Source organism: Solanum verrucosum, unplaced genomic scaffold (assembly GCF_900185275.1).
Source record: "Solanum verrucosum unplaced genomic scaffold, falcon-dt-bn FXZP01000258.1, whole genome shotgun sequence".
Classification (NCBI taxonomy): domain Eukaryota; kingdom Viridiplantae; phylum Streptophyta; class Magnoliopsida; order Solanales; family Solanaceae; genus Solanum; species Solanum verrucosum.
This window is the reverse complement of record NW_026019974.1, coordinates 1488945-1561033: the sequence shown is the minus strand read 5'-3', so window position 1 is coordinate 1561033 and position 72089 is coordinate 1488945. Positions and strand designations below refer to the sequence as shown.

General features: G+C 35.4%; 3 pseudogenes; all 3 read left to right on the top strand.

The window, feature by feature from the left end:
* The first annotated feature begins 20870 nt into the window (after positions 1-20870).
* LOC125817311 (cytosolic sulfotransferase 11-like) lies at positions 20871-21877 on the top strand (annotated as a pseudogene).
* Positions 21878-27232: 5355 nt separating this feature from the next.
* LOC125817291 (cytosolic sulfotransferase 12-like) lies at positions 27233-33700 on the top strand (annotated as a pseudogene).
* A 1462-nt stretch (positions 33701-35162) lies between these two features.
* On the top strand, positions 35163-36064 carry LOC125817293 (cytosolic sulfotransferase 6-like; annotated as a pseudogene).
* The last annotated feature ends 36025 nt before the right edge of the window (positions 36065-72089 follow it).

The following is a 72089-nucleotide window of genomic DNA, read 5'->3' as shown; positions in this document are numbered from 1 at the left end:
AACAGGAAATCAATTGAAAAATATTTAAGGGGGTTCGGGGTTCTAATTAGCATTTAGAGAAGGGTTTGAAAGCACCTGAAATGCCCGCTAACATGCGATTATCCGGCAATTAATTATTTGGCTAAATTTATTCGATTTAAATTGAATTGAGCAATTTTTACAATTAGGACCGTTCAAAGGGAGAAAGGGGATTAAGATATACCCAAGTGTAATAGTTTACAATTTTATATATATATATATATATATTTATTTATTTATTGATCAAAGAAAGCGAGTTCTTAATTAGTTAATTTTTTTTTGAAAATCGGTTCAGAATGGCTATCGTTCGGGAAGTTTAAACTGTAGTAACCTTAAGATTAACAACAAGTAATGACAGGTAAACAAATATAAAAAGATAAAGTAAAGAGGGAAATTCGGGCCCGAGTCTGGTTTCATGTCCGCCTGGACCAGTACTTGGGCCTATTTTTGTTTTGGGCCAAAGGCCCAATTTTTGCCACCTTTGTACCTGTCCTAGACTAAATTGAATTTTATTTCTTTGGGCCTTAGGCCCATCTTCCACCTGTCCTAAATTCTAACAAGATAATAATAAATAAAATGACGAAGGCTTAGGCCCAAAATAACAAAGTACAACTTTTTAAAGAAGAATGGGCCTTAAGCCCAATCTTTCAATTTCTCGATCTATTGCTTCTTTCGAATTCAGGGCCTGTTCGTCGACTTTTATGACTGATTGACTCGAATACAAGAGAATTGGGCCTCCATGGCCCAACGGAAAATGCAAGGGTAGAGTCTGTGAGGACCCGGACATATTTCACATGCAAAGCGACAAACAAATTGCAAAATTAGCATATGAGAGAAAAAAATAAAAAAAAAATAAAATTAATAACACATGCCAATCAAATCATTGTCAACCCAAACTTAAACAATAATTTTAAAAGGAAGACTGATTAAGAACCAACACTTCTCATATCTACGGTAATTTTAAAAGGAAAACTGATTAGTAAATCACTACGAAAACATCTAGTGATTTCAATCCTTAATACTCAACAGTTAATTAGAAAACAAATTAATTTCATAGTTTCTATAATACAAAATTGGTTATGCTCACTAGAAAATTGGTTGTTACAAGCTTGATAATAATATTTGGAGAAGACATTTGAAAGCTTGTGATAAAAAAAAAAATTGTAAATATATATATCCAAAATTTATATTAAGGTTATTATCTATATCTCATATGTTGTGTCTTACAAATATATGTTCTCTAATTAGCTAGATTGTAAACGATGTTGTGACAATACATTTTTTTTTTTTGAAACGTTTGATTTAAAATATTTTCATATTAATTTCAACAATAGCTATAGCAAAGAACTCGTCTCTTAATGTAAATAAATCGAAACTTTTTTGCGGCATGTCCATGCCTCATTAATTAATCAATTTAAATCTTTTGTTGACATCAACAATTATCAGTTAATTAAATTGCTTTGGTAAGCAATATCTGTAATGTTTTCCTCTATCTCCTTTATCAAGACCACACAAAATTAATTTTAAACTAACCACTATACATTTCTTTTAGATACCTCATTATTATCCAATAAAGTAGTAAGGTAGATCATTTTTATCCAATAAAGTAGTTCAAAAATTTTAAACTAACAACATCAAACATGCTAGTTCAAGTGACTATAAATTTTTCCTAATCGAAACAAAGGGAAACAGTGACACAACTTTATGAGATAAATATTACAGACCAAACTAGATGGATAAAACACTTCCAAATTCAAATTAGGACATCGATTATCACTTCTATGTAAAACAAAATTCTTGTCATGTATTGAATAATCCCTTTTCCGAATAAAGCAGATGCATTTTCACATACTTGAATTAGCACTTTGATATGAGAGATGAAAATCAATGTAGAACGGACATATGGTTCTAAACTATTGTTAATGTAAAAATCTTAAACTAGTAACTTAACGTCAGAGGACTAGAATCATGCCTGATTCTCAGAGATCAGCAGAGAACCTCACTTAAAAAAAAAAAGAACCAGACACTAGCAACAAAGGCAACAACAAGAACGAACACATGAAAAGCCATATAGGAAAATGAATGTAAAAGGGAACGTCGTTACTGTTCTTGGAGCAGCGAACGCTGGACAGCTGTGAGCCTGAATGATGACTTCACCCGGAAACCCGAACACTAGCAAAGACTAGGAAATCTAGGCAGAAAATTGAACTAAAAAACCGAAACTATTGTCCCCCTTTGCTTTCGAAATGTATTTAGTGTATTTCAAGAAAATGTTTTTGCTCAAACTCTCTTTGTGTTCTCTTGCTAAGTGAAATCCAACTAAAAATTTCCCAACTTTTTCAATTCTCAAAATTCCAACCCTAAACAAATAATAAAGAGAACGTATATATAGGGAAAAATATTATGATTTATGCTTTGAGGGGGAAATCGGATAGAAGCAGGGCAAAAACGAAATTCCCTTCTTTCTCCAATTCAAAATTTTCAAAATCTTTTTCAAGGAATAGGGAGCAACTGGTTTGATACGAAAATTCCTCCAAAATCCCAGAAAATCCGAGGCAGCAGGGCTGCTGCGTACAGCTGCTGTTGACATTTTGGACTGCTGAAGAAGAAGAGAATGCAGGTTGGGTCGTTCGGCTACTGTTGTTGTTGTATGTATTGCTGCTGCTATGTTGAAATTAAAAGGGAAAAGGGGTTTGGGAGTTAGGAGTTGCTGAAAAAAAAAAAAAAAAAGGGTGGGGTCGGTTTGGTTGTTTGTTGTATGTATTATTATATTGTTGGGTGCTTCTTGAATTAGAAAATAGGTGGGCCAGGGGTTATTGTTGGTTTCTGCCCATTTGCTGCGGAAACGAAGAAGAAAATGTGTAGGCGCGTGGGGTTGGTTGGAAGGGGATTAGGAAAAACTTAGCCAATTTGATTTAGTTAAGATAGATTCGGCTAGTAATTAAATAAGACAAATTGATATTAATTAATTAACAAGCTTCTTAATTTTAATAAAATAAAATAAGTAACTTAATTATAAACTAATTAATTTAACACTATAAACGACTAAATAGCCAAATAAAATAAAGCTAAAATCCTTTTGAGACAATTTTCGAACATTCATAAAATATACTGATTAGACACATAATTTTATAATAATTAACTTAATTATAAACTAATTAACTCGAAATATAAGCTATTAATTAACTTAAACTAAATAACCAAATATCTAAATAAGACTAAAATCCTTTTGAGACAATTTTCGAACATTCATAAAATATACTAATTAGACACATAATTATATAAAATATCACATTTATTATTTTAAAATTTATAAAAATGACAAAACTACTTAAAATGACCTGAAAATTATTTTGAATTTTATAAAGCCAATTATTTCAAATCATTTGGAATTTAGGAAGCTCGATGATTAATTTATATTGTGGAGGTCCAAAATTGGATGTCAACAACCCACATTTCCAGAGTCATCCTATACTTTGCCAGAGCATAGAATAATAAAATTGAACTTATGGATCCATCTAAAAATCCCTCAATGAGGCTGGGTGAAGAGTCGCCCGAACCAATGACACAATCCTATCTACACTGTTGTCCAGTTTATGGGGTTTGATTTATCTTAACCCTTATCCAAATCAGTGTTCAATACTACTCCCAAGAACATGCATTTATGCTCAATACTACTCCCAAGAACATACATTTATGCTCATAGTAATATATTCAAAAGTACTTCTTTAAGGAATACCGATCCTTACTTTTCACTAACTGAAACTGCCTCCTCAAACTGATTATGCTTTCTTTAAGCAAATCCTACTTTTATTATAAAAATAATGCATTTGAAATACGTAGTGTTCCCTTAAAACTCTTCTCAAATGGTAACTTAAAATACTTGAACTTACTTTAGTTGAGTAGTCAATGCATGAAAGTAATTATGCAAAAGCTTTCAATAATTCTTAATTAACTAGGGTTCATGTGATAAAATAAGCATGAACAACTATTCAAGAACCAAAATACATGAAGAACTATAATATCAATGATAATAATCAAAATTTAATGAGATGAGATCAAAGCATACTTGAAATTCAAGGAACTTAGGGGTAAAATCCCTTAGTTTAAATCTTAGTGACTGAATTTAGATGTAGCGTGTGAGGACGAACTTAGTCCATCACTATGAATAGTCTTACATACCTTAATGATGAATTTTGAATAAAAAAGCTTGGAAGATGAACCCTAGCCTTAGTGTTTCTGGAAGTTCGTGAGCGTATTTTTTTTTTGAGAATGAGAGGATTGAAATAATGAAAACTAATTGACTTTGGCTTTTGGGAGAAATTAATAGTCGTGGGTTGGGGATGAGGAAAATACACGAACACCCCTCCTAATATATGAAAAGAAGAGAAAACTAGAAGAATTTCAAAGTAATGTATGCATTCGTGAAGCTGAAGCCTAGTAAACGCGACACTTCGCACAACCTTAACATTAGCACTGAACTTGACGCACGACCGCCTGACTAATGTCCACTTTTTTTTTTTTTTTTTTACCGTGGTTTCCGGGCGTCGCTTTGCGAACCCGACTAGCTGTACCCACCGGGTCCCGCTGTTTCAAGGCGGATCCACCACGGTTAGTTCCACGGGGCCCTGGAGACGCGGCCGGTTTGTAATGCCTCCAGTGGCCCTGCTGGGGCTCGAACCGGCGACCTGAAGGACTTTGTCCCAGGCCTTTACCAGCTGAGCTACCCCTCAGGGTTAACTAATGTCCACTTCGTGCATCGGTTCGTGCAGACTACATAGTGCTTTGAAAAATAGACATAACTTTTAGCACATAACTTGGATTGATGAATGGTGAAAGGCGTTGGAAAGAAAATTCAAAGACCTTCAATTTTATGGTTAATGGGATACATAAATATCAATATTCTAAGAGATATACTTGTTTGAAATTGACCCAAGTAAAATCTTGCATAGAAACTCAATCAATAAGGAAACTTTCCACTCAACTTTGTGGTAGAGGATTAATGTATCCCCAAAACTCTTTCCACACTAAAGAATTGACCTTCAGACCTCTACACACAATTAGGAATCACCCGCTACGAGTCTATATACTTATAAAGAATTTGTTTCGGTATTAGCATAGAATTTTTGAGGTGTTACAAGTTGGAACACTCGGAGAGACATCAAAATCTAACGTATTACATATTAAGGCTGATGAGGTGAATCGTGATATTAATAAGTTGATCAAGGGAAAAGTGACAACACGAGATGAGATTCCAGTTGAGTTTTGAAAGAGCACGAATAAAGCATATTTGAAGTTGTTGATTTACTTGTTCAATGTGATATTTAAGACAACTAAGATGCTCGAGGAATGAAGGTAGACTACAATGAGTACATTGTACAATAAAAAGTTGATATCCAAAATTACAACAACTACATGGGTATTAAGTTGTCAATGTGAAAATAAATTATGGTGTTCATTGACCTTAAAAAGGCCTACGACAAAGTCCCGAAGGACTTGGAGGCAAAAGGTGTATTGGTGGAATATTAGGGCGATAAAGAACGTGTACGAAGAAACTAAAATACAGGTAAAAATGGTGGTAAAAGACTTGGAGCATTTCTAGATAGAAATAGGGTTACCTTAGGGGTCAACTCTTATTCTTTTCGTGTTTACTTTGATGATGGATTAGTTGATGCCATATATTAAAGATGAGGTGCCTTGATTTATGTTATTTGTGGATATATAGTACTGATTGATAAGATGCAAAATGGAGTTAATGCTAAGCTAGAAGTGTGGGACAAACTTTGGATACTAAAGAGTTCAGGTTGAGTAGGACCAAGACAGAGTATGAAGAGTGTAAATTTTGTGAGGCGATGCATGAAGAAGACATGGAAGTGAGTGTTTTATGTTTAAGAAGAAATATTAAAACTTTATTTACAAAAATCGATTTAACTTAATTTTATAAGAAATAATTATTTTTTATAAAAGAGAGTCGCCACTTAATTTTTGAAAGAAATTAAAAAAACTTATATTTTTTCAAGTAGATTTAAACAGAACAATCATTTAAAATTTCAAAGGGGATTCGGGGTTCAATTTACACTTCGAGAAAGGTTTAAGCATTTGAAATGTCCGTTAACGTGCGGTTAATCTACGATTTGACTAATTTTAAAAAATATACTTAAAAAAATAAAGAGTAATTAAAATTATTTGAAAAAGAAATTGACTTAAACACTTGAAATGATTTTAGAGAAAAGAAAGTTCAAATAAAATGACTAAGTGTGACAATTAACTAAGTAAAATCACTTAAAAAAATTAACAGAAAAGATTCCTCGTTAAAGTGGATTTAATTAAGTTTAAACCATACACTTAAAGTTAGTTAAACAAGAAATCGTCAAATTCTATATTACCATTATTATTTCTATTACTCCCTCCATTCCATATTAAGTTAATTTTTGAGGCATTTTTTATTTTTCAAATTAACTTAATTGTTCAGTTTTCAAGACTATTTTTAGAGTGTTCTTCCAATTTTACCCTTCATTAGTTAGTATTGGAATTAGTGATTAATTAATATTTAGCTATTTTAATCATAAATTTGACAATAATTAATAAGGGTAAAAATGGAAAACTAGGTTCAATTATGTCTTAATCTACTTTTCTTAAAGTGTGTGAAACACCTCAAAAATTAAGTTAATATGGAATGGAGGGAGTACTAGTTACAGTATCCCGTGCTAGCACGAGCCCAACTTATGTTATTCCTTTATTTTAAATTATGTGATATTAATAGAATTTTAACAGTCAAACAATTTTTTGTATGCCATTTAAATTTTAAGTTGTTAATTATTGTGATTTATAGTACTTTATGTAATTTTTAATAATATATGTTACTCTCTTTGTCCCAAATTTAAGTGACATTGATAGAATTTCGAAAGCCAAGTAAATTTTGTATGTCTTTTAGATTTTGATGTTATTTAATTATTATGAGTTATATTACATTTTACATCATTTTCAAATAATATATGTTACTTTTTCTATCTCAAACTATATGACATGGGTAGAATTTTGTGAATCAATTAAGTTTTTTATATGTCTATTTTGAAGTTGTTAATTATTGTGATTTGTAATACTTTTACGTTATTTCAAATAATATATGTTATTTCATCTATTCCAATTTATGTGACACTTAAAGATTTTGAGCTTCAACCAAATTTTTTAAATGTCTTTATAATATTTTAGATTTAGTTACCTCTTTTTGATTTTCGAAGATCCATTAATATGCTTTCTTCACAATTATCGGTAGAACTACCTTTCAGTGTTGATGATTTAGAAACATATCCTTAAACGAACAGACGAATGAAAGCTTCCTCTTTTTTCTCATTATGTGTATTATTAAGTAGAAGTACTCTAGTAGAATTCACTAATTGAGTGCTGAGAGAAATTAATGTGAGAAAAGTACTGAAAGAAAGATTTAATCCTACTCTCTCAGTTCAATAATAGTTGTCCACTATATTATTTTGAAATGTCCAACAATACTGTCCATTTTATGAAATCAATGGATAATTTTACATTTAATTCCTAATTCTCCTTATCATAATTATAGTCATTTTTCCATTACATTTTTTAAGACATTGTATTTCTTATATTTAAAAGGTGATATAGTAAAATTAGTCTTCCATTTGTAATTTTGTAAGAAATGTGCAAAGTCAATAGTGGATAAATATTATTAGACGTGGTAGATATCAGTCACCGAAGCAACCACGTGGTAATAAGAAATCAAAAGGAATACAACTTAAGTTAAACTTAAGTGGGTCCATGTTTTCAGAAAGTTGTATGAATTACTGTTGTATGAATTATTTGTATTTTTAGGAGACAAATTAGTTCAATAGATACAAAAAGGTACACTGTTCCTTTAACTAACCAATTGAGTGGCTTCTTTAATTTCATGTGAAATTACAAGAAAAGCCTCTTAGGGCTTTTTGGTCAATTCCCATAAACGGGAAGCTCCTCACATTCACTCTTATTAATAGTAGTAAAGTAATGTAGAAATGTGAAGATGGAACGACCAAGGGTAGAGTAGTAATTTCACACGATTGAGAAAAAATCTACTAAACAACCCAGACAAGGACATATTTCTAGACTAGACTAGAAACATCCATAGCTCCTTCTCTCTTTTCTTACTCTCAACCTCAAGTCCACCTCTAAAAAATGGTCTCTTACTTGGGACAATGAATTAAGGGTTATAGAAAAGTTTCAAATTTAGGGATTGGTGACTCAAGTTTTAAGTATTGAGTAGGGATGACAATTTTTAAATTAAGAATTAAGCGGTTGAATTTTTCATCCCTAAGTTTTTTTATTTTACACTTTAGTCCATCTTATATAAAACCCTAAATAATAAGAAATTGAGGGGAAAAAAGGGTACCAACGGCACACTTTTTCCCTTTTTCTCTCTTGTTTATTCTTCCATTGTTGGGGGGCATTGTTGCTGCTCTTCTTCTTCATTCTTCTTCTCCATCATCGTTCTTCTTTTCTTCTTGTTCATCACCATTTTCTTCTGGTTGTTCATCATTTTTTTCTTTTTCAGTTGATATTTACATTGTATTGCAGCTTTCAGACCAATTTTCATTAATATATCATTGTGCATTACATCATAGGTGATTTTGGTAAGTAAACTAATAATTTTTACTCTAACTTTTCATTTTGGTATTTTGAATGTTTCTTCAAAAATTTACAGTCGCGTACCCAACAGGTAAGTCATTTGTTGCAACAAATATATTACCTATTGGATACATATTACAGTACCATGTCAAGCTAAGATTGAACCAGAAGTTTGTCCCAACAGATAAGTCATTTATTGCAACCAATGAGTCATCTGCTGCACCATATGACTCATTTGTTGCAACATATGGCTTATCTATTGGATACATATTACAATATTAGGCCAAGTTGGGAAAGAACCAAGAGCTTGTCATAACAGATAAGTCATTTATTGCAACATATGAGTCATTTGTTGCACCAGACGACTCATCTGTTGCAACAAATGGCTTACCGTTAAATACATGTTACAGTAGTAGGTCAAACTAGGACAAAATTAGAAATTTGTTCAAACAGGTAAATCATATATTACAACAGATTAATTACATACTGCAACAGATCAATTACCTGTTGCAACAGATGACTCATCTGCTACAATAATTGACTTACATATTGAATAAACTTTTGGTTTTGAGCATGTATTCAACAAGTGAATCATCAGTTGCAACAAGTGAGTCATCTGCTGCAACGAATGACCTACTTGTTGCAATAGATGATTGACTTGTTGGGACAGTGATTGTGCATATGATTTGTAACTGTATATAGCCACTCAACTTTACTATACAATCATTATTAAGTATTTTTAATAAATTCCTTTAGGTACCATTAATGGAAGAATCAATAAGAATAGTTGTTGATTGTTATGGTGAATGAATTGAGAAGAACAATCGATTTATTTGGTGTTGGAAGGATGGTGACATGCCAGAGTCAATATTGATGACCGTCCAAAGGGATATTTTGTATAATGATTTTGTGAACTCAATCATTAGCTATTGTGGATTAAATTGTCCACCAAATGATCTTGTCATCAGTTACATGCACAAGTCTTTTGAAAACCAGAAGGTCCTACTACCTTTTAAGATAAGCAATCAACTTCGTTTACATACTTATCTGAGTGATGCAACTAGGTCCGTTTTAAGGGTGTACGTTGTTGAAAAATCAATAGAGAATAAAAATGTAGAACAAGACCAACAAAATCAGTTAAATGATTAATTGAATGGGATGAACATGAATATTCCAGATAATGAGATTGGACATGATGTGGAGGAGGACCAAACACCTACACCCATTGTTGATATAAGGGGCAGTTCTCAGTTAAAACAGTTGAACAATCTTCAAGATGATGAGACATGTTTTTACATAGGAATAACATTCAAGAACAAAGAAGAACTAGTCATTTCATTGCATATTGTTTGCTTGAAAAAAGATTTCAGACTTGCAAAAGTGATTAATTTGCGTAGTGTGTATTGTTTTAAATGCGCACATTCGGTGCCTCCTGAAGATTCTTGGATTGTTCCTTTGGAGATTTTGGAGAGAGAAATACCTCCTTTATATGTTGACCCAAGAAAACCGGGAAGAAGGCGAACGAAGAGGAGGCGTGGAGTCAAGGAATCATTTCCAACAAGAAAAAATAAGTGTTCAATATGTAAAAATATTGGACACGAGAGAACAACATGCCCGGTTCGAAATGCTCCATAGTTATTGTAATAGTGAAATAGTTATTTTCTACTTAGTTATGAATCTGATAATTGTAATTCATTTTGGTTAATTGTGCATGTTCATATTTATTATATAAAATATATTAGTTATGCTCATCCGTTGCAACTAATTTTACATATTTTGCATTAGATGAATTATCTATTGCATTATTTGTTGCAATAGATAATCTATTTATTGAAAATAATCAAATAAATATGATCAACTGTTACAACAATTATAGAAATCTATTACAACAAATGTCTAATATGTATTATCTGTTGCAATAGATGACACATCCATTGGAAATAGTCAAGCATATATGCTAATCTGTTGCAATGGATGTTTCATCTGTTGCAACATATAAACATCAGTTGCAACAGATGAGCATATATATTTGATCATTTTCATCCGATTCTATATATATTTGATATGAAATGTTTCATTAGCTCATAATTAGTGATAAATAAAATTATTTAATTATAATTACCTTTTAATTAATAAGTACAATTACATTTTCAATGTATTGTAGAGTAATTACATGATCAATTAACTGTATTCGTCTTAAATAAAGTGATCAATTGATTATTTTGATATGAAATGCTTCATTATCCCATAATTAGTGATAAATAAAGTTATTTAATTATAATTACCTTTTATTAATAAGTTCAATTACATTTTCAATGTGTTGTAGAGTAATTATATGATCAACTAACTGTATTTGTCTTAAATAAAGTGATCAATTGATTATTTTGGTATGAAATGCTTCATTAGCCTATAATTATTGATAAATAAAGTTATTTAATTATAATTATCTTTCAATTATAAGTTTAATTATAATCTCAATGCATTGTAGAGTAATTACATGATCAACTAACTGTATTCGTCTTAAATAAAATGACCAGTTGATTATTTTGATACGAAATGCTTCATTAGCCCATGATTAATGATAAATAAAGTTATTTAATTATAATAACTTTTAATTAATAAGTTTAATTACATTTTCAATGTATTGTAGAGTAATTACATGATCAACTAACTGTATTCGTCTTAAATAAAGTGATCAGTTGATTATTTTGATATGATTATTTAGCCCATAATTAGTGATAAATAAAGTTATTTAAATATAATTACCTTTTAATTAATAAGTTCAATTACATTTTCAATGTATTGTAGAGTAATTACATGATCAACTAACTGTATTCGTCTTAAATAAAGTGATCAGTTGATTATTTTGATATGAAATGCTTCATTAGCCCATAATTAGTGATAAATAAAGTTATTTAATTATAATTACCTTTCAATTATAAGTTTAATTATAATATCAATGCATTGTAGAGTAATTACATGATCAACTAACTATATTCATCTTAAATAAAGTGATCAGTTGATTATTTTGATATGAAATACTTCATTAGCCCATAATTAGTGATAAATAAAGTTATTTAATTATAATTACCTTTTAATTAATAAGTTCAATTACATTTTCATTGTATTGTAGAGTAATTACATGATCAACTAATTGTATTCGTCTTAAATAAAGTGATCAGTTGATTATTTGATATGAAATGCTTCATTAGCCCATAATTAGTGATAAATAAAGTTATTTAATTATAATTACCTTTTAATTAATAAGTTCAATTACATTTTCAATATATTGTAAAGTAATTACATGATTAACTAACTGTATTCGTCTTAAATAAAGTGATCAGTTGATTATTTTGATATGGAATGCTTCATTAGCTCATAAATGATAAATAAAGTTATTTAATTATAATTACCTTTCAATTATAAATTTAATTATAATCCCAATGCATTATCTGTTGCAATAGATAATTCATCTGTTGAAAATAATCAAATAAATATAATCATCTGTTGCAACAAATATAGAAATCTATTACAACAAATGTCTAATATGTATTATTTGTTGCAATAGATGGCCCATATATCTCATCTGTTGCAATGGATGATTCATATGTTACAATGTATGATCATATATGTTTGAACTGACTCTATATATATGTGTCATCTGTTGCAATAAGTAACTTATAACTTTCTATAACATATGTCTATTTCCAATAGTATAATTTAATATTTTACAAATCTAAGAATATAATAAAATTCATGGTAAAATAACTGAACATCTATTAACTATAAAATATTATCATTAACAATTACAAAATATGATTAACTAAATATATACCACCAACTGAAAGGGGTGAATCTACCATATATATATCACCAACATCATTAACATGCTCACCACCACTTTTAGCACCAACATCACCAATATCAACACCAACATTAACATCAGCATCATCACCAACATTTATTGCAACATCATCAGCATCACCAGGAACAATAAGTGCTTCCCTTTTGATGGTTGTTGCTCTAGCCAAATCTTTTTTTATTAGATCTAGCGTAGGGTCTAATTTTGTGTCAATGATTTCTAGAGTTAAAAAGAATGACATTTACAACTCTTGCTCTGTGAGGACAAGCTAGAGATGTACAATTTATAAACAAAAGTAATTTATATTAAAACTAATCTATAAATTATAGTAGATAAAATATTTATTGTAAAATTGTATTTGGAAGAAAGCTAAACAATAGCAAATTATCAAGATTTCTTCCAACAGATGACCCATCTATTGCAGTAGATGGACCATTAATTGAAAGTAAGCTAAACAACAACAAATTATCAATTTTCTCCCAACAGATGACCCATCTATTGCAATAGATCGATCATCTGTTGGAAGTAAGCAAAACAACAGCAAACGATTGAGACTTCGTCCAACAAATGACCTTTTGTTGCAACAAATAGGTCATTTGTTAGATGGTAAGTAAATCAGTAGCAAATGATTAAATTTTCGTCCAACAAATGACTCATCTATTGCAACAAATTAGTCATCTGTTGGACGAAAGCAAAACAGTAACAAACTCTTATGTTTTCTTCCAACTGATGACCCATTTATTGCAATAGATGACTATAAATGAGACATTATTGGAAGAAAACTAAACAAAAGCAAATTAGATAATCAATTAATTTAAATAAAGATTATTCTATAGAAGACTTACTTAATCACGAGGAGGATTGAAGAGATCAACATAATTTATTTTTGGATTGTGGTTGAGAAATTTCTTTCGAGTAATCCTTGAATAGCTTCCTGAGGTAAGGTATTGCTTCAAATGTCCAAGCCTAAAAATATAAAGATGATGAAAATAAAAATTTTAAATAATTATTCAATAATACAAATAAATAAAATACTAAAATTAGAGGTGAAGTTTACCATGAAAGCCCAAGGAAAGTCATATAAATTGTTCATCTTCGATGATAACTTTGACAACAAATATTCGACAATCAAGAAATAGCTTTCATTACCCCATGGATAATTGTTGAATGCATCCAAATCATGAGCAAGCACAAAATAATCTCACATAGCAAACTATATACACTTCACAAGTTGGTTTTGACACTTCTTACACTTCGAAGTCAGTCAAGAAAATAGTTCATACTCCCAAAATAATCTAAACCAAAAGGGCACACTATAGTTTATATTCTCAAAATAATCTAAACTAACAGCCTATACCAATATACAAAATTAAGATACCATGCCAAAAATCAAGTTCATTTCTAACTTAATTTCTTACCGCAATGCTGTTTAAGCGAACATAACCAAGTGATAAAATCACCAAAATTGAGATCCAATTACCATTTTGTGTCAAATAGATTAAAAAGGGAAAATAAATTTGTATTCATCAAAACAATCCATAGCTTAACAAAAATAAGCCAAGTCATTTCATTCCCAATCAAAACACCGAAAATACATATCCCACTACCTTTTATGTAAAATAGCTTAATACTACCAAAATTGCATATCTCTTCATCAAGTACTCCCTAGCTCAACTTTCATAAATGCGGAAGAAGCGGAACAAGCTCATTTTCAGTGGGATCACTTTATCAAAATAGTAAATGTAATTTTAGCTTAAGTCACCAAATTCAAAATATAACTGCATTGATCACCCATCCGCGATAACAAATGCAACTCAGTACAAAATTATTTTCTATACACGCGTATATGTACTATCTATTACTAAATGTCTATTTTAATCTAGAAAACGAAGCATATGTTACTGATTAAGCATATAAATCGCACACTAACCTAATCAGCTCTAATAAAACTTTGTTACTCCTAGAATTTTCACCAAATACTTGCAGAAGTGCAAAAAAAAAAGGGCAAAAGATTAGTGAGATAACAAATTAGAGAATTTAGATTTCCAAGAACCCAATTGGGTAAACCTTTTCAAAATTAGATATAAAACCAGGAACTCTTTTTCAAAAATTCCTACAGAACATGTCGACCCATCAGGAACCCAATTGGGCAAACCCTTTTTCTTCCCCATCTCACCTAAAGAAGCAAAAACTTCAATATCTCAACCTGAATCACACAAAATCTGGGCAGCCCTCGAGGGAAAAGTATATGCAAATTGTAACCTCCCTCAAAATAGTCTCTTTGCAGTATTTCTTTTAAAAAACAAACTAAAAAGCCCTAATTTTTTTCAAAAAAATAAAGCTTTACCTACAAATCGTTGTTCCCTTGAATGATTAGAATAGACTAATCGAAAGTTCAAAGTACGGCCGTTGAAAATTGAAAGTTACCGGAGAAATTGATTGTCCCGATTGAAGCAATTTTGAATTTTTGAGAGAGGAGAACGTTTTCTTTTGTGAAAGAGAGGAGAATGTTTGAGAGAGGGAGTGGAAAGTTTGTTTATTTAGTGGGTGGATTGTTTTGTATTTCCAAAAAGATTATAAGTTTTGAAAATATTAATTGAGTCCACAATTAACTTAATTTAATAGTTAAGTGTGTTTGACCTTTTCTTGGTCAAAATAGTTACCAATAGTTAATTCCAAACTTAAAGGATACCTTTCCTTCAATTTTCTCCTCTTTTATTCCCTCTTTTATTTCCTTTCAGTTTCTACTTACTATTAAAATAGGTTTCATGTTTAAGTAAACTCCCACTATTATTGTAGGTTTTCCTGTGAGAATTCAAATGGAGGATTTAGCGGACATCGATTTTTTAGATTATTTATTTTATTTTTGTTTTGATTTTAGGCAAATTTTTTTTATTCTATCGGTTTAGTTTTTCTTTCAGTTTTGCCGATTGATTTGGTATTTGGTTGTTTTACCATTGCATGCACTAAGTTTAGAGTTCATATGTTGCGCTGTTTCTTTTTCTCTCTGATTTCCTATTTACGAGTTTGTATTTCAAATTTTGATTTTTTCACTTTGTTCTTGATGCGGGTCATGTTTATAATTTTGTAATAATTTCTCATATGCAGGCCTTAGTATTTACTTCGAGGAGAAAAGGGAGAATTACAAATATGCGGGATGGAGCATAGGAAACTTGATATTAAATAATCTACCAAAGAAACTATCATATCGTTATACAACAGGTACACCGACCTTAACTCTATCAAATCAAACAAAGAAAATGTACTTGTGTCTAATTCAAGTAGAGATTGTAACACTAAAAAATCTATCAATTTTATCAATTTGATTAAGTTTTCGATTTACCGATCGATTAAAAATGTCTAAGTAGAGATTGTAACCCTATAGGTTGAGTTCCACTTTTATATTTCAGTACGGTTAAAACTAATCATCCGTTTTGGTTATCAATTATTGATATTATGTATGGATGGACTATGATGCCTTGTACTTGAAGCTAGCACGTACGTTTCGATGTATATATATATGTTCGTCCCTTCGATTGGATAAATTGTCAAATTCACGAAATTTGCATTTAGTTTTTAGACTTTGCAGGGTAAGAAAATAATCTCAATTCTGTATAAGTTGTAAGCAATACCTTTCTTTGAGAGTAAAGTATCTTAATTTTTGTTTAGGACAGTGAATTTTTAAGCATTTTCCTTTGGAAGGTTCTATTTTTTTTTTTTCAAACTGCCGAGTCATTTGTTGTTTCCACGTTATAGTCAAATATCGATTTTATGTCATTTTTTACATCTAATAAAATATGCTTTAGCTGGTTTAAATATGATTTTGCACTTGACAACTTTAAGTAGTGGCAATAGTAATTACATGTTGAACTAATTAATATAATTATGGCATCATAGGTGGTTTTAATGTCTCTTCCTCCAAGGAATGCAATCTTTATGAATGTGCAATTTATTTTTCTCAAATTTTATTTATTTATAAGTATTTCAATTTATTTATTTTTTAATGGGTGAGGACTTACTTGATATCTGCATACAGTACAATGTTTTGAAAATTGAAGGACTTGGACACCGAATTTATAAATCACTTATAGCAGTTGGCACAAGTTGTGAATGGGCTAACTTATTTTCAAACATACACTGACAGCAAAGTAAGTTAGATAAGATCTGTGTAGAAGAACATGTTTAGTATTCGTACATATGGATGGTTTTCTGATAATGTTTTTATGTGGGATCTAAAATAAATTGATCAAGCAGTTTTTCTGGTGAAGGTTCGAATTCTTTAGTTAATTGCTTTTTTAATTTGCTTCATTGTGTGCTGTGTTGATCATCTATTGAGAAATAATCCGATCCAACCTTTTGATTATTATTTTTGTTTTAAATGTCTACTGCTCATGACTTGGTGCAAAATACAAAGACATTTTATAATGTTGGTAATTAATGCATGAAGAATTTAGAAGTTGATTTGTAAGTTTTTTATCACCACAACATTTTAGATTTACTGGTAATAAAGTACAATATTTCATTTTTCTAAAACTTACGTCAAACAACTCTAACATTGGACAAATTATTGAGTATTAATTAACTCTAACATAAGATAACTATTTATTCTAAACCTCTTATTCAATGGAACAATATGGGAGTTGGTATATGAGTTCTAATTGTTCCAAAATACATCCTACTATGTTATCTTGCTTTGTCTGCATAGTACTGAAGTCCCCCCCCCTCTTTTTTTTCTTTTTTTTTGCTAACATAAGAAAGGAAGACCAACTACCCCTTACCAATTACAACACATGCTGCTACAAAAATAATTTAGCACTAAATTGAAAGCTTAGTATATTTGTTGGTTGCCGAAAAGTTTACTTAAACAATCCAACTTTCATGAGGATAATGTTCTACTCAAACATATCAAATAATAGTACTTTATGTGTCTTATGACTAACTAATATCTATTTTTCAACATCCTTTCAATTTCTGTTTCTTTTAATTAACGATTTGTGTTTACTTGTTTTATGGAGGTGCTCCAAAACATCTTCCTATATATGTTGTGATTTTTAGAATGCCAAAAAGTTGATACACAACTGAGCTCATGTTTACAAGAATCATACAGTGCACCCAAGTTGTTTGATGAATAATGCTTGAACTAATCTTTTTGTATGCATTGATCATTAGCATACACCATGTATGAATACAATTTATTTTTGCTTCTTTCTTATTTAACATGGTCTATTGCAAGCGATATAATTTTTCATATCCAAAAGTCAGTGATCCATTTGCATTAGTTTTTCTTCTTCTAGGCTAATTTTTCAATCCATAAGGAAGAACAAATTGCACCCTTTTGTCCAAAAGTTCATGGAAAATGTAATCTACAGTGCCACATTATGTTTGAACTCATAAGAATTGCAATAATATTTGAAATTAATAATTTGAGAGTCTACTTAGTAATTTTCGATGTGTGGACTACAACTTTACTTTACAACGTCTTGGTGTTTGAAATAATCTCTCTGAAATTATCTATGCAAAGTTATTAAAATCTTCAACTCTATATTTTGTTTATTTTGAATGGACAAGTTCTTCTTACTTACCACTAATTGCGGTATCCTGAGGAAACACCCATTATGGGTGTGTTAGCTATGATAGTTCATACTTTTTAGTTGGGGTCTCCAACTCTGTTGAGGGAGAAGTTGTATTTTTTAGTGGTGTTTGATTGTCTTGCGAATTTTTGATGGTTTCTTATATTTCAAGTTGAGATATTAGCTATTAGAATATCAGAAAGACAAAGGCTTTCTTAGGGAAGGAAAGAAAACATCTCATACAAAAGAATAAGAGAATATTGTATGTATGGAGAGATATGATCTTTCTGAAAATTTTGATCTTTTAGTGTAGTTGACATAAAAATGTAGCCCTAGGGGAAGTGCCTGTGACATGAGAATCTTCTTTTATTTTCATACAAGATTAGGACATATAATATTACAATTGTCTTTATCAATACAAATATGCAAGTGCCTTTACTTATACTATTGTATATATCTACACAAATATACAATTGCTTTTATGTATACAAGTGCATACACAATGTTTGTATTTAAAGAAAATTATGTTATACATATGTACACAAGAAGATGTCTGTATCTTTGCTACAAGGATTTGAACTATGGAAAGAAGAAAAACAATACAAGACTAGCCTATTTGAGATAGCAAAAGACTGGGGCAGACTCAAAAAATCCTCTACTTTTGTGTACTATGATGCAAATCATATACTTCAATTATCATGAATTAAATAATAGTATTCAAAATATAGTTTATCTTTCGATTACTTCAACAAATTTGAAATGGCAAATGTGTTCTGGCCATTGATGTGTGACGAATGAACCTTATGACCACATGGTAATTGGTATGATTTTACTCTTCTGTACCCCGCATAATGTTCTGATTGCAGGATACGGTTGGAGCACTATGATTGTAGTCCATATATCTATAATGTTTTATTCATCAGACTTTATATGTGTTTACTGTAATAAAAACTACTCATACTATTGATCTCTATTTTCTATTTTATCATTCACTATGAATGCTTGGTTTTATTGTACGATGGAAAATCACAAACATCAATATTAATATTAGTATATTATTTAAAGGCCAAATCCATCGATGTCCTCCTAAAGTTGACATCAAATTTCACTTAGACACTTTAACTGAGTGATGTTCATTTTAGACATCTCATGTAGGGTCTCGTTGTGTCATTTTGACATTTTTTGCTGACATGTCAAAGTGAGTGTGATACACTCAACAATAGTGCGTGAAAGGCTTAATTTAGCCAAATTTTTATTTTATTTTTTCTTCTTCTTCTCCAATTTTCAAGTCGCCACCTCCCACCATTTTTTCAAGCTTAAACTCCTTCAATGGAGGTCAAATTTTTTATTCAAATTCATTTTTAAGTCATTTTTTTTCTTCATTGTATTACTTTTCTAAATTTACTATCACCTCCCTCGACCTTTTTTGCCAGATAAATGGATACCAATCAACACCCATATTTCATATTTGATCTCTCCTTCTTTCTTCCTCTCCCTCTTCTCTTCCCACAAAACAACACTAAAAGAAAGAAAAATAGTAAAAGAAAAGAAAAAAGCACAAAAGAGATATAGAGTGTATGAAAAAAGACGATTTCCGATTCCACCTTTTTCGCCGAAAAAACTGGATATCAACACTCATATTTTATATTTTTTTCTTTCTTTCTCTCCTTGTCTCCATCCTCCTTCTCTCTTTTTCTCTCAAAACAACACTAAAATAGAACGAAAAAAAGAATTTAAAACAATTTTAAAGAGTAAATTAAGAAAAAAATTAAGAAAATTATTGGGTATAGTAGAGAAGACAATTACCGGGGGGGGGGGGGGGGGGGGGGGGCTTAAATTAATTTTTTTATAATAATTTTTTTATTTTATTTACCAAATAGATTTTAAAATAATTTTTTACTTAAAATAACACATGTGATCATTTAATTCGCTGTTTGCCACGCCATCAACGAGTGTATTACACTCTCCTTCAACTTTTTTCTTATTGTAAAAAAAATGTCAAAAGAATATAGCGGGATCCTACATGAGGTGTCTAAAATGAATATTGCACAGTTAAGGTGTCTATGTGAAACTTGGTGCCAACTTTAAGGGGCCACCGATGAGTTTGACCTTATTTAAAAGTACCCAAGAACTTATCTATTTCAGACATCTACATGATAATATCATAGTTTACCCATGTTTATAGAGGGACATTCGGTGAAAGTATCAATTGCTTTAAATGTATTATTATTGTTGTTGTTATTGTTATTGTTGTTATTGTTATTGTTATTGTCAAACCAATGAGAAAACGATATAACACATTTAAATATGTTGGCCCGTGCTAGCACGAGCCTTTGCCATCTAGTTTTTATATAACATTTTAGGTATATTGGTGAGTAATATTTTTTAATTTGAAGTTATCATTCAGACTAAACTGACATGTAGGGTTTGAGAGATTAGACAGACATATGACCTAACCTCTTTAACAAAAGTCAAAACTATAATTAAATATATATGTATATTTTGATACATATATAAACATTTTATATATATTGGTGAGCAATATTGTTTTAGTGTGGTTTTGAGAGATTAGACATATGGCCTAACTCTTTTAAAAAGTTAATACGAGTATAAAAAAATATTACTCTCCCCGTTTTAATTTACATTGGTTAACCTATTATTATCGATTAAAATTCATTAATAATACAAAAGAACTTTTACTGTATGCAATGTAAGCCCCCTCTATATATTATCCTTATGAGCAAGCCTTCATTATATAAACAAAAAGGAAACACATAATGCTCAAAACCATGACAACATCTCAAACCTCTTCACCAACTCCTCCCAAATATTTACAAGAGGATGGTGTAAGTGAAGACTGTAAGAAGTTGCTCTCTACCCTACCGAAAAAAAAGGATGGATTGGATCGTATATATACAACTATCAAGGCTTTTGGACATCACCAAGATTAATCCAAGGTGTGATTGCATGTCAACAACAATTTCAAGTTGAAGAATAGTGATATCATTCTTGTTATGACTCCAAAATCAGGAACCACTTGGTTAAAAACACTTTTATTTTCTTTAGTGAATCGATAAAAATATCCTATTTTTGAATAAAATCACCCATCACTTGTCAAGAACCCTCATGATCTTGTTCCATTCTTGGAACTTAAGCTCTATGTTGATAGTCAAGTCCTTGATGTTTCATCCTTCACTCCACCTAGAATCCTGTCAACTCATTTGCCCTATGATCATTGCCAAAATCAGTCCAAGATTCAAGAACCAAACTTGTTTACTAATGTAGAAATTTGAGGGACACTTTTATTTCAATGTGGCATTTCACAAACAATTTAAGACTTGACTACATAGATACCAATTCCATTGAAGAAGTGTTTGATCATTTTTGTAAAGGTGTAAGCCTTTATGGTCCATTTTGGAATCATGTGTTGGATTATTGGGGCAAAAGCATAGAAAAACCTAAGGAAGTAATTTTCTTGATGTATGAAGAAATTAAAGAGCAACCGAAAATTCAGCTTAAACGTTTAGTTGAATTCTTGGAATTTTCATTTTCTATAGAGGAAGAAAACTGTGGAGTGAAGGATAAAATATTAAGAATGTGTAGCTTTGAAAATTTGACCAATTTGGATGAGAATATAAATGGAAAATTATCAACCGGAGAGGAAACTAAAATGTTCTTTTGTAGGGGGGAAGTTGGTGATTGGAAGCATTATTTTACTTTAGAGATGAGTGAGAAACTCAATCATATAATTAAACAAAAGTTTCATGGATCTGAATTAAATTTTTTGTATATTTGATTAGGCATTCATATGCTTTATGCCAATTGAATGCAATTATTTATTTTGAAAATCAATTTTGAAATAGTTGTGTTGTGATTAATCTAATTTAAAAGTTCACCTGTTGAATATTTTTTTTTAGGGAAAAGGGTTAAAAATGCCCTTAACGTATTTCAACTGGTTCAAAAATGCCCTCCTTCCATCTTTTGGTTTAAAAATGCCCTCAACGTTTTTTTAAGGTTTAAAATTGCCCTTTTTTAACAATTGGCTGACATGGCAAATGTGACATGGATTTGATTTACCCATTTCAAAATATATGACCCACTTAGTCTAAAAACCAATTTCGAAAAATTTGACCCGATGGGCTGATCGTTTTTTGGGTCTTTTGTTCCCATTAGCTCTAGTTCTCTTCTTTCTTCTCCTTCAATTCATCTGTTCAAAAATTTGACCCGATAGGTGAAAATTGATTACAACCATCTTGGACAACTAATTCTTAGGATTAAAATTCATATAGTAACTCTAAGGAATGGTGCATTAAAAAAGGTAGCAATTAACCCGAAGTTATGCATAAGCAAATCTTTGAAGGGTATTAGTTCACATCCGCACAAGACCAGGGAAAACTCTACAACTAACCAAAGATACCAATGCTTTTTCACAACACTCTAATCACACACAGATCCCGCGTGCATCTGATGGAAACTGTGCTCCAGCGAAGTGCAGGCCAGTGCATCAAAGTGTTGGTGAAGATGGTGAAAACAGTGACTCGAGAAGGTATGCATGCAATTGTTTTCCACCACACTCAAGTGGCATAGCAGAAACAGAGTGGAGTAGACAATTCACATGCTCGAGGTGTAGGGGAAATATCCAACAGTCATGCAAATGGTGCAAGCAAGAAGACACGGGAGGCGTATACCACTTGTCCTGATGAAATTGAAGAATATGACATTCCTCTAGTAATTTTTGGTGTGGCTTAAGCATATAAAATGGCGCCTCCAATTTGAATATGTTGAGAATGGCACTAAAATGGAGTTTCAAGGATATGTTAGGTTAATATCTAAATGGGTTTGTGGGTGGGTTTGAGTTTTTGTATTATATATGGGTCGGGTCGTTGGGCTGGATTTTAAAAAAATAGGTGGACCAATAAGATGAAGCCATTTGTCTAATTTAATGACTCAGCATTTGCCATGTCAACAAGCTGTTAAAAAAGGGTAATTTTAAACCTTAAAAAAACGTTGAGGGCATTTTTAAACCAAAAGGTGGAAGGAGGGCATTTTTGAACCATTAGGGATACGTTAAGGGCATTTTTAACCCTTTTCCCTTTTTTTTATTGTGTCACGGACAAGTAATTTCTTTTATAACTATTTCACACCAAATCCTTCCTACTATAGTAGTGAAAATGAGGTTGGTTTTTATTTATTTATTTTGATTTTAAGTCCAACAATTATGGCTACAAATGTCAAATCAAGAATTGATTGCTCAAAATTTTCAAAATTGATCAGAATGATTTTTCTTGTGAAATACCTCTAGAATTTTTTACCCAAAAAAAAGTTTGACTTTCTTACATAATTTTAATAATTGACTGACTATTCGAGCAACAAACTCATTTTAGGAGCTTCTATTTGTGACAATGGGTACCATTGTAATATATCGTGATGATAATAATAAAATAATGACAATCATCTTATTTATGCTCGAAATATCTAAAGGGAGCTGTCATGGTCTATTATTCGTAGATCATGAAGTATTGAATGAAGACACATAGGAAAAGATTAACGATAGATTGGAGGTTTAAAGATAGATCCTACGGTTTAACAGTTCATGGTGAGCAGGACAAAGCAAAGTATTTAGAGTATAAGTTTAGTGACGTAACTCACAAGGCAAATGCGGAGGTGATTATTAATATACTACTCATTCTTAAAGAGAGAAAATTTCAAGTATTTTGGTCAATAATCTAAGTAAATATGAAGATTGATGATGATGTTATACATAGGGGTGTTTTGTCATGCCTCGAGCCTACACCTTGAACGTGACTGAGACTCGAGAACCATTGCTGGCCCCAAGCGAACCCTTGGTTTGGCTCAACTCTCAGCGGAAGACTTACTCACCAATAAAGACTTCTCAAATGACTCGGAAGAACTCTCAAGACTTAACTCTCTACCTTGAATTTGAATTATGGATTCAAGGTTATGATTCATGTAATGAATGATCACTCGATGTTTAGAAGTATTTTAGAGTAGTTAGAATCAATAGGAATTGAAAGATAACTTTAAAGGAACTCAGACGGGTTACACAACTGAAGACGTGACGGGGCAGGCTACCCTGGCGCACTGAGTGGCGCGTGGCGCCAACCCATGAACTATTGAGGGGTAGTTGGGGTGCACAGGCTGGCGCAGGGCGCTAGGCCCCAAACTACAGAATACTAATCGGGGCGCACTGGCTGGCGCGGTGCCCTATGCTCCTACCCAGGTTTCGACGAATTTTCTTGCTCTTTTTCATTCTCTAACTCCTCTAAACTCGAGAGATTTCCCTCATACTCTTTGGATTCTTAGACCCAACATAACTACAAAGAAATACACTCTAAAATACTCAAGAACAATACTCAAACACAAGATCTTCATTGCAAGAACACAACGAAACCTCATACTTAAAGAATAGATCACAACCTTCAAGAAACTCATCAAGAACTCAAATTTATCAATCTTTATAGATGGATTCGAATATGTAAAGCATGATTGGAGTGTGGGTGAACGAACCCAACACTATGAAAGCTTACATACCTCTTAGGGATCAAACCCTTGGCGAAATGATCCTCAATTCCAGGAAAACTTGAAGAACTCTTTGAACTCTTCTCCTTTTCTCCTCTTCTTGAACTCCTCTCAAAACCCTAGCGTAAATTAGGATTTGTAAAACTGAACCAAATCAGTTTATGCCCCTAAATATTACCAAAATTCATTTTAAGCTGATGGGATAAGGAAAAGACCAAAATACCCCTCATTAATTTGGGTAACTTTCCTTAACTGGACAACCAAATTTTCAAACGGGCATATCTCCCTCATTCGAGCTCGAAACTTAGCAAACTCGGTGGCGTTGAAAATATATTCCAAGAACATTCATTTGATATCTTATGTGCCACCTAACTCATCTTGTACTGGAAGTTATGATCGTTTGAAGTTGACCCAAAACTCATAGCTTAGCATAACTTGCCAAAATTTTCAATTTGACTCTTTCCAAATTAATTCTTTCTAAATCTAGCTCTTTCTAAGGCGGGATGTTACATGTTCATGGTTCAGTTTGGATTGGTTATTGGTTAAAATCAAAACCAAACCAATCTAGTTGGTTTTTAAATTTCTAAAATTAAACCAAACCAAACGAAAAAATAATCGTCGCTTTGGTTATTATCGGTTTGGTTCGGTTTGGTTCAGTTTTTCTGGGTTTTTCCGTTTGAAAATAATAAGTTTTTTGAGGACATACGTATCTCCATAGACACAAACACCTAATACATGAACAATCCCATTAAAATCTATCGTTGGTCCAATTAAGCAATATTAGGGTTATCATTACACGAACAAAGTGATTCAATTAAGAGAATGTGTGACTATTTTATGTGAGGTAGGGTAGGTAAAGACTAAAGTAATGGATTTCTATATATTTGAACTTTGGAATGTAATAGTTGGGCTAAAATTTAAGTATCAGGCTTATGAAAATGGTAAGTTCAAAAAACTTAAGTATACAACTTATTAAAGACTTAAGTTGATTAAAATTTAACAAAATATTTATTTTTTATTTATGAATTATATATAAATAATTATAAAATTTATATATCTAATTTATCAATTTGGTTTGGTTATTTTTGCAGTTGTTTTTTAGTAAAACCAAAACCAAACCAAATAATACCGGTTTTCAAAATTTAAAACCAAATCTAATCAAACCAAACCAAATATCAATTTTTTTAGTCGGTTTGATTCAGATTGATTCTTTTAACCATAACCATGAATAACCTATACATGGTAATGGAGCGAGGTGGATGAAATGGAGGATGGCATCCGATTTTTTGTCGTAAGAATGTGCCACCACGATTTAAAGGTAAGTTATTATAAAGTGATTGTTATAGAACAACTATGTTATGGGTAGATTGTTGTCGATCAAGAACTCAAACATTCATAACATGAAAGTAGCAGAAATGAGGATGCTGAGATGGATGTATGAGTATACTTGTTGGAGAGATAAAACTAGGAATGAAGATATCCGGGAAGGAGTGAAATGACCCCCGTGATGAATAAAATGAGGAAATTGAGGTTGAGATGGTTCGAACATGTGAAGATGAGATTCACATGTACCCTAGTGAGGAGGTGTCAGAGGGTATTATGGTGGGTCTAAGAAGAGGTAAAGGTAGGTCAAAAAATTATTATCGAAATGTGATTAAACAAGACACGACAAACTTGAAGCTTATCGCAGATGTGATCCTAGATAGGAGGATATGGAAGTCGAGGATTACCTTACCGAGGATGTGATTCAGTTTTCCTTAAAAGAATTATTATTATTATTCTTACTCTCATGCTATATTATTCTTTGATTTTATTATTACTTGTTTTTTTTTTGCTTCGGTTATTGTACTACTTTTTGTTGATATTATCCTTTTTTCCATTGTTTCAACATAACTTCTCCATTACTCATGTATTTTCTTTTCATACCAAATTTTATATGCTTTACTTGAACCTAGGGTTTATAAGAAAAATAAATTTATTTACCTTCACAAGATCAAAGGGGTAAGGTTATATATAGCAACTCTCTCAAACCCCCTTTACCAAATTATCATGAAAATTAATATTGTTATTATTGTATTATCTTCACACTCATCTCTAAATTCTTTCTTTCTTTTTCTTTAATATTGGATAACAAGATGCAATATCTTGTTCCTAAGGTTTTTTCAATTTTCATTTTCACACTACTATACACTTACCACTATTATATTGCTCTTTTTGTTTCAATTAATAACGTGACATTGTTTGGTTGGATATCAATTTTTTTTAAAAAATATATAATTTAAAAAGTCTAAAACAAATTAAAAATTTGCATAGGATAACGAAACACCTCTTTAAAGAGAAATTATTTTTGCACTCACAAAAATATAGCATGAAGTGTGATGTGGCTCACTAATTATTGTAAGACACTCACGTTAATAAAACCACTCTTGAATCTTCATAAACATTAATAAGAAAAGTGAATAAAAAGTTGTTAATAGAAAGACATGGAAAGTGTGAAGTAGAGAGCTCACATGTAGTGTATGCCTAAAATATTCACGTGAATAATAAGTGTATCTGTGCGTATATATGTTATATAAATTCCAAACTCGAAGAAAACACTCAATTTAAAACAATGACAACATCTCAAAGTTCTTCTCCCAAATATTTACAAGAGGACCTAAGTGAAGAGCGTAAGAAATTTCTCTCTACCCTACCTAAAGAAAAAGGATGGATGGAATCAACTATCTACAATTATCAAGGTTTTTGGTCATCATCAAGAGCAATTCAAGGTGTGTTGGATTTATTAAAGACTCATCGATGAAGAAGCTCGAGGATGATGATTTTGTGGAAAAGAAGAATGAAAAAGGTTAAAAGGGACTATGTTTTTAGACGACACAAAGTTTATTAACACAGTAGAATCACACCAGCTTTTCTTTTCTTTTCTTTTAAGTTGTAGTTTTGTTTTTCCATCTGGAAATTACAGATTCCTTATTTTTATTTTTACTTCCATGTAAATTGTAGTTTGTTATTTAATGTAACTAATAATTAGGAGATAGTTGGGTAGTTTGTGATTCTTTCCACTTTTACTTCGTGTAACTACATATATGCTGTTTAAGGTAGCTAGTATATAGGACTAGTATGTTGTTTAAGGTTGCTAATATATAGGATAGTTGGGTAGTTTATTATTTCAAGTTTTGCTATATAAACATGTGTTAAACAGAGGGATAAATATATGAAACTTTCAGCACATCTCTTTTATATATTTTTGCAATCTTTCATGGTATCAGAAGTCAAGTTTTAAATCTTTCCTCCTATTTTCAGTTTTATTCCTGCTCTTAATTTGTTACAATGGGAGATCATGTCCCCACATCTTCTGAGACTCAAGTTCCCATTCTTGCTGGAATTAATGCGGCCACTCTGCTCATAAACTCTTCTCATTTTTTTTTATTTCTCCTTTCGATTCTCCTGGTATGTTGTTAGTTAATATGACTTTTGATGGCAAAAGTTTTGGGGGATGGAAGAGGGGCATGCTCATGGCCTTGACTGCGAAAAACAAGTCGGGTTTTATTGATGAATCAACTCATGAACTTGCTGTTGGTACAGACCTGCACAATGCCTGGTCGAGAGCAAACAACGTGGTAATTTCCTGGCTTTTGAACTCTCTTTCTAGAGAAATTTCTGAAAGTGTTCTATACTCTTCCACCGCTAAAGAGTTGTGGGCAGAATTAGAAGCCATGTTTGGACAAAGTTCAGGTGCTAAGCTTTTCCAGCTTCAAAAGGAACTAAGTGACCTTGTTTAGGGCTCCTCTGATATTGTGACTTATTACACAAAGATGAAACGTCTTTGGGATGAATTGGATGCTTTGAATTTCTTCATTCCATGTAATTGTTCTTGTTCTTGCGGAACAAAGGAAAAGAACATTAAGTTCAAGAAAGATGAATGCTTCGTTCGATTTTTAATGGGACTTAATGACTCTTATTGTGCACCTAGAGGTAATATTCTCATGATTTCACCGCTCCCTTCTATCCCAAATGCTTATGCATTGTTGATGCAAGAGGAGAAGCAAAGGGAGGTCCTGAATACACCAAAGTTTCCTGGTGAATCTTCTTCATTCATTGCTAACAATGGTCCGCGATCATTTTCTACTGATTTCAAGGGACAAAAAGGGACTTATGATATCAAGAAGTCTAATCTTGTTTGCAGATATTGCAAGAAAACAGGACATAGCATTGAAAAATGTTATAAGATACATGGATTTCCAGTTGATTTTACATTTACTAAGTCAAATTTTTTTCACAATTCTGTTAAGAGTAATGCTGTGATTTCTAATGAATTTTCTGGAGATTCTTTCCTGACTAGCGTAGAATCAGTGGAGCATGAGAAACTCCTCACACAGGTGCAATTGGCACAGGTCATGCAGATGCTTCAACAGGTGAAAACTAAGGATCAAGCCAATAATTCTGATGTCATAGATTTTGCCAATTGTGCTGGTATTCCTTTAAGCCTCATTTCTCTCTAAATTCCACTATTGATGGTAAAACGTTCACTAATGAGACGTGGATAATAGACTCAGGTGAAACTGAGCATATGAGTTACAATAAATATTTTTTTCTCGATCTTAAACCATTGCCTAGGATTACTTCTGTAAGGCTTCCTAATTCACAAAAAGTTAAGGTTTCTCATTCAGGATCTGTCCAACTATTCTCAAATTTAACCATTCATAATGTGTTGTATGTGCCTAGTTTCCATTTCAATTTATTGTCTGTACACTAGTTATGTTGACAACTTTCTAATATATTATTCTTCACACCTTCTTATTGTTTCATGCAGGGCCCTTCCATGAAGAGCCCAATGCTCCTTGGTGAAAGCCAAAATGGTCTCTACATCTTCAAGAATAGGCCTCTAGTTGCTTCTTATTCTGTCAATTCCTGCTTTAAGTCTAGCTCTAGTTTAGATTCCCTAAAGAATGATAAATCTAGTTTGTCATGTATTTCTCTTTCTGTTATTCAAAGAAAGTTATGGCATGTAAGGTTGGGGCATATGCCTTTATCAAATATGCAGAATATCAATGGCATTCCTATTTCTATTTGTTTGAAATTTTCTGTTCCTTGTTCTATTTGTCCATTAGCAAAGCAATCCAAACTTCCTTTTCCTATTAGTCATATTTCGTCTCGACAGATCTTTGATTTAATCCACATTGATACTTGGGGGCCTTATCAAACTCGTACTTTTGATGATTATAAGTATTTTTTAACCATAGTGGATGAATTTAGTAGAGGAGCTTGGACGTTTTTATTAACCACAAAAAGTAATGCTTTTTCTATTCTCAAATCTTTTCTTGCAATGATAGAAAGGCAATTCAATAAGAAAGTTAAGGTCATTCGGTCCAATAACGCTTGGGAATTAGGTTCAAGTTTAGAAACCTCTAATTTTTTGTGTACACAAGGCATCATTCATCACACTTCTTGTGTTGCCACACCACAACAAAATGGTGTGGTTGAAAGGAAACATAGGCATCTTTTGGAAGTTTGTAGAGCTTTGCTTTTTCAATCTCATCTTCCATCGAAATTTTGGGGGGATTGTCTTATGACAACCACTTATTTAATCAATAGATGTCCGACTAAACTATTATCTTTTCAAACACCATATGAGAAACTCTTTGGTCATCCTCCAAAATACTCCAACCTAAATGTTTTGGTTGTCTTGGTTTTGCCTCTACTCTTTCCCAGGGTAGATCTAAATTGGATCCTGGCTATCCTTTTGGGAAAAAGGGGTATAAGTTACTTAGTTTACATTCTCAAAAGTGCTTTGTTTCCAGAAATGTTGTTTTCTATGAAGATATATACCCTTTTTCTTCTATTCAGCCTCCTGTTTCTGTTTTTCCTCTTACAGATTCACTAATTACACCTGATCCTGATTATCAAGTTACATCTTCTCCTTCCCCTATTTATTCGTGTCCTCCTAATCAACTTTCTCCTGTACCTTCCATACCTACTCTCCCTTCACAACCTTCGGTTTCCATCCCTCTTATCAATCCTATCACCTTGAGAAAATCTACCAGATCTATCAAGACCCCTGCATATTTAGAAGATTATATTTGTAATATTGTACACTTTTCTAATGTGTCTGATACTTGTTTCTCTTCTCCTATCTCTGTTATGTCATTTTCTTTTAATGCTTTATCCACGTCTAATCAACAATATATCAATTCTCTTTCACATATTAAAGAACCTACCAATTTTTCCCAAGCCATTTTATATCCAGATTGGCTGGAGGCTATGACAAGAGAATTAGATGCTCTTATCACCAATGACACCTGGGAAGTCGTATCATTGCCCCCGGGAAAGAAGGCTTTACCCAATAAATGGTTTTACAAGGTAAAGCTCAACTCTAACGGTTCTGTGGAGAGACTTAAAGCTCGGTTGGTTGTTAGGGGTGATGTTCAAAAGGAAGGTGTTGATTTTACTGAAACTTTCAGTCCAGTTGTGAAGATTACTACTATAAGGTGTGTTTTGGCAATCACTATTAAGAAAGGGTGGGGTCTTTACCAATTAGATGTAAATAATGCTTTTTTACATGAAGAGTTGGATGAAGAAGTTTATATGAAGTTCCCGGCAGGTTTTAAGGTTTCTGATCCTACTCAAGTTTGTTGCCTAAAGAAATCTTTATATGGCCTTAAACAAGCCTCGCGACAATGGTACTCAAGGCTGACTGCTGCATTGAGTTTCAAAGGTTTTCAACACTCCTTGAATGATTATTCCCTCTTTTATAAATGCACTGGTAGCTTTGTATCTATATTAGCCGTATACGTGGATGATATTTTGCTCACAAGTAATGATATGGCAGAACTAGAAGCATTGAAATCTTTCCTTAATTCAGAATTTAAGATCAAGGATCTAGGTGATTTACACTACTTTTTGGGCATTGAAGTCATCCGAGAACCTCACGGTTTGATCCTAACTCAAAGAAAGTTCATTCTGGAACTATTATCTGAATATGATTGCCTTGGATTCAAACCTGCCTCTTCTCCTCTGGATCCCACTCTAAGATTGCAAGCAAATATGGGTTCTCCTCTTCCGGATCCCACTGTTTATAGACGGCTCATTGGACAATTAAATTTTTTAACTCATGCAAGGCCTGATATCTCATTTTTGGTCCAACACCTTAGCCAATATATGCAGTCCTCCATATCAAGCACACTTTGCAGCTGCACACCATGTTCTTCGATATCTTCTTTCTGATCCTGGTTTGGGGATTTTTCTTAATTCCTCTCCTTCTTTAACTCTCCTCGCTTTTTGCGATTTTGATTGGGCTACTTGCTTAGATTCTAGACGATCTGTTAGTGGTTTTTTTTATTAGTCTTGGAGGCAGTCCTATTTCATGGAAATCAAAGAAACAACCTTCTCTTTTCCTTTCATCCACTGAAGCCGAGTACAGATCAATGAGAAGGGTTGTTGCTGAGCTGACGTGGTTAGTTCGTCTCCTTACCGACCTGTCTCTGCCTCCTGCACTATCAATTTCTCTCCATTCAGACAGCCAAGCAACAATTCATATTGCTAAAAATCCTGTCTTTCATGAGCGGATGAAACATGTTGACTTAGATTGTCACTTCGTCCGTCAACAATACCTCACTAGTTTGATTTCTCTTTCTTTTCTTCCATCTTCATCCCAAGTAGCAGATTTGTTTACTAAGCCCTTACCTGCTACTTCTCATCATTTCCTATTGAACAAATTGGGTGTTCGTTCCTCCCCGTCCAACTTGAGAGGGGGTGTTGGATTTATTAAAGACTCATCGATGAAAAAGCTTGAGGATGATGATTTTGTGGCAAAGAAGAATGAAAAAGGTTAAAAGGGACTATGTTTTTAGACGACACAAAGTTTACTAACATAGTAGAATCACACCAGCTTTTCTTTTCTTTTCTTTTAAGTTGTAGTTTTGTTTTTCCATCTGGAAATTACAGATCCTTATTTTTATTTTTACTTCCATGTAAATAGTAGTTTGTTATTTAAGGTAACTAACAATTAGGATATAGTTGGGTAGTTTGTGATTCTTTCCACTTTTACTTCATGTAACTACATATATGCTGTTTAAGGTAGCTAGTATATAGGACTAGTATGCTGTTTAAGGTTGCTAATATAAAGAATAGTTGGGTAGTTTATTATTTCAAGTTTTGCTATATATACATGTGTTAAACAGAGGGATAAATATATGAAACATTCAACACATCTCTTTTATATATTTTTGCAATCTTTCAAGGTGTGATTGCATGTCAACAACAATTTCAAGCTCAAGATAGTGATATCCTTCTCGTTACATCTCCAAAATCAGGAACCTTTTGGTTAAAATCACTTTTAATTGCATTAGTGAATCGAAATAACCATCCTATTTTTGAAAAAGATCACCCTTTACTTCTAAAGAACGTTCATGATCTCGTTTTATTCTTGGAACTTGATCTATATGCTGATGGTCAAGTCCCTGATTTTTCATCGTTCACTTCACCTAGACTATTGGCAACTCATGTGCCCTTTGCTTCATTGCCAAAATCAGTTCAGAATTCAAGAACAAAACTTGTTTACTTATGTAGGAATCCAAGAGACACTTTTTTTTCTATGTGGAATTTTGCAAACAATTTAAGACTTGATAATCACAAAGATACCAATTCCATTGAAGAAATGTTTGATCATTTTTGTTAGGGTGTGAGTCTTTATGGACCATTTTGGAATAATGTGTTGGATTATTGGAAAGAAAGTATAGAAAATTCTGATAAAGTACTTTTCTTGATGTATGAAGAAATTAAAAAGCAACCTAAAATTCAGCTTAAACGGTTGGCTGAATTCTTGGAATGTGCATTTTCCCTAGAGGAAGAAAATTGTGGAGTTGTGGATGAAATATTAAGAATGTGTAGCTTTGAAAATTTGAGGAATTTGGTGGTGAATACAAATGGGAAATTTTCAGCTAGAGGGGCAAATAAAAATTTCTTTCGTCGAGGGGAAGTTGGAGATCGGAAGAATTATTTTACTGTCGAGATGAATGATAAACTTAATCATATCATTCAACAAAAGTTTCAAGGATCTGAATTAAAATTTTCATATATTTGATTAGACATTAATATGTTATAATGTGAATTGAATGTAGTTTATTTATTTTCAAAATCAATGTAAGAGTAGTTGTGTTTGAGGGTGATGTAACAAACTACTACAAAAGTTGGAGATTGGAAGAATTATTTTACTGTCGAGATGAATGATAAACTCAATCATACCATTGAACAAAAGTCAAGGATCTGGATTAAAATTTTCATATATTTGATTAGACATTAATATGTTATAATGTGAATTGAATGTAGTTTATTTATTTTCAAAATCAATGTAAGAGTAGTAGTGTTTGAGAGTGATGTAACAAGAACATATAAAAAGAGCTCTATTGTAGCAATAATATATATTATTTTAAATGTTTATTACTCGAATTGTTGCAAATGATGTATTAATTTAAATGGAATGTACTTCTAATGTGATTTCGTTATTATTGATTGTTTGTAAAATATAAAAATGTGTCAAGTTCAACTATGAATAAAGGATGTACTTTTGTTAAACTCTATTATACCAAATTAATTTTATTCGATCATATAGAAGTTTGTACTTTACTATCATTATCATTTTAAAGAGTTTTATATTGACGTACTAATGATAGAGGCACCCGTTGCGCTCAAATTTTGAGTTTGACTCTGATAATCGACACAGTCATTTCTCAACTTTTTCTTTCGTTTGCAAATAAAGTTAAAAATTATTCCAAAAAAGGGAACTCTCATAATTAAATGATTAGGAGAAAAAGGCACAACATTCTATATATACTCATGCATGTTTTCATAGAGCATGGTAGAAAATACGAAACTTTAAATACGTGCAAGTTTAAATAACTCTATAAATTGAGTATTATATACTCTCTTCATTCATTTTTACTTGTTTATTATATTAAAAGTAATATTTTTTTTTTTACTTTTATTTGTTTACTTTAGCATATCGAGAGAGAAAGATAATTTTTTATTTTATTTTAAACATTAACTATACATTTTTCCAAACCATTCTAAAGTCCATTAAGACTATATAAATTAATATAATATTATATTAAATTTTCATGTTATTTATGTTTATTTAGAAAGAGTGCAAAAATTATCATGAATAAGTAAAAGTAAATGGAGAAAGTATGTAGTTAAATTAGATTATTTTTTTGTTGTTTAAATTAGATTTTCTTGGTTATAAATTAAACAATAGTGATATAATAAACTCCAAAGAATTACTCTGGAAATTAAAATCAATATTTGAAAAATAGGACAAAATTGCATGAATTTTGCTAACTATTTTGACACACTCACATTTACAGTACTCTCTTAAAAAGTTAAATAAGTCAATCAAAATAATTATTATTAATAGAAAGACATGAAAATGTGAAGTGCTGAGCTCACATGAAGTGTATGACTAAACGTTCACATGAGTAATAAGTGTATTCGTGCGTATCTGTTATAAAAACCCCCGAACTTGAAGAAAATACTCAATCCTCAAAATCATGACAACTTCTCCTCCCAAGTATTTACAAGAGGATAGCCTAAGTGAAGAGTGTAAGAAATTGCTCTCTATCCTACCAAAAGAAAAAGGATGGGTTGGGTCATATATCTACAATTATCAAGGTTGTTGGACACCACCAAGATTGCTTCAAGGTGTGATTGCATGTCAACAACAATTTCAAGCTGAAGATAGTGATATGATTCTTGTTACAACTCCAAAATCAGGAACTCTTTGTGAAAAATCCGCATGTTCTTGTTCCATTCTTGGAGCATACACTCTATGTTGATGGTCAAGTTCCTGATTTTTCAACTTTCACTTCACCCAGACTCTTGGCAACTCATGTGCCTTTTGCTTCATTGCCAAAATAAATCATGGATTCAAGAACCAAACTTATTTACTTATGTAGGAATCCTAAGGACACTTTTATTTTGCTAACAATTTAAGACTTCATCACAAAGAAACTAGTTCCATTCATGAAATGTTTAATTTTTTTTGTGACAGATTGAGCCTTTATGGTCCGTTTTGGAATCATGAGTTGGATTATTGGAAACAAAGCATAGAAAATCCTAATAAAGTATTTTTCTTGATGTATGAAGAAATTAAAGAGAAACCAAAAATTCAGCTTAAACGCTTGGCTGAATTATTGGAATGTCCATTCTCTATAGAGGAAGAAAATTGTGGAGTGGTGAATGAAATATTAAGAATGTGCAGCTTGAGAATTTGAGAAATTTGGAGGTGAATACAAATGGAAAGCTATCAACTAGAGAGGGAAATAAAGTGCTCTTTCGTCGAGGAGAAATTGGAGATTGGAGGAATTAACTTACTACCGATATGAGCGATAAACTCAATCATATCATTGAAGAAACGTTTCAAGGATTGGGTTTAAGGTTTTCATATGTTTGATTATATATTAATATGCTATCGTGTCAATTGAATGCAATTATATATTTTGAAAATAAATGTTGAAGTAGTTATGTTTGAGATTAATGTAACAAGAATAGACAACAAAAGTCATATTGTTGTAATAATACTATTTTAAAACGTTCATTACTCAAATTTGTTGCAAATTTAGTAGTAAATTCATATTTCTTTATTTTGTCACAACAAGTCATGTTTTTGTTAGTACTATGGTAGTGTCAATGAGGTTGGAGGTGTCACGACCCCGAAATGGATGTGATGACACTCGTCTTTTCCCACCAAAATAAGTCAGCCTAAAACCCAAAAATCACAAACTATGCGGAAGTAAGACATATTGAAATCTCAAAATATTATAAGTGCGGATAATTGAGTCAACTTAATACAACCCCCAAAACCTGGTTGTCACGTGTACAAGCCTTTAAAGTATTACAACTGAATCAAAAGAAAATACAAGTCTCATAAGACATTGTTTCTAGAATAGAACAAGATCATAAATAAGGAAAAAGAAGGTCTACTGAGATGACAACAACTACCTCACAAATCTCCACAGGAAGCCTCTGACAAGAAGAGAATAGAAAGTATCAAGAAGATCAGGGCTAGTAACCTACCAAAATGTATAAGCAAGGGGTGAGTACCAAACTACACGGTACCCAACAAGTAAACTTCTATACACAAGCTAAGGGTATAGGATACAGGTACTCCTTACACCCCAATCGAACCTCCACAACTACAACTTGCATAAAACCAGCCCAACCTAACAAATCATAATTTACATAGCACACAGCTCAACAACAACACTCTAACAGTTACATATCCTCAACAACAAGCTTAATATTCATCAATCACAACCTCCACAACTACAACCTACATAAAAACCAGCCCAACCTAACAAATCATAATTTACATAACACACACCTTAACAACACTCTAACAATTACATATCCTCAACAATAAGCTCAATATTCATCAATCAAAAGTTCCACAGAAAGGAACTCACAAGATCAACAAAACACAATATCAAGTTCATCAATGATAAAGATGTGCAATGCAATGTCAAGTATAGTGATGCATGTCTGACCGAACGATACACACCCGTTTTCACTCAGTTTGGGACCTGTGGGGGACATAGCTGTCCATGCATCTGTCGCAGCGTGTGATATGTCCCTCGATAATAGTATCCATCGCGGCGCGTGACACGTCCTTATATATATAATATCCATCACGACGTGACAAGCCCCTCGAAATATAGTACATCCTCTTTAATTTCTTATTCTTTCTCAATTCACATAACACTTGTCACAACCATGTATCAAAACAATGTAAATGACATGTTCACAATAATGAGGAGATGACCATTTTCATAACAATGCACAATTCACAACAACACAATCGTGATACAACATCAACAATGAGTCGATAATCCTTTCAAACCATTCTTAACACATCACACACCAACAATTAATCACATTGCCTTTTATTACCCCTTTTTCATCATTAAAATTATTCAATATGGACAAGTCAATCCATCACCAAGTCTCATTACTCCCCAACACATACCACAAGGAATTACACGATTTCATACACTTAACAAGGGTTTAGAAATCCACTTGCCTCAATCAATCAAGAATTCACTACGGGACTTGAGCCATCCCCTTTCATAAAGCTTCAAAGTGCTTCCAATCTATCAAATATATAACCCTTATAAGAATACGAATCTAATGACACCCATATTACTATATTTAGTTTCAGCTCGAAAATTAGGTCAAAAAGTCATCCCGAGTCACCAAATTTGAATCTAAAATTTTCTTTCAGGTTATGGTTACCCATGATAAAACAAACTCGCATGCAAAATTTCAGCTAAAACGGATCGTTATTCGACCCCCAAATCAATTTTTTGTTCTAAAAATCCTACACCTATATTTTCTTATATCAATATAAATTATACATGTTTCTACCATAAAAATATGTTCATAACTACATAAAAATTTAATGGAAAGGACGAGAAGAATTAACTTAACGCTTTGGGATGAAAATCTCAATTTTCTCCTCCCTTTCCCCCTCTTTTTCTCCCTCTCTTCTTTTCTTCTACTGCGAAAATTTCCTCGTCTGCGCTGACTTTCAACTTTAGGGATTTTGTCCTTACTCTTTTTCTCTTTTTTTTTGCTTTTTCATTTTAATTCTTATTTATTTATTTATTTTCCTTTTCTGTTGTTTTCTTTTTCCATTATTATTAACAACAAAATAATCCTTTATTAAATCTGAAAATCATGCCACTCATTCTTATAAGTCATAACTTATTTATAAAAGCTACTAAAAAGGTTAATATAAAAATAATTATTAAAATTCATAAAACTACTAAGAGGGTCGTTACAAGAGACATTTGATTTTCGTTTTGAATTTGAGATTATTTAATTCCACAAGAATTACTATAAATGTCAAATCATGTATTAGGGCTCAAACTTATATAATTAATCAAAATGATTTAGAGTGATATACCAATGAAAAAGTTACTCAAATATGATGGTCTTTAGTTTTTGTCGAGACAAATGAGAGGCCCAAAAATATGTGTAAGTTTATTCAAGAAAAAATCACATGGATGGGTACCTTTTAATAAATAATTACTGATTTTAACGATACTTTTTATTTATTACCATTTATATCAGTACATAACAATACTATATTAAATCTGCAATATGTATTAAAAGTGAATTATGTATGCAATATATATGTATTACAACTGTTTAAAAATAATAATATTATGCTTGTTTGGTAAGAATTGACACATTGTATTATAAATGTATTAAAATGTGTGATAAATGTATTATCCATCAATAATACTTGTTTATATGTGAGTAATGAATTGTTCTTTGTAATATATATTAAAACTGTATTATAAATGTATTAAAAGTGATCGAATGAAAAAAAAAATGTTATTGCTATAAATGGTAAATATTTTTTTAATATAGTATATTTATGTAAGTTTTCCTTTATTCAATTGCTAGTACAATAATAAAGGGAAAAGAAAAGAGCAATTTTTACATATAGCAAACATAAAAATCCTATTTGTATGCTATAACTATATTTGCATAATTGCGCTCCATAACAAACATAAATATGTAGATTTCGCTATACATATACAAAAGAAAGCAGCTGTATAATCTGTTTCTATTTCGGTATACATATATGTTGCTCCCAATTGCACACACACGTGTACGTGGTCACGCAAGTAATATAGATTCTTCAAGAAATAAGTTATCGTTTCCAAGGGACTTATGATCAACTTATATTTGACACTCAATTCTACAAATAAAATAAAAGTAACCATTTAAGAGATGGTGGTGGTTGTTAACTACTACTACTAATTACACAATAAATAAAAGTAACTAATTGTGAATGACTTTAAGATGATGTTTCAAGCAAGTAAAAGACAATTCCAGGGTTGCAACATGTAATGAATCTCATGTATCATATTCTCGGCTTAGAACTAATTTTAGTTGTCAAGTTACTAATTTACAGGGTTAATTGTATGAGTCGGGTATCAAACCTCTAGTCGCCTACCCCAGTTAGCTGTCTAACTACATCGTTGAGTGGGGATAAACAAGCCTAACTGGCGAGCATTTATATTTCATCCTATTTTGTAACCAAGCAAGTTGTTCGTCCGGGTGTAACTCCTGAACACAAATCACCTCAACTAAATGGGTCGATTGAGCTCTCTATATTCTCTGGTTTATCTAACCCCTCCTCTCTCAATTTTAAGATTAGACAATAGATTTATCTTATGGTGATCAAACATAAAATACTAAAATTAAGAATATAGAATTAACTTATAATGACAACCAAGAATTAATTCATGGACCTTAAATAATCAACAATTAATCCATAGCTACAGCCCTAGAATAAGAGCGGGTAGCCACTCATACTATTAGAAAACCACAAAATCTAATTGTTCATGCGATTTTCGTAAATGAGTTAGAAGATCAAAACCTATTACAACCGATGAAACTTGCTCTTGCACACCAATAAAAAGTCAAACCATAACAATGGAGCCGTAGGGGTCTATTTATAAGAGTTGGAAAAATTGGAGTCAAAGTCTACTTCAGGAATCCTATTTAATCATGTTTATGCTTGAAAGTCGGAACAAGGGTGGTGCTCCATTGTGCCTAGTGTGGCGCTATGATATTTCCACCTTGGCGCGCTGCTCCTAGCAGGGCGCCAGTCATAGTGGTTGAATTTTCCCTTGGTGTGTCGCCTATCTAAGCGTGCCTAAAAGGTGTTCTAGTAATTCAGGTGTTGGCGCGTCACGCCTGAAAATCCTCTCTAAAATTCCACCAGTGCCGCACCGCACCAACCAGTGCGCTAGTCACTGGTGGTTCCTGCTTTAGTCATTTTTTTCTTCTCCTCTTTGCTTCTTCTTCTCCAATTCAACTCCAAATCCCTCAAAAATTCATGTAACGACCCGGAAAACTAGTAAATGAAACTAGAGCCTAACGAGATTGTTTTGAGTTTGATGTGGTGTTATAAGTTGTAAAATGAGTTCCCGAGCTTTGGTTGAGGGGTTTAGGGGTTAAACGTCAAGGTACGACCCCCCAAGGACCAACCAAGGATCCTTGATGGGGACCCTAAAGCCTAACCCCAAGGCTGCCCCAATCTAGTTGAGCGAGTATATCGTGATTGTGTCATTTCAATCAATCACAAGGACACAATGGTTGATTTAGTTGAATTAGAGATGGTAGATTTTGATGTATTCTTGGTATGGACTGGCTTCATGCCTATTTTGCCTCCATTGATTGTAGAACTCGAGTTGTTAGGTTCCAAATTCCTAATGAGCCAGTTATAGAATGTACTAGTAGTTCAACAGTGCCTAAGGGTCATTTTATTTTGTACCTTAAGGCCATAAAGTTAGTTTCCAAGGGGTGTGTCTATCACTTAGTCCGAGTTAATGACTTTAGTGTTGAGATACCTCCTATTTTGTTAGTTTTAGTAGTAAAAGAGTTTCCATAAGTCTTTCCAGATGATCTTCTCGGAGTCCCTCCAGAGAGAGAAATAGACTTATGTATATATGTCCTTCCAAATACTCGTCCTATATCTATTCCGCCATAAAAAATGGCACCAGCAGAATCGAAAGAGTTAAAAAAGTAGTTGAAAGATCTCCTAGTGAAAGGTTTTATTCGACCAAGTGTCTCACCTTGGGGCGCTCCGATCTTATTTGTGAGGAAGAAGGATGGTTCCTTTAGAATGTGTATAGATTATTGCCAGTTGAACAAGGTTACCATCAACAATAAGTACCCTCTTCCGAGAATTGATGATCTCTTCGATCACCTTCAGGGTGCTACTTATTTCTCTAAGATAGCTCTCAGATCGGGCTACCATCAGTTAAGAGTAAACAAAGACAACATTCAGGACCCGTTATGGTCATTATGAGTTCCTAGTTATGTCTTTTGGTTTGACCAATGCGCCTGTAACATTCATGGACCTTATGAATATAGTATTCAAGCCTTATTTACATATGTTTGTTATCGTGTTCATTGATGACATACTAATCTATTCGAGGAATGAAGAAGATGATGCTAGTCATCTTAGAATAGTTCTCAAAACTCTAAAGGATAGGGATTTGTATTCCAAGTTCTCTAAGTGTGAGTTTTGGCTTGAGTATGTGGCATTCTTAGGCCACATTGTGTCTGGAGTTTTAGCATAGACTAGTGGATCAACTTAGTTATGGCTTCTATATGATGGCAAAGTATAAGACAGTTCTGGCAGCGTGGGCAAGATGTTGTATCACCACTTAGGCCCATACTGGTGGCTATCAGTTAGAGAAACTCCCACAGTATTATATTAATTTATATTCAATTGAGTTGCTATTGCATTTTCTTTAATACATTGAGTTGTCACCTACCGTTTTAAATGCTTTGTATAAACTGCACTATTATTGTTGTGTACTTTGCATTTGAGTTAAGTTATTCATGAGTTGAGTAAAGTCAAGGTAAATGTTTCTTTCAAATTCCTTTCAAGCTTAAGTTATGTTTAGTTTTCCCCTTGTATACTCGTACATTCAATGTACTGACGCCATTTGGCCTGCATCATTTTATGATGCAGACAAAGGTAACTAGGATTAGTATTCAGTGCCTCGTTGATCGATTTGAGCACTCAGAGTTAGTTGGTGAGCCTCTTTGCTTACCAGAGAGATCCTTTTTATCATTTGTTTTTAGTACTTTAGTTGTTAGGATGATAGGAGGTCTTGTCCCGACATCCCTCCTTGTTTTAGAGGCTTCATAGATAGTTAATAGGTTAGTTGTCTTTACATTGTTATTTCTTATGTTGAGACTTGAGTTGCCACTTTGGCCAAGTTGAATATTTTGAATTTTAAATGTTCTAAGTTATTCTATTAAACAGTTGAGTAGAGTTGCATTGAATCTTTGTATTAATTCTTTTATGTCTTCTGCTGAGTAAGTAAGCTAGGCCAAGGATTCGCTTGGTGCCAGCAATGGTTCTCGAGTGCCAGTCCTGCCCAGGGTGTCGGCTTGAGGCGTGACAAACTTGGTATCAGAGCATAGAGTTCAAGAATACTAGGGACTCTATGAAGCCGTGTCTGTAGAGTCCTAGTTATCGGTGTGAAGCGTGCCACATCAATAATTAGGAGGCTGCAACACTAGTAAATTATCTAACTTCTTTCACATTCATTTCGTGCAATAGAGTTCATCTCTATAAATTCACTTTCTAATTTTTACTTGTGTGTGTTTTTCGATTAATCATGCCTCCACAAAGAGTTGTCAGAGGTCGTCCTGCTTGGAGTAATGTTGAGGACCAAGCGGTACCCAATGCACCTGAAGTGGAACCCCTAAGAGAAGTTACCAATGGTTAGTTCATAGAGGCGATTCAAATGCTAAACCAAGTTGTGACTAACCAGGTTGGACAACAAAGAGGAGCTAGACAGGAAGTGATTGATACTTCGAGGATCTGAGAATTCTTGCGGATGAATCCTCCAAGTTTCACTGGTTCAAGCACTTCTAAGGATCCAGAGAACTTTTATTGATGAGCTCCAAAAGGTGTTTAAAGTTATGCACATTGTCAATGCTGAGCGAGTAGAACTAGCTGCATATCAACTGAAGAATGTTGCTGACTTGGTTTGACCAGTGGAAGAAGGGTAGAGCTGAGGGAGCACCACCTGCGAGTTGGGCTTGTTTTGAGGAGGGATTCTTGGGGCGTTTCTTTCCCCGAGAACTGAGAGTGGCCAAGGTAAAAGAGTTTCTCACTCGTAAACAAGGTTCACTAAGTGTTCATGAGTATAGGTTGAAGTTCACCCAACTATCCGTTATGCTCCGGAGATGGTTGCAGATATGATGAGTAGAATGAGTTTGTTTGTTGCTGGGCAATCTCGTCTGTCGAGTAAGAAAGGTAAGGCAACCATGCTAATTGGGTATATGGATATAGCGAGGTTAATGGTCTATGCGCAGCAGGTTGAGGAAAAGAAGGTTAGGGATATGGAGGAATTCAGAAATAAGAAGACTAAGACGTCAGGGAATGAGTCCGGGCAGCAAAGAAATAATGTGAACTGGTCTTCTTTCCAACAAAAGAAAAAGGTAGCTGCTCCATCATCTGCTAGTGCACCTGCACCTAGAAACAAAGGTGAGTATAAGGGACCTGATTCCCAACACTTCAGAGCTAGACCTGCACAGTCTCAGGGTAGTGTGGCACAAGGAGGTAACTAGGCTCCTGCATGTGCTAAGTGTGGTAGAACCCACCCAGGTAAGTGTCGCGATGGCTCTACAGGTTGTTTCAAGTGTGGACAAGAGGGCCACTTCATGAAAGAGTGCCCTAAGAACCGGCAAGGTAATGGGAATCAGGGCAGTAAAGCCCAATCTTCATTAGTTGCTCCACTAGACGGGGTTGCACCTCGAGGAGCTACTTTCGATACTGGTGGAGGAGCAATCTGCCTTTATGTGATCACTAGTCTTCAAGAGCAAGAGAATTCTCTAGACGTTGTCACTGGTATGATCAAAGTCTTTACTCTTTATGTTTAAGCTTTGCTATACCCAGGAGTAAGATTATCTTTTGTGACTCCTTATGTTGCAAATAATTTTGATGTTCTTACTAAGAAACTCTGTGAACCCTTTTGTGTTACTAAACCTGTTAGGGAGTCTATTAAGGAATTAAAGTTGATACTTAGAAAATAGAGGCATTGCAGAATTGGCCTAGACCCACATCTCCAACTGATATTAGGAGTTTCTTGGGGTTGGCTGGATATTATAGAAGGTTCGTAGATGGGTTCTCATTTATTTCATCCCCTTTTACCAAGTTAACTCAGAAAATAGTGAAATTTCAATGGTCTGAAGCTTGTGAGAAAAGTTTTCAGGAGTTAAAAAAAAGGTTTACTACTGCCTAGTATTAACCTTACTAGAAGGCACACAAGGCTTTGTTGTTTATTGTGATGCGTCGAGAGTTGGTTTGGGTTGTGTGTTAATGCAGAATGGGAAGGTTATAGCTTATGCCTCCAGACAGTTGAAAGTTCATGAGAGGAACTACTCAACCCATGATCTAGAGTTGGTTGCCGTAGTATTTGCATTGAAAATATGGCATCATTATCTTTATGGTGTTCATGTGGATGTGTTCACCGATCACAAGAGTCTTCAGTATGTGTTTACTCAGAAAGAGCTTAATCTCAGACAAAGGAGGTGGTTAGAATTACTCAAGGATTATGACTTGAGTATTATTTACCACCCAAGTAACACTAATGTTGTTGTTGATGCCTTGAGCAGGTTGTCTATGGTTAGTACCGCCCATTTTGAGGAAGATAAGAAAGAGATGTGCATAGACTTCCAAGATTGGGAGTTCAGCTAATGGATTCCGTAGAAGGAGGAGTAGTGGTGATGAATGGGGCTGAATCATCATTAGTGTCAGAAGTAAAAGAGAAGCAAGACCAAGATCCTATTTTTCTTGAATTGAAGGCAAATGTTATAAGCAAAAAGTATTGGCTTTTGAACAAGGGGGAGTTGGTGTATTGAGATACCAATGTAGGTTGTTTGTACCAAAGGTGGATGAGCTCCAAGAAAGGATCATGGAGGAAGCTCATAGATCTATATATTCCATTCATCCGGGTTCCACAAAGATGTATCGTGACTTGAGAGAAGTTTATTGGTGGAGTAGTATGAAGAAGGGCATTGCAGAATTTGTTGCTAAGTGTCCGAATTGCCAACAAATTAAAGTAGAGCACCAAAGGCCCGGTGGTGTGGCTCAAAATATAGAACTTCCATAATGGAAGTGGGAGATGATCAATATGGACATCATCACAGGTTTACCAAGGTCTGGCAGGCAGCATGATTCTATTTGGGTGATTGTTGATAGAATGACCAAATCAGCCCACTTTTTACCGGTAAAGACTACCCATTGAGTAGAAGATTATGCTCATTTGTATATTCAAGAGGTGGCTAGACTCCATGGGGTTCCGATCTCCGTGATTTCAGAAAGTGGTACGCAATTTACTGCACAGTTTTTGAAGTCATTCTAAAAAGGCTTGGGTTCAAAGGTGAACATAAGTACTACCTTTCATCCTCAGACAGATGGTCAACCAGAGCACACTATTCAGACCTTAGAGGATATGTTGAGGGCTTGTGTGATTGATTTCAAGGGAAATTGGGATGATCACCTACCTCTTATTGAATTTGCTTACAACAATAGTTACCACTTTAGCATCCAAATGTCTCCTTATGAAGCTCTTTATGGGAGAAGATGTAGATCTCCTATTGGGTGGTTTGAAGTAGGTGTAGATGGGTTGATAGGACGATACTTAGTTCATCAAGCTATGGAGAAGGTGAAAGTCATTCAAGAAAGGTTGAAAACGGCGCAGAGTCATCAGAAATCCTACACTGATGATTAGGTATACTTGAAAGTTTCACCCATGAAGGGTGTTATGAGATTTGGTAAGAAGGGGAAACTTAGTCCCCGATATATTGGTCCGTACAAAATATCCAAGAGGGTTGGTAAGGTAGCTTATGAGCTAGAGCTACCCCAAGAGTTAGAAGCAGTTCATCCTATATTTCTTATTTCCATGTTGAAGAAGTGCATCGAGATCCTTCACTTATCATACCAACTGAAGATATTGGGATCAAGGATAGCTTATCTTATGAGAAGATTCTTGTTCATATTCTAGATCGCCAAGTTCGCCAGTTGAGAACGAAAGAGGTAGCATCAGTCAAAGTCCTTTGGAAGAACCAGTTTGTTGAGGAAGCTACTTGGAAGTTGAGGAAGATATGAAGATGAGATATCCACACCTCTTTGAATCCAGAGAAGTCCCAAATTAAGGTTCTAATTTTCTTCTTAGTACTCTATAATTTATATACTTGATATGTTAGATTTGATCGTTGGGTGTTTAAACCGAATGATAGATGTGACACACTTACCCTATTAAGAGTAATCTCATTCAAGGAAGAATGTTCCCAAGAGGGAGATATTGTAACATCTCGCTATTTGAAAGAACTAGGAAGAGTTAGAATTGGAAAGAATCATTTTAGGATAGAATGAAAAATCTGGAAATTTGTTAAGTTATGTTAAGTTTGAGTTTTTGGTCAACTTCAAACAACCATAACTCCTATATCAAGATGAGTTAGGTGTGATTCCAGATACCTTAGGAAATATCCTGGAATTATCTTTCCAACGCCGCCGAGTTTGCACGCTTCTGAGTTCGTATGAGTGAGATATGCCCATTTGAAGTTGGGTTGTTCAAATAAGGAAAGTCTAAACCGAATTTTGGAAGGGCATTTTAGTCTTTTCCTTACCCAATTATTTTAATTCGTTTTTAGGAGTTTATTTGGGGTCTAATCAGAATTAGATAATTTTAGTCAATGGGAAATTCACGCTAGGGCTTGGAGAAAAGAGAAAAGAGGAGAAAGGAGAAGAAAGTTCAAGATTCGTCGATTTCTTGAAGATTTTCATGTGGATTTCGCCAAGGGTTAATCCTTACGAGGTATGTGAGATCACATAGCATTGGGTTAGTTCACCCACGCGCCAATCATGATTCAATTCAGCGAAATTGTGTTGTTTGAAAGCAATTGTTATGAGTTCTTGATATAAATTCGTTTGAAATCTTGTGGGTTCTTGTTGTTGAAGTTTTGTGAGTTTGATTCATGAAATTAGGTGTGATTTGGAGTTGAATCTTGTGTATAATGAGAATATAGTCGATTTTAAGTGTTTGGAGAAAGAACCAAGTGAATTTAGGGGTTTTAGAGTTGAAAAACGAAGAAGAAAGTGAGGAGTTTTCAAGGTAGGGGCCTGGTGTGCTGCCCCAGCTAGAGCGCTGATGCTTATCGTGATCAGTGACACTATCCTACGATATGAGTGTCTACGATCGTCAATAATATTGTAACCCAACCGAGGGTTGGGGTCGTGTCTCAAGGGAGCGGTTTTGAGAATTAATAACCAATTAGAATTTCATTCAAGTTAGTCGTAGTTAAAGACATTTGCGATAAAAGACATAGTAAATTAAAAAGAGGTGACACAAAAGTATCAACTATCAAAGGGGGTTTTGTAACAAGTACTCAAAGTGCAAAATAAACAAGAAAATCAAGTATGGGGAAAGGTTCTGGGGATGTGACCGCAATATAAGTTGAGATAAATTGTTGGGTACATGCTTTCAATAGGAAATTTGCAAGATATTAGTGACTAGGCTAAGCTTTAAATGGAAATAAGTTCCCTCTCTCGGGCAACTTACCCCGTTTCAAATGCGTTCCTCTCGGACACCCATTTGTTGCATGAAGACCAGCCTATGCCTTACCCCACTCACTCTCTCAAGCTGAGTGTTAGGATATGAGACTAGGGCTCACCCTCTCGGGCTGAACCTTATGTCGACCCACTCCTTAGGCCATCAGTCTAGTGGTTTTGGTTTCGCGACCTCCCTCTCTAGAAAGACGAAAACACATGGGTGGCTTTGTATTTGCAACTACAAACCCTTTAGATTAAACCACAACCACTAGGTGAAATCACCATTAACATACATCTAACCTATCAACAAGCAAGACCCAACAAGAATATCAACCCATATTTGCTAAATCACACCCCAAGAATGGGGTTCTTAGCCACACATCAAGAAATAAGAAATTATACCTAACATGATAATGAAATCAACTGGGTATAAGTAATTAAACCTTGAATTAAGCAAAGGAAAGTGAATAGAGAAGACTCACTTCCAACATGGGGAACCTTTCTTCAAGTCTCCACAAAACCCTCTCCAAGCTTGAGAGAAAAATACAGAAAAATACTGTAGACTAATAATAATTTTTACTCTAAAATGTTCCACTCAAAATTGTTCCACACTAAGACTACAATTCTAACTAGTATTTATAGTTTTCACAGATTGTGCTGCGGAGGATTGTTTGGCGACATTAGTCGAGATCGCCGATGAACTGGGCGATTCACCTTTTGGTCAGCTCATCGCCTTCAGTGTCTTGCCTTTAGCATCCTCGCATTCTGGATCATTGGGCGGTACAGTACTGCTTCGCGGAACTAATCGGCAACTTATCGACTGCTCCTTTCCTCGCCTTTTGATCCACTTCCTTCAAGGCTTCGCGTACTGGAACGAAGGGTGGTTTATGTCGTTTCAGCGACTCACCAAGTTGAACTCGGTGATCCGCATGATTCCATTTCTTGTTCTTTTCAGCCCTATTTGCTCTGTTTTGCGCCTATGTGTCCGTACTTCCACTAAAACTTTAAATACCTGAAACTTTAGCATTTTAATCAGGTATTAAGATAAAACAAGCATTCAAGGACACTATTTCTATTAAAATAAAGCCCTAATTAAGTCCAATTTGTTGTCTCATCAAGTCCCCCCCTTGGGGCTCTGAAGTATGACCTCTAGGGCACCGCCTTAGCCAGAGCGCCCCAAGTCAGTCTCTGAAATTTTTCCTCTGGCGCCCTGTGCCTCTCAGAGCGCCAGGGACACCAGTTCTTCTCATTTCCCCCCTTCTTTCCGTACTAGTTCCTTAGCAACATACCTATGTTTCCTAGTTGATTTCAACACTCTAAGGTACGTCTAAACATCATGAAATCATCCACAAACATGAGATCATGAACCTTGAATCCATAATTTAATTCAAGGAAAGTCAATAGTCAAGTCTAGAAGTTAAGAATCAAGTTTAAAGAAGTTTATAAAGTTTTCTAAAGTCTTTCACAAACATTTTTACTTTTTTTTAAGACTTAAGATTCGAGTTGAGTAAAGAGTAAGAGTAATAGTTCATTTCTTCAAAGATTATACGGGAACTAAGTATTCCCAAGAGTTAAAACGTTTTCACATTTGAGCAAGAAAGGGAAACACCAATTTTCAAGAGAGTTTTTAAGCTAAGTTTTGAGTTATTATCTCAAACCAAAGAAAAAGTTTTGTTTTAAAAACATATGAGCTAAGCATATTTTGTGAGTAGTATTGAGCACCGATATGGGGATGCGAGTTTATAATAACTCAAGTCTCCATAAACCATGTAGTCATCACAGGTAGAAAAGGATCATAGTTTTTGATGAATCCTTAGTGCTTTTAAGAATAGACTAGTGGATCCACTTAGTTAAGGCGTTCTATATGATGGCAAAGTATAGGACAGTTCTGGCAGCGTGGGAAAGATGTTGTATCACCATTTAGGCTCATAATGGTGGTTGTCGGTTAGAGAAACTCCCACAGTATTATATTATTTTATATGTAATTGAGTTTCTATAGAATTTTCTTTAATACATTGAGTTGTCACCTACCGTTTTAAATGCTTTGTATATAAACAACACTATTATTGTTGTGTAATTTTCATTTGAGTTAAGTTATTCATGAGTTGAGTAAAGCCAAGGTAAGGGTTTCTTTCAGAATATATGTTTAGTTTTCCCCTCGCATACTCGCACATTCAATGTACTAACACCATTTGTCTTGCATCATTTTATGATGCAGACACTGGTAACCAGGATCAGCATCCAGCGCCTCGTTGATCCAGTTGAGCACTCAGAGTCAGTTGTTGAGTCTCTTTGTTTTCAGGAAGGATCCTTTTTATCATTTGCTTTTAGTACTTTAGTTGTTAGGATGATCGGGGGTCTTGTCTCGACATCCCTCATTGTTTTAGAGGCTTCATAAACAATTAGTAGTTTAGTTGTCTTTACATTGTTATTTCTTATGCTGAGACTTGAGTTGCCACTTTGGCCAAGTTGAATGTTTGAGTTTTAAACGTTCTAAGGTATTCTATTAAATAGTTGAGTAGAGATGCATTGAATCCTTGTTTTAATGCTTTTAAGTCTTCCCCTGAGTAAGTAAGCCATGCCAATGGTTCGCTTGGGGCCAACAATGGTTCTTGAGTGTCAGTCCCACCCAGGGTGTAGGATTGGGGCTTGACACTTATTTTATTTAATCCTTGAATTTTTATTTTTAAAAGAACAATTATTTGTTGGTTTTGTTGAATTATTACCAAATTAAATGTGAGTGTACCATTCTCCACTTACCAGAAATAACACATTGAAATATTGCTTAACACATATAAAATAAACTACTTTTACAGTATTACCCTTTTGATTATTACTAAACTATTATACTAGATAATGTATAGGAGTTAAGAACCCCATTAAAAGAAGGATACATATGGAATTTTTTTGTCTCAACCATTTTCTTGAACTTTGAAAAATCCATTTAATTTGAATTATGTAAAAAATCTCAACAATTCACTTAATCTAAACCAAAAGGAGTATTTGACAAGTACATTAATAAATATCACCCTAAAATATCTACATGTAGCCTAAAGAATAATGAATTTGGAAAGCAAGTCATTTTTTTGTTTCATTTTCAAGCCATCTAAATGTATTTCTAAAACAACTCAGATGACATGTAATTAACTAGTGAATCAGATATCCCCATTTAGAGGGGACATATAAATCACTCTTCCTCTTTTTTTTACTCAATGAGCCTTTTCTATACAAAAAAAAAAACACAAATTCCTTGTGTTTTTCAAGATGGTAAAAAGAGAAAACGGTGATGCAATGGTGGTCTGTACTTCTATATGAGGTACGTTATAGAGGTGTAAGTAAGAGGCCATTAACGAGGTACTCAACTAAGATTACAGAGCCCATCCAGAAAACACACATTTGGCTTATGACATTTGGTACACCTGAACAAGCTGCTATGACTTATGATAAGGCTGTGAGGATGTATCGCAACCCTAAAACCAAAACAAATTTCCACCGCGATAAATGAAAATAACATCGAAAAGGTTAATCCTAAGACTGATAGTGATGATAGTTATAATAATCTCAATCAGAGCAACGATATCGAGTCATCTTCCAGACTCATCGACAGGGGTGTAGCTATATTTTTGGAAAATTATACTGCATATATAAGAAAAATAATATACAAAGTAGTTAAATAACGTATTCTAGACACCCTTGACACAACAAGGAGTTGTGGTCTAGTTGTTTAAGGAGCCTGAGCCAAGCCATTAAGCGTTGTGAGTCCGAATCTCGCTATCAGTTTTTTTTTTCAAATTTTTTCATGTATATTACGTAGTTTTATAGTTCACTCAGTCAACCAAAAGAAAAAAAATGTACTTGTGTACAATTCTTGTACACCCTTCGTGAAATTTCTGGTTACATCACTGCTCATCGATTTTACTACTCCGCTGACGACACTTGAAAATTCTATTTGGAGGTTATGAGGAGAAGTGGATTGATACCTCGTGACCTGTATAATAGTGGGTGTGAGGTACAGGATCAGCCACCAACAATCAACGTTGAGCCTTTCCATTTTGATGAACTCAATCTTTATCTCACTTTTTGCCCGTCGGGCATGTGAAACAGTATCGGATATATTACATTTTTAATTTCCATTTTTATATTTTTATAAGGAAAAAAATAGTACAAGAATATTTTCTTATATATATTTTGTGATGATAGAAGTAATGTTATATTAATTTAGAAACTTAATTATGTATTCTTTGTTGTATACATTATTTTTCTGTCTTTGTTTTCTTCTTCAATTGAATTCAATTGAATGAATTTTTACGGCTACATTGTTCGATCGTCAATGAAAAAGATGGTGGAGTTTAACATTTGTTCCATGGCTGGATGAGACCAGTAAAGTAGAATCACTATCAAATAGGATTAGTTAAGAAAATAAAGTAAGTTTTTATGTTTTGATAAAAAGTATAGTACTAGAGAGTCAAACGAAAAATATTTGACTGTAATTTATTTATTTAACATTTTAAATATTTTAACTAGTTAGTTAAGGTATTTTTTTTATGTTGTTTCTAAATATGTAAATTATCTTTCAAATAATTTAAAGATTGTAATTTGTAAGTATGAATCCACAATTAAAATAAAGATGTTTGATTCTCAAAATTTGAACTATATCAAATAAATTAGGGAAACGCTCCAAGAATACCCCTAACCTATTGGAAATGGCCCAAAAATACCCTTCTTCCACCTTTTGGTCAAGAAATGTCATCATCTTTATTTTTGGTTCAAAGATACCCCTCCTTCCATCTTTTGGTCTAAGAATATCCTTAACCCAAATTTAATTAAATTGATTTCCGTACTAATTAGTCAATTCTTTTCCTTGTTCTAAAATATAATTTTTATTTATTTAAAATCTTAATATTGTTCATCCCATATATTTAAAATATTTATGTTTTAAAATAAAATAATAATTTTTGGTCTAAAATAGGTTAGGGATTGTTACGATCGGTTCACGTTGTTATAGAAAAGTCAACGGGGAAAACTTTTGGGTCGAAAAACTTTTTTGCAGTAACTTGAAATTTCTCAACCTAGTCCAAATTTGGACAAAATTGGAGTATGTGAGGTCTAGGGAAATCTGGTAACAAATGGCAGATCTAATTATGAGTTTGATCACATAAGTAGATAGCTAAGACGCTAAGGAACCCGTACGACTCTATGAAATTGAATTCAGGTAAGAAGAACTCCCGAAACTGATCTTAGCGTGAACGAGTATTTTCTTAGTGTCAAAGGATGAAGGTCTGTTGTGAAATAGGGGTTTGAAATTCTTAAATTTGCTCACTGTTTCTGTACAAGCCGCTAAGGTGGGATTTTCCCGCCAGGGAGGGCCGGTGTAGCTGGGTGAGGACCACTGTGGCGGGACAGGCGCGACTTAAGTAAGAAATAAACCCTAATAACGTGTTATTCTGCACTTTTCGACCTTGAGAGCTAAGGAACAGCCCAGGTATTTTCTTGACAATTTTCCACCATTCTTGAGGCTAAAGGTAAGGTATTCACTCCCAGAATCCATTTTTTGATCCATAGAACTTAGTTTCTTGGGTAATTATCGATGGACGAGGGTTTTCATCTGGGATTTACAGTGGAAAAATCCCTAATCTGGGTATTGGGATAATGGGTTTGATCTAGGGTTGATAGTGTTGATTTTAATCTAGGTAACTAGGCATCATTTATTGACCTCGTGTTATATTGATGGTTTATAGACCAAGAACAAATAGAAAGAATCCAGAAAGGGAAGAATCATGTTTATTAGGGGATTCAAGCTTTGTTCGAGGTAGGTGATGATTGTGATTTCATGTTGGCGTAGTATGTATTTGTAATTACTTAATTATAATGCATGTATGTTTGTGAATGTTGCATTATTGATCACTCTATTCATGAATGAGGATGATTGAATAATTGTATGCCATGAATCATGACTTGATTGTATGATTATGAGAATGTACATTGTGATTGTGATTATAGCTTGTTGAATGAATTAGGTGTTACGTTCTGACACACTATCTTCGATCAGGTGCCATATTCCGGTGCACATATGGGATCAGGTGTCACATCTGACACACTAACTTGGATCGGGTACCACGTACAGGTACGCTAACAGTTTGGGTATGGGTTCCGTGAGAAGACCAATGACCTGTCATATTAGTATATCTTTGAGATTGTGAAATTATACGTTGTTCGTAAGTGATAATTGATATTGTATATGTTCGGTGTATGCATGTTTATTATTGTTGTAATTACTTATCTATGTTTCGCTTATTAGGATAGTCGCGTGATTCTACCAGCACACTGTGGTTGTGTACTGATACTGCACTTGCTCTTTCTTTGTTGAGTACAGGGAATCTTCAGGCGGCTACTAACAGACCTCGTTTAGAAGACTAGTGATCGACTCGAATTCAAGGGTGAGCCAGTTCTTTCGGGCTGCCACGAGTTCTCTTTTTATTTATGTCCACATCTTCAGACTTAGACTAGTACTTTAGATTTTCTTATGTTTAATTGGGTTGTACCCATTTCCTTAGACTTATGATCCTTTTTAGAGTTTTGGTACATTGACTTTCAGGTTTTAGGCATTATTTCCGCATTTGGTTGTTAGACTTTATTGGAGTTTATGGGAACTCCTTATTTTTCCTTTAGCATTTAAACCTGCTTCCGTATCTTTAAATGCCTTAGTTTTCATTAAGTTGTGTAGTTCTTTGTTAGCTAATTATTATTAATGGTTCTCCCATTGGAGGGTTAGTGTGGATGCCAATCATGACGGTCTGGGTCGTGACAAAATTGGTATAAGATCCCTAGGTTCATTGGTCTCGATGTACCAAAATGAGTCTAGTAGAGTCTTGTGAAATGGTACAAAGACGTCTGTACCCCTTTCGTGCTATAACTTGAATCCAATTGGTATTTGGTGATTCAAATTGGTATCTAATCTCCTTCACTTTTCTATCCACAAATGGTTAACACTAGCTTCAACGACGTCAAGCCTGTAGCTCCCGTCAACGCGCCAAATGAGGAATCCGCAACAATAGGTCACAGTCGAGGTAGAAGTAGAGAAAGAGCAAGAGGTAGAGGTCGAGGAAGGGTGGCGCCTAATAGGGATGGAGCACTAGTTGATAATGCTCCTAGAAATGAGGCCCCTTCTGCGCATCGTGAAGAGATAAAGGAAAATGTAGAGGTTGAGAATGAGGAGAATGTTGGACAAGAGGAAGAGGTGCAGGCTAGGACTACATGTATTCCTCCCTTAGACCCACTGTTAGCTCAACATATTATGTCGTTCTTGAAAGGATTGGTTGGTCCTAGAGTGCTTCCCTCTATTCAAGCAACTCAAGCTCCCGCCAATCCCCCTATTGCTCTCACTTTCCCCAAGGTGGGTGGAACTATATGAACTGATGCTTTCTTCCGTCCTTTGTTGGGTCTTGTTATGACTGGTAATGAACATGCGATGTTGACTAAGTTCTTGAAGTTGAAACCGCCTGTGTTCCATGGTTTTGAGAGTGTGGATGCATATCAGTTCTTCCTAGATTGAGGCTAAGCAGTGGCAGAGAGCTTATGTGGAATGCAGATATTTAGTTTTACCCCTACACCCAGTTTCATGCTCTGTTCTTGGTGAAGTATGTACCCCGGACTTTGAGAGATCATAAAAAGGATGAATTTATAGCTTTGGAGTAAGGTGGTATGACTGTGGCTACTTATGAGGCCAAGTTCCATGCTTTATCTAGATATGCTACGCAATTTGTGACTACTGAGGAAGAGAAGATCCGCCTATTTGTTAAGGGACTAAATTCTGAATTGCAAGTACTGTCTGTTCATATGACCTTTGCAGGAAAAAGCTTCAATGAGGTAACGTATTTTGTGAAGAAAGTGGAGGGGGTGAGGCGAGACAGTCAGGCTAAAGCATTGGCTAAGAAAGCCAAGAATTCAGGTAACTTTCAGGGTTCTTACTCCAGAGGTTCAGGAAGGACGACTCTTGCAGCCTGACCAATTCAATCTGCTATGCCTGCTTCTACAGGTAATTACTCGAGAACTCCACCTCAGAATTTGATTCGGGATAGCCAGGGAGCCGGACCTTCGGCGGGCAGCAGGCCATCTTTTGATCACACTTGCTATAACTGTGGAGAACCTGGGCATATGACGAGAGATATTCCCCACCTACGCATGATGGATTCCGCGTAGCAACAGACTAGAGTAGTGGTACCCGCAAGAAATGGTAATAATGGTCGAGGGAATCCACAAGGTGGGCTAGGAGGAAATCAGCTAGGCCGCGAAGGTAGTGGAAATTGTAACGCAGGCAGAGGTACAGTGCATCCAGACAGGGAAGTCACCCGTCAAGATGACAGGGCTTAGTCTTATGCCTTTCTGAGCAAGATTGAGGCGGAGGCGTCTGACGCAGTGATCACAGGTACAATTCTTGTCTGTGACTGAATGACTAATGTGTTATTTGAAGAGGGTTCTAATTATTGTTATGTCTCTATGCAATTTGCCTCATAATTTGATATGATTTGTGATATACTTGATGCCCCCATCCATGTTTCTACCCCAATTAGAGAGTCTGCTATAGTCACCCATGTCTATCGTGCTTGTCTTATTTTGTTTATGGGTTTTCTGACTTGGGCTGATTTGGTTATTCTGGATATGACTGACTTTGATTAGTGGTAGTTGAATAGGGTCTCCATTTGAAACAAGTACCCATTACCTTGAATAGATGATCTGGTTTCCATCAGTTAAAAGTTAGGCCTGAGGATGTGCCCAAGACGGCGTTTAAAACCCGTTATGGGCACTACGAGTTCCTAGTTATGTCGTTTGGATTGACAAATGCGCATGCAATTTTTATGAGTTTGATGAATGGTGTGTTCAAACCATTTCTTGATTCGTTTGTTATAGTCTTTATTGATGATATTTTGGTGTATTTGAAAAGTGAGGATGAGCATGCAGACCAACTTCGTATTGTTCGAGGTGTTCTTGGGAAACAAAAGTTGTATGCGAAATTTTCTAAGTGTGAATTTTGGTTTACTTTGGTTGCCTTTTTGGGGCATGTAGTTTCAAAAGAAAGGGTAATGGTAGATCCCCAAAAGATTGAAGCGGTTAAGAATTGGGTTCGGCCTAGCTCTGTGGCTGAAGATAGGAGTTTTATGGGGCTCGCTAGCTACTATCATCGATTTGTGAAGAACTTTGTTTCTATTGCCACGCATCTGACAAGGTTGACCAAGAAAGAGGTACCCTTTGAGTAGACTGAGAAGTGTTATGAGAGCTTTCAAAAGCTCAAGACTCTTTTGACCACAACGCCTATTCTAGCTCTACCAGTGGAAGGTAAGCATTTTATATATTATTTTGATGCTTCCCATTCGGGTTTGGGTGATGTGTTGATGCATGATAAGAATGTTATAGCTTAGGCATCATGGTAGTTGAAGGTGCATGAGAGGAATTATCCAATACATGATTTGGAATTGGCAGCGATAGTGTTTGCTCTTAAGATCTGGCGGCATTACGTTTATGGTGTCAAGTGCGAAGTGTTTACTGATCATCGTAGTCTACAACATGTGTTTAGTCAAAAGGATCTGATTTTGAGACAGCGAAGGTGGATGGAGTTACTCAAGGATTATAATGTGACATCAAATATCATCTAGGTAAGGCTAATGTAGTGGCAGACGCACTAAGTCGAAAAACGGTGAATATGGGTAGTTTAGCTTGCTTGAGTGTAACTAAGCGACCTTTGGCTAAGGAAATTCAAACTTTGGAATCTAAGTTCATGTCATTCGGCATCTCAGAGAAAGGTGGGGTGTTAGCTAGCATTGAGGTAAGGGCCAAGTTCATTGAGGAGATCAAGGCCAAATAGTTTGAGGATGACAGTTTGAAAGAGCTCAGAAATAAAACAGTGTCGGGCAAGGTACAAGAAACCACTCTTGATGCGGAAAGGGTGCTTAGTTTCAAAGGAAGGATTTGTGTTCCTTGAGTAGATGACTTGATCAAAAAATTGTTGACAGAATCACATGGTTCGCGGTATTCAATCTATCTGGGTATGACCAAGATGTACCAAGACTTGAAGCAACTCTATGGGTGGTTTGGCATGAAGAAGGATATAGCGGAGTTTGTGGCTAAGTGTCAAAATTGCCAACAAATAAAATATGAGCATCAAAGGACGACAAGTTTCCTTCTGAGAATGCCAATTACAGAATTGAAGTGGGAAATGATAGCTATAGATTTTTTGGTTGGTCTTCCCAAGACTTTGGGGAAGTTTTATTCTATTTGGGTAGTGGTTGACAGATTGACTAAGTCAGCCCATTTTATTCCCGTCAAAATAGATTATAAGGCTCAACAATTGGCTAAGGTTTATGTGAAAGAGATAGTGAGGTTGCACAGGGTGCCCCTTTCTATTATCTGAGACCGTGGTATGCAGTTTACCTCCAAGTTTTGGAGGAAGTAACATGATGAATTGGCCACACAACTCACTTTTAGTACATCTTTCCATCCATAGACAGACAGGCAGTCGGAGAGGACTATTCAAGTGTTAGAAGACATGTTGAGGGCATGTGTGATTGACTTTGGAGGGCATTGGGATAAGTTCCTATCGTTGTGTGAGTTCTCCTATAATAATAGTTATCACTCCATCATAGATATGGCATCGTTTGAGGCACTCTATGGGAGAGGATGTAGATCACCCATAGGATGGTTCGAGGCTGGACATGTAAAATCTTTGGGGATTGACTTACTGAAGTATTCTCAAGATAAAGTGAGGAGTATTCAAGCTAAGCTTTTAGCAGCCTAGAGTAGACATAAAAAGTATGCAGACCATAAGGTAAGATACATGACATTCCAGACTTGTGAGAAAGTTCTTCTTAATGTATCACCCATGAAAAGGGTAATGAGATTCGGCAAGAAGGGCAATCTTAGTCATAGATACTGTCACGCCCCAAACTCAAGGGGATCAACTGGCTCCTAATGCCAGAACTCAAGCCCGAGCCGACCCTGTTGAACCATTTGCTACTAGCGCATGGCAGCCACACACAATCAAGAAAACAAACAAGTATATCTCGACTTAAAATTAAGCCCTTAGCCAGAAAGTCCCCTGTCAATAGATCTATAAAAGAAACAGCTACTCCTAAGAGTTTATATAAAAAAATTAGCCAACTAGCACAAAAGTCCTGATTGGGCCGTCGTGGCCACCATTATCTCTATAGTGAAACTGAAAGCAGGTATATATCAATACAAACATCAGCAAACCAACAAACCAGGCCAACATGGCCGTAACATAGTTGTACACCCCACACACTAGTCTGCAAGCCTCTAAGAGTAGTAAAGATTGGTGGGACAGGGCTCCAGCCTACCCATAAAAATATATACAACAAAAGCCAACAAACTTCCCAACTCTGGCAGTTCCGGAGGAAAGGGGCTAGCCAACCAGATAGAAGTCGATCCTGCTGCTGAGGAGGTCTATTGGGTCGTCTGTCGGGTCCTGCATACATGAATGCAAAGCCCCCAGGCAATGGGGCATCAATACAAAATAATGTGCAGAGTATGAAAGTCTATAAACTAAATGAGAAAGTATCATAATATACCCAAAGCAATCAGGTAAGGAAATCAAATTTAGATAAGCATGCTAACCCACTACTGAATCTAAAAAAATACAATAATGATCAAACAACAACCTAACCAAGCCCCCATAAGCTCAGTAGGTATAAATAACATACCACTTACCTAGGCCCCCATAAGCCCAAAAGGTGCCAAATCAATCTACATAACCCTATCGGTAACCCTTTTTCTTTGTAAGAAGTCAGATAGCCCTTTTTGGTAACAATATAGCCCCGTAGGCAGCGCATAGTCCTCTTAGGAAACATCATAGCTCTGTGGGCTGCACGTAGCCCTCTTTTGCATCACAAAGCCTTGTAGGCAACACATAGCCCTCTTCGGCATCAAAATTTCCCTGTAGGCAACACATAAAACTCTTTGGCATCAATATAGCCCCGTGGGCAACATATAGCCCCTCTTAGGCAATAACATAGTCCTATTAGACAGCATCATAGCCCCCATAGGCAGTTTATAGTTCAATAGCTAACCACAATAGCCCCAAGGGCGACAACAAACAATTGAATAAGCTAAAGGTGACCAATTTAGCTATAAATAGTATATATATAGTTTCCAAGTCGTTCATAACTGAGGGTCATTCCTAAAAGATTATGAGTCCCTATAATGAGGATTTATAATCACTCAATCAGCCAACCATTCACAATTACATCTACAAGATCACCAACATTAACTACCCTACTATATCACTCCCAAGCTCTAAGGAAACATGCCGAACGAAGGGAATGACCTTAACATACCTTTCCCTTTATAATTTATGCTGAAAATACCTCTGTCCACACCACTACAACACTAAAAAAAAAGGTAAAATCAATCAGTAATTAAGGACAAGAATTACTACGACAATCGATACAGATTCCTATCGTAAAATTACTATCCAAGACCTAAGGTATCCATAAACTAATAAAAGATGGTTCCTACCTTTCTTTACACTCCCAGAACACTTGAATAAAATCAAACCATTGAAAAAACACTGTTGCCACAACCTCCACGGAGCTACATGGTCAATTTACCATGAAAACTATACCAAAATGACGGGCTCACGAAGTAGGGTAATTTTCGATAAGGAGCCAAGAAGAGATCATGAACACACAAGGATGATTTCAGGAGAATTTCTCTGATTTTCGTGGGTTTCTTACAAGTTTGAATGAAGAAAAATGAAGAAGATGATATCTTATAAGCTTCCACCGACCTAGGGGACCCACCTCACGTGCCTACTCGCGCAGTCTCGCATAAACGCGAATATCTCTTTATTCTGAAGTCGTATGAACAAACTGTTTGATGCGTTGGAAAGTAGACTCGTAGTCCTTCGATTTAATTGTTCGTGGGCCCCATAACTCATTATATATTGGGAGAAAACATCCGAGACATTCGACCCAAATTGAAGAGAAATCTTTAAAAAGGAACTTGCGATAACTTTCGCTAACTTTTATTTTGCGACTTACCTTACTTCAAAACTTGAGATACAACTCTTGAACACTTAAAATATGGGATACCACATAATTCTTAATGTATTACTCACCCTCTTTGTCTTTTCACGAAGGTACGAGTTAATTTAGACGTTTCAAAAAGTTGGGTTGTTACATCCTTCCCCCTTAGAAACATTCATCCTCGAATGAAAACTCTGAGTCACACGGTTATGTGCTTAGGAGTTGCCAAAGTATAGGCAAAGTATCCTTTGTGAATGTGACTATCCAGAACCTGAAACACAAAAATTCTAACATAGGCGTCCCACAGGACGGCATAAATAGCTAAGCATTATATCTCCACAATAAAAGTGCGAGCAAAAATACAGTGACAACAACCATAATAATAAGCAATAATATAAAAAATTAGATAGGTATATTACCTTACTTCACTAATATAAATTGATATTCTATCACCCTGGGGTATGAAACAAGTGAGGATATTTGGACCTCATGCCGTCCTTAGCTTCCCAGGTCACCTCTTCTCTATTCTTGTTTCTCCACAATACTTTAACCGAAACCACTTCCTTGGTCATCAATTTACGGATCTGTCGATCTAATATGGCAACTGGAGTTTCCTCATAGGACAAATCCACTGTGATCTGAACATCCTCAACTAGGACAACCCAACAAAGGTCTTCTTTACACTTTCGTAGCATCGATACATGGAAAAATGGATGAACATATTCTAGCCTCGAAGGCAATTCTAACTCATAAGCCACTTGTCTTACCCTCTAAAGGATTTGGTATGGCCCAATGAATCTTGAACTAAGCTTGCCTTTCTTGCCAAATCTTATAACACCTTTCATAGGCGAGACTTTTAAGAATACCCAGTCATCGACACAAAACTCTAAGTCCCTTCGTCGCACATCTGAGTATGACTTCTGTCAGCTTTGAGCTGTTAGCAACCTCTCCCGAATGAGCTTAACCTGCTCAACTGTTTGATGTACTAGGTTAGGTCCAATCAACCCTGACTCACCTACCTCGAACCATCCAATGGGGGATTTACATTTTCACCCATACAAAGCCTCATAAGGTGCCATCCTGATGCTAGAATGATAACTATTATTGTATGCAAACTCAATAAGAGGTAAGTGGTCATCCCAACTTCCATTAAAGTCCAGCATGCATGCTCATAGCATGTCCTCAAGTGTTAAAATGGTGCGTTCAGCTTGGCCATCTGTCTGAGGGTGAAAGGCAGTACTTAGATTAACTTGTATCCCTAATCCTTTCTGGAAAGACTTCCAGAAATTAGCGGTAAATTGTGCTCCTCTATCTGAGATAATAAATATTAGGACGAACCTAACAATCTCTCGGATGTAAAGCCCTACATAATCTTCAGTTGTGAAAGTAGTCTTGATTAGTAAGAAGTGGGCTGATTTTGTTAGTCTGTCAACAATTTCCCAAATAGAGTTAAACTTACGACGCGATCGAGGTAACCCTGTAACAAAATCCATATTAATTACTTCCCACTTCCACAAAGGAATGATTATATCCTGGACTAGCCCAGCGGGCATTTGGTGCTCAACCTTCACATGACATTGTGCCACAAACGTAGTAACGTCCTTCTTCATCCCATGCCACCAATAGATCTCCTTAATATCGTGGTACATCTTCGTCGAACCAGGGTGAATAGAATAACGGGAATGACGTGCCTCTTCCATAACCTGATGTCAAAGCTCTGCAACATCTGGAACACACAATCGACCACTATATCTGAGGGCTCCATCTTCTGCAATATCAAATGCTAAGGATTGCTGATCCAGAGTCTTGGCTCTGAGCTGCTCTAATCTAGGATCCTCCTGTTGCCGTGATTTTACCTCCACAACTAGAGATGATACAGTTGTGTCCTGAATTGTGACCCCACTATCGTCTGCCTCTAACAATCTGGCTCCTATGCTAGCTAACTGATGAAGCTCTTGTGCTAGCTCACGCTTCTCAACACCTAAATAGGATAAACTACCCATAGATCTTTGACTGAGGGCATCAACTACCACATTCGCCTTTCCTGGATGATATAAAATATCCACGTCGTAGTCTTTCAGTAACTCAAGCCATCGACGCTGTTGCAGATTTAATTCCTTTTGTCTAAAGATATATTGAAGGTTTTTATGATCTGTGAAGATGTCAACATGAATGCCATACAAATAGTGTCTCCAGATCTTTAACGCATGCACAACTGCATCCAACTCTAAATCATGGGTTAGATAGTTCTTCTCATGCTTCCTCAACTGCCTTGAAGCATATGCGATAACCTTAGAACACATCCCAAACCCAACACCAAAAGCATCACAGTACACCGCATAGCCTTCGGAACCCTCTAGCAATTCTAGAACTGGTGTTGATGTCAACCTGTCCTTCAGCTCCTGGAAACTATGCTCGCAAGCCTTAGTCCACTGGAACATAGCTGCATTTTGAGTCAGCTTCATCAATGGTGCTGAAAGTAAAGAAAACCCCTCTACAAACTTTCTGTAGTACCCAGCTAACCCTAAGAAACTACAAACCTCAGTCAGAGTCATAGGTCTGGGCCAAGATTTTACGGCCTCAATATTTTGTGTATCAACCGCAATGCCTGCATCTAATACAATATGGCCTAAGAAAGCTACAAAGTTCAACCAGAACTCACACTTAGAAAGCTTTGCATAAAGTTCTCGATCTCGAAGAACCTGAAGGACTGCTTGCAGATGATTTGCATGCTCAACTTTTGAACGTGAATACACCAAAATATCATCAATAAATACAATCACAAACAAGTCTAGATACGGCCTGAATATACTATTTATTAGGTCCATGAACACTGCTGGGGCATTAGTTAATCCAAAAGACATTACCAAGAACTCAAAGTGTCCATATCAGGTTCGAAAAGCTGTCTTTGGAACGTCTTTCTCCCGAACTTGTATCTGGTGGTACCCTGATCTTAAATCAATCTTTCAGAAGCACTCATCACCTTGTAACTGATCAAACAAGTCATCGATCCTTGGAAGGGGATACTTATTCTTTATAGTCACCTGATTCAGCTGTCGATAATCGATACACATTCTTAGTGAGCCATCTTTCTTCCTCACGAATAACACTGGCGCACCCCATGGTGAAGCACTAGGCCTGATAAAGCTTTTATCGAGCAAGTCTTTCAGCTGATCCTTCAAATCCTTTAGCTCAGCAGGAGCCATTCTATAAGGAGGGATAGATAAGGGTTCTGTACCTGGTAGCATATCGATATAAAAATCAATTTCTCGTTCTAAAGGGATACTAGGGAGCTCGTCTGGAAATACATCTAGAAACTCATTAACTATCGTAATAAACTGAAGAGTCGATTGTTCTGCATCTATATCATGAATGCAAACAAGATGATAAATACAACCCTTAATGATCATCCTTCTTGCCTTAAGGTAGGCAATAAACCTACCTTTCGGTGTTACGACACTCAACATTAGCATAACAAAACGCTAAACAGTCCATACCCATAATGACATTGAAATTGACCATCTCTAACTCTATCAGGTCTATAGAGGTCTGACGGTCGATAATTTCTACCGTTCAATCTCGATAGACTCTCCTTGCAATAATAGACTCACCAACTGGTGTAGATACATCAAATGGTCGATGTAATGACTCTTCTTCTATACATAACTTCCCCGCAATAAATGGGGTAACATAAGATAGAGTAGATCCAGGATCTATCAAAGAATAAACACAATGAGAGCAAATAATTAATGCACCTGCCACATCATCTGGTGATGACTCTGAGACCTATCGGCCGGCTAGTGAATATGTACGGTTCTGGCCACTACTAGAACTAGATGCTCCCTCTATGCCTCCGCCTCTACCTCTACCTGCTGAAGTCTGGGGTCCATGCCCTGTAGACTGTGTTGATGAGGAGGAACCTACTACTGACTCGGTCGACTGACTTATACCATCTTGACCTATGGTCGGGCAGTTCCTCCACCCATGCCCCTATTGTCCACATGAATAACAACATGTGGAACCCTGCCTGCACCTCCCGAAATACATCCTATCGCAAGTAGCGCAACACCGTGGTGCTGTCCTAGACTGGCCTGAGCCTCTCTACTACTGAGAGCCTGATGCTCGTAAACCCTCACTTGGGCTTGACTATCCCTGACGATCAAATCTACTACCCTGGAACTGTTGTGGTGGAGGTCTAGGTGGCCTAATAGAATATCGAGGTCTGGGACTACCCTAAAAATCTCCATGTGAACCAGCGGGCCTATTCCTCTTTTGTCTCTCTCTCGACCCTCTCACTCATACACTGTAGATGTCAGCGATCCTCTATGCCTTGTACAAATCCCTGAATTCGTGAGATATCTATATTATCATTTAGTGCAGCTGTAGAACAAGCGTCGATATAGTCTGAGTCAAGCCCTCCCACAAATCTACACACCCTGTCTTGCATCGTATCAACAAATGCTGGTGCATATCTCGCCAATGAATCAAATCTCAGCCCGTACTCTCGGACACTCATGCTGCCCTGTCGGAGGTTCAGAAACTGGTCCACCCGGCCATCCCTAATCTCTCGAGGCAAATAGTGATCTATGAAAACTTCTGCAAAGCTATCCCAAGTGGGTAGAAATGCGTCTTTTCCCCTAGATCTCTCCCAGCTTTCGTACAAAATACTGCAACATCACGCAATCGAAATACTGCTAACTCAACTGACTCAGTCGCTGAGGCATGCATGACTCTGAAGATCTTATGAAGCTGATCAACAAAGTGCTGATGGTCCTCTCTGCAATTTGTCCCTGCAAATTGTGGAGGATTCAAGGCAAGAAATTCACGAACTCTCAATCTTCCGGGCCTTTCAGAAGGTTTAGCAACATCTGGCGCAACTGGCTGGCGTTGTGCAGCTACTAATTGTGATAGCATATATACTGCACTCTTGAAATCCTTGTCATATGGAATAAGAGGAACTAGATGTGGTAATGCTGGTGGAGTCTGGGGTCCTATAGCCCTCATAGGCTCCTGAAGCAGTGGAGAAGCTATAGGGGGTTGAGAAGATGTATCCCCCTGGGTCTCACAATGGGCTACCTCCACATGTGGTACCTTGCTAGTACCCTCGCCTGCAGCTATATCTAGCCCCTGGCTATCTGTGGTCTGTCTGGTGTCATCCACCTTTATCTGCATACATCAATTATAAGCCAGAACCTCAACCCTTAAGACACCGCTCTATAGCACGAGGTGAGCAAAAGAAGGCTAGTAATTCTAACATGCCCGGTAGCTTCTTGCTTATCGAATGTGGTGCACAACATATTTATAAATAAGACTCTACTAGACACTGCCTGTAGTCTCCATAAGATACAACGTTGCTCTGATACTAAGTTTGTCACTCCCCAAACTCAAGGGGATCAACTGGTTCCTAATGCCAGAACTCAGGCCCGAGCGGACCCTGTTGAACCATTTGCTACTAGCGCATAGCAGCCACACACAATCAAGAAAACAAACAAGTATATCTCGGCTTAAAATTAAGCTCTTGGCCGACAAGTCCCCTGTCAAGAGATCTATAAAAGAAACAGCTACTCCCAAGAGTTCATATAAAGAAATAGCCAACTAGCACAAAAGTCCTGGTAGGGGCGTCGAGGCCACCATAATCTCTATAGCGAAACTGAAAGCAGGTATATATCAATACAATACATCAAACAGCTAACAAGTATCAACAAACTAACAAACTAGGCCATCATGGCCGTACCGTAGTTGTAAACCCCATACACTAGTCTGCAAGCCTTTAAGAGTAGTAAAGATTGGAGGGACAGAGCCCCAGCCTACCCATAAAAATATATACAACAAAAGTTAACAAACCTCCCAACTCTGGCAGCTACGGAGGAAAGGGGCTAGCAAACCAGATAGAAGTCAATCCTGCTGCTGAGGAGGTCTACTGGGTCATTTGTCGGGTCCTGAATACATGAATGCAGCGCCCCCAGGCAATGGGGCGTTAGTACAAAATAATGTATAGAGTATGAAAGGCTATAGACTAAATGAGCAAGTATCATAATGTACCAAAAGCAATCAGGTAAGGAAATCAAATTTAGATAAGCATGCTAACCCACTACTGAATCTAAAAAAAATACAATAATGATCATACAACAACCTAACCAAGCCCCCATAAGCTATGTAGGTACAAACAACATACCACCTACCTAGGCCCCCATAAGCCCATAAGGTGCCAAATCAATCTACATAACCCAATCGGTAGCCCCATGTCTTTGTAAGAAGTCACATAGCCCTTTTTGGCAACGATATAGCCCCGTAGGCAGTTCATAGTGATGAGTCCACAAATTGGACTCATTTAGGGCTATATTTTAATAGAAATTATGTCCTCAAAAGCTTATTTTATCTCAATATCTAATGGAAACCCTTAAATTTCTGGTATTTGAAGTTTGAAGGAAAGCATGGACACTACATCGCAAAAAGGAATGAAAAGACTGAAAATAATGAAGAAATGAAGGCCTAAGGATCGTCGAGTCCACATGGCGGGTCGCTGAAGGGTCTTACTTTGCCTTTTGTTCCAGTGTGCTAAGCCCTGAAGGAAAGGATCAAGTTGGCAGAAAAAGGGAGCAATCAGTGCATCGCCGAGAAGTTCTGCGAAGTAGTACCATGTCGCCCAATGACCGAAAGAAAGAGGATGCTGAAGGCTGGTGCAAGACGGCAATGAACTACACCAAAAGGCGAATTACCGAGTTGATCGGTGATTCCGACTAATGACACGGAATTATCCGCTGCAGCACAAATCTGTGAAAACTATAAATACTAGTTAGAGTTGTAGTTTTAAGTGGTCGAACAATTATTATAATTTTCATATAGAATAGTACTTTTCGATATTTTTACTCTAAGTTTGAGAGGGTTTTGAAGACTTGAAGATCCAAAGGGTTTCATCTTTAAGATTTGGGTTTGGGTCTCTTGGATTTTTCAATTTTGGTATGTATCAAGACTTAAATCTTCATACCCAGTTGAATGCGAGCTCAATTTGGAATAAATTTCTATCTCTGTTACATGTGTGGCTAAAACCCCCAATTCTTGGGGTGTGATTTAGCGAATATGGGTTAAGACAATTGTTGGGTCTTGCTTGCTGATAATTTAATTGTAGTTTAATTGTGATTTCGTTTAGTAGTTGTGGATGAATTTATTGAATTTGTAGTTGCAAATACTTGTTTATTTATGTGTTTTTGTCTTGCTCGAGAGAGAGGTCCTAAAACTAAAACTACTAAATTGATGGTCGATGGGAATGGGTCGACATGAGGTTCAGCTCGAGAGAGTGAATCCTAGTCTCATTCCCACACACTCAGCTCGAGAGAGTGACTGGATTAAGGCGTAGGCTGGTCTTCATACGGCAAGTGGGTGTCCGTGAGTAATGCATTTGAAACAGGGTAAGTTGCTCGAGAGAGAGCTTATCCCCCTTAAAGTGTAGCCTAGTCACAATTATTCTATGAATCTTCTATCGAAAGCATGTACCCAATAATCTAACTTAACCCGTATACCCGTCACATCCCAAGGATTCCCTCTCATTACTTAGAAATCCTTGTTTATTTTGTTGTTTTTACTTACTATTGACAAAATCCATTGTTAATTGACACTCTTGTGTCCCCCTCTAATTTACAATGTTTTTAATCGTTAATGTCTTTAGCTATGAATAGTTAGAACTAAATTTTAATCCTCTATTAATTCTCAAAACCACTCTCTTGGGAACGATCCCAACCCTTGGTTGGGTTACTAAACTATTGTACGATCCTAGACACTTGCATCGAAAGTTGTGTCTTGATTACGGAAACATCAAAATGGCGCCGCTGCCGGGGAGTGTTGTTATTTGAGAATTCTTAGATTAGTAGAATTATTGTTCTTCTTAGTTGTAGTCTACTTATGTCACGACCCAAGCCTAGGGCCTAGACGTGACCGGCGAATGGGGAACCCGAAGGAACCCCAAACAAGCCTCATAGCATATCATTACACATCCTTGGTCGCAGAAGCAATTAAAATGACCATAAGCGATAAGCATAATCAAGGGGAAATCGGGACTAAGGGAGCAAAAAAAAAAAAAGGGAATGATACATAAATACCATAGATGAGTCAAGCTCAAGCATAAAACACAACTTGTCCAACACCACCTCTAAACATGAGTACTTAGCGGGGGCCAAGACAAACCACCGGGCTCACCCTCATAGTCAAAACATAACTAAAAAGAAAAAGTCTTATACATAGCAAAAGATCATGAGCAACGTCCCCGGAATGGAGGACTCACCAATAACCTTGATAGGAAATCGTATTAGCCACGCGGAGAAGGATGGTCAAGCGGTGCTCCGGTCCCTACATGGTGACATCATGTAGGCATAGAGTATGCATTAGTACGTTTGAATGTACTAAGTATATGGGATGCAATGCAATGCTACAATAGATGGACATCATAGGAAAAATGCATAATCATACCCGATAAATAGCATATTAATGAAATGATATGTATAATAATGCTTACATAAAAATTATATTTAGTGGGACGTAGTACATGTGTGGCGAGTGACCATCAATATAGTATTTTCCAAGGCCTACCACCCCCTTGGAGAGGCGAAAGAGGTACAAACCCCTCAATGTGGTTACCCGGGCCTACCACCCCCCGAGCTAGGGACCAAGGTACAAACCCCTCGATATGGTTATACGGGCCTACTAGCCCCCGTACTAGGCAACCAAGGTACCAACCCCTCGATACGGTTATACGGGCCTACTAGCCCCCGTACTAGGCTTGGTCGACTCACAACACTATATTGAGAAAATCATATACATGTATCCCTTTCATCATCATTTCAATAATTATATAATCATCCGACTCATAGGAAGTATATTGGACCTTCCATTTCCTATGAATTCTATAAATGACATTTTATCAAACACATGGTGGACTATTGTTCATGTAGATAAAATCATGTCTTTCAAGAGTACTAAGTCCAACCAATTCCGAAATACATATAAATCAGCCCACCAACAACATACATATATATATCAACCTTCATAATTTGATCATGGAAGCATGAAAACCATAAACATCACATAATAATTCCATTTCATGATAATATGCAAAAATAGACCATAATAGAATGTGTAGTAGTAATTCCATAATTCAAGAGTTCATAAATGATCATAAGGACCCATAAACTTGAAGTAAAATAGAGGATAAATGGTTGGACTTGTGGAAAGGAAGGTTTCCACAATCAACCCACATACCTCAACTTTGGAGAATCCTTGATGAAGATTGGAATGGAGAATTGAAGCTTGAGATTGAGTCTTGAATCCGGAATTAGAACTTGAGATGTTTGAATTTGGTTGAAGATCTTGGTGGAATTTTGGAGAGGGTTTAGAGAGTGTTTTTGAGTGTTTTGAAGCTAGAAAGAAATATAACTAAGTATGGGACAATCCTCTTTTTTATAAAAGAAAAACGTCCCAGCCGCTACAGTAACGTAGCTTACTGGAAATTGCGATTCTGCCCGGACAGGTTTTACGAAAATGATCATAACTCCTTCATCCTAACTCGGAATGAGGTGAAACCAATTGCATTGGAAATATAACTCGAAGGGCTTTAATTTAATAGGTAGTTGCCCTTCCAGTTCCTTGTGTGCTAAGAGTTATGCCTCTTTAAAGTTGACCCTGAAAATCGCATTTTTTGCGATTTTCGAATTTTGATACGGTTGCTCTAAAATTCAGGTTAGACCCATTTCCCACTCAATTTTACCCCCTGAATAAGAATATGAAGTCAAATTTCCAAAATCATGCACGGATTTTGAGATATATGGAAATTACAATTATAGGTGTTTCCGAAGCACATTTTCGGGCATTTTTGGGGTCGTTTCAATATCTCCCCCTTGGGAACATTCGTCCCCGAATGTTAAAGAAACGTACATGAGGGACACAAACATGGCAATATCAGCCCACAGAAGGATGCAACAATGCACTTACATCTTATTTCAAAAACCTCAACATAGTTGTAAAACCACAATGAACTTGTCAATTTAAACATGAATGTATGCAATGACATGGGGGCAGAACTTAAGACCTGAGATTTTATAAAGGGCTTAAATCAATACCTTAGGCTTGAGTGGATTGGAAAAGATAAGGATATCGCCTTTGCATGTCCGCTTCGGCCTCCCAAGTAGCGCTTTCAACTTGTTGATTTCTCCAAAGGACTTTAACGGAAGCCACCTCTTTGTTTCTCAACCTCTTCACTTGCCTATCTAAAATATGGACCGGAACCTCTTCATATGTCAAATTATCTTCAACAACACCCACAACATCAAGAGACACAATGGCATTCGGATCACCCACACACTTCCTCAACATATACACATGAAATACCGGATGAACCAAATCCATCTCACTAGGCAATTCCAACTCATAAGCTACCTTGTCAATTCTCCTCATCACCTTATAAGAACCCACGTATCTTGGGCTCAACTTGCCCTTCTTACCAAAACGAACCACACCCTTCATGGGTGACACCTTCAAATAGACCCAATCACCAACTTGGAATTCAAGAGCCCTTCTCCTCACATCGGCATAAGACTTTTGGCAACTTTGGGCCGTCTTCAACCTTTCTCTAATCATCCTAACCTTCTCAAGAGCCTCCATAATTAGATCTGGTCCTAACAAGGCCACCTCACCAACCTCAAACCACCCAACCGGTGATCTACAACGCCTCCCATAGAGAGCCTCAAAAGGCGCCATACCGATGCTAGAATGATAGCTATTGTTATAGGAAAACTCAATCAATGGAAGATGATCATCCCAACTACCCTTGAGCTCCAATACACAAGCCCTAAGCATATCCTCAAGTTTTTGGATAGTCCTTTCGGCTTGTCCATCCGTTTGCGGGTGAAAGGCCGTAGTAAGCTTAACTCTCGTACCTAGACCCCTTTGAAAGGACTTCCAAAAGTGTGAAGTAAATTGAGTACCATGGTCCGATATGATGGATAGAGGAATCCCATGCAACCTTACCAAGTCATGAATATATAACCTTGCATAATCTTCCGCCCCATATGTTGTCTTTACCGGTAGAAAATGAGCCGATTTTGTCATCCTATCAACCACCACCCAAATAGAATCAAAACCTTTTCTAGTCTTGGGTAAACCAACTACAATATCTATATTAATTTCTTCCCACTTCCAAGTAGGAATCTCTATGTCTTGGGTTAGACCACCCGGCCTTTGATGTTCGGCCTTGACTTGTTGACAACTATGACAACCGGAGACGAATTTGACAATGT